The following is a 72,089-nucleotide window of genomic DNA, read 5'->3' on the forward strand; positions in this document are numbered from 1 at the left end:
GTCCTTACTAGCCACAGGCGAGGTCCCAGAGAACTGGTGAGAAGTTAATGTTGCTCCATTATTCAAGAAGCGAATCAGAGATAACCCTGGAAACTGTAGACCAGTGAGTCTCACATCAGTAGTAGGGAAGTTACTGGAGAAAATTCTTCAGGATAGGATTTATGAGCATTTGGAAAACCATAGCTAATTATGGAGAGGCAACATAACTTTATACAGGACAAGTCATGTCTTAGTAACTTGATTCAGAATTTTCACAAAGTGACTCAGGTAATTGATTAATGTAAAGCTGTGGATATTGTCCACATGAAGGCGCTTGACAAGGGTCCTCATGGAAGGCTTATCAAAAAGTTTAAGATGCATGGAATTAATGGTAAGTCAGCCATTTGGATTCAGACCTATCTTGTCAGTAGGAGAGAGAAGGTAGTGTTCAAAGGGACTTATCCTAGCTGGATACTTACGATTAGTGGTGTTCCACAGGGACCAATACTGTGCTGTATAAAAAATGACTGCATGAAAATGTAGTTAGGTGGGTTAGTAAATTTACAGAGACATGAAGATTGGTGGTGTTGTGGATAATGTGAAGTACTGGCAAATAATACAATGAAAAATAGATCAGTTGCAGATGTGGATGGAGAAAAAGTAGATGGAGTTTAATCCCGCCAAATGTGAAGCATTGCATCTTGGTGTGTCAAATGCAATAAGACAGTACCCCACTAAGGGCAATGTCCTTAACAGTGTTGATAAGCTGAGGGATCTTGAGGTCCAACTTCATAGTTCTCTGGAAGTGGTTACATAGATTGATAGGGTGGTCAAGAAGGCTTGTCTTTATTAGTCCAGGCATTGAATTCAAAAGTCAAGAAGTAATGTTGCAGTTTTATAAAACTCTAGTTGGGCCTCGCCTGGAGTACTGAATTGAATTGAATTGAATTTATTTCTTACATCCTTCACATACATGAGGGGTAAAAATCTTTATGATACATCTCCATCTAAATGTGTCATGTGCAATCATAGTAATTTATAATAATTTATAACAAATAGAACAGGCAATGTAATACAGAGTATGCTCAAATCAGCGTGAGTTCATCAGTCTGATGACCTGGTGGAAGAAGCTGTCCTGGAGCCTGTTGGTCCTGGCTTTAATGCTGCAGTACTGTTTCCCAGATGATAGCAGCTGGAATAGATTGTGGTTGGGATGACTTGGGTCCCCAATGATCCTACGGGCCCTTTTTACACACCTGTCCTTGTAAATGTCCTGAATCATTGGAAGTTCCCAACTACAGATGTGCTGGGCTGTCCGCACCACTCTCTGCAGGGTCCTGAGATTCCCATACCAGGCAGTGACGCAGCTAGTCAGGATGCTCTCAATTGTGCCCCTGTAGAAAGTTCTTAGGATCTGGGGGCCCATACCAAACTTCCTCAACTGTCTGAGGTGACAGAGGTGCTGTTGTGCCTTTTTCACCACACAACTGGTGTGTACAGACCACATGAGATCCTCGGTGATGTGGATGCCGAGGAACTTGAAGCTGTTTACCCTCTCAACTCCAGATGCATTGATGCCAATAGGGGTTAGCCCACCTCCATTCCTCCTGTAATCAACAACCAGCTGCTTTGTTTTTGCAACATTGAGTGAGAGGTTGTTTTCTTGACACCACTGTGTCAGAGAGATGACTTCTTCCCTGTAGGCCACTTCGTTATTGTTTGAGATAACGCCAATTGATGTAATGTCATCAGCAAATTTAATTAGTAGATTAGAGCTGTGGGTGGCAACACAATCATGGCTATACAGGGAGTAAAGGAGAGGACTCAGTACGCAGCCCTGAGGAGCTCCTGTATTGAGAGTCAGAGGGATGGAGGTGAGAGAGCACACTCTTACCACCAGCTGGCGATCTGACAGGAAGTCCAGGATCCAGCTGCACAAGGCAGGGTCAAGGCCGAGGTCTCTGACCTTCTTGTTGAGCCTGGATGGAACTATGTTGTTGAATGCTGAACTGTAGTCCAAGAACAGCATTCTTACATAAGCATCCTTGCTCTCCAGATGTGTAAGGACAGTTTGTAGAGCAGTGGCTATTACATCATCTGTCAATCAGTTTTGTCAGTAGGTGAATTGTAGGGGGTCCAGTTTGGGTGGTAGCAAGTTGCAGATATAATCCTTGACCAGCCTCTCAAAACATTAGTTTATTATTGAGGTGAGTGTGACAGGATGCCATTTATTCAGCTCTGGTCACCCTATTACAAGATGGTATCATTTTTTAACCATACTTGCAATGCCTAATATCAGAGAGCATATATTTAATTTGAGAGGGGGTAACTTTAAAATAAATATAAACGGAGCTGCTGGGTGCCTGAAATGCACAGCCTGATAAGGTGGTAAATGCAGAAACATTAGAGACTTTTAAGAGATGTTTAGATAGGCACATGAACATGAGGAAAATAGAAGGATATGGATATTGTGTAGGCAGAGGGAAGTAATTTAGATGATCAATTGATTACTATTTCAATTGGCTCATCACAACAAAGGGCCTGTTTCGGTTTTGTATTGTTCTCTGCCCTATTTTCTATGTGAAAGTAATATTGTCAAGTTTGAAGGGACATCTTGAAATGGGAATGTGAGTGGTGAGAGTTCAGGAGGATATAGTATGGGAAATTGTACAGTTATTTATGTTGGTAGAAAAACAGAAAATGTTTTAAAAAGTAAAAGAATGGGAAATGGGGATGCTAAAAGGGCACTGGATTCCTTGTACCCATGTCACTACAAATAAATTAGATTAATGAAGTGAGTACCTTTGTTGCCGAAGGATTTGAGTACAAAAGTAAAGATGTATTATTATTATCATTATTATTTTAATGACACAAGGCATTAGTGAAACCATATTGGAGCGTTATGTACAATTTGCTAAATTAGAACATTGGTTTATTACTGTTTCTTGTACCAAGGTACAGAGAAAACTTTGTTTTGCAATCCATTCTTATGGATGTTGCCAAATATAATTACATTGAGGTAGCATAAGGGAAAAGCTATAACATAATGCAAATAAAGTGTTCCAGTTACAGAAATAATGCAGTGCAGACAGGCAATAAGGTGCAAGGCAGATTGTGCTGTCAAGAGTCCATCTTATTGTACTAGAGCACCATTCACCCATCTTATAACAGTGGAATAGAAGCTGAACTTGAGCCTGGTGGTACGTGCTTTTAAGTTTTGTACATATCTCCTACCCAATGGAAAATGTTGAGGAACAGAGAATGCCCAGGATGTGTGATGTCTTTGACTATGTTTTCCTCTTGAGACAGCAAGATGAGTAGACATTTGAGTCTTGCAAAAAGAGGTACAAATTCCAGGGAGAGCTTGGCTCTTTAAATGGTAGGTATGTCAAATCAAGAAAGACTGAGTTGGTTGGGCTACTGTTCTCAAAAAAGATGAAAAGTTAGCTTTATTTGAAATATGTACATTGAAACATTGAAATATACAGCAAAATGCATTGTTTGCACCAACAACCAACACAGACTGATGATGTGCTGGGGGGCAGCCCCAAGTGTCACCATGCTTCTCGCACCATCATTGTATGCTCACAACTTTCTAAATCTACTAAATCAAAACGTGATGCGTGAAGAAACCGGAGCACCTGGAGGAAACCCACTTACTTTCAGGGAAAACATACAATATTCGTACAGATAAGGTAGGTATTTAATGGTAAAGTGTAACATTAAATGCTTCGCTACAGCGCCGCCCACCTAACTGTATCCGCTAACTGCAGAGTCAAGAACCACCCAGGGGTCACATTCACAAAGTATGGGGTGGTCTTTTACGACTGCAATGAGGAGAATTTTCTTTATGGAGATAATTGTTGCTCTTTTGAATTTTTCACCCTGGAAGGCTACAGAACCTTAACCATTGATCACACTCAGAACAAAGGCTGACATACTGTATTTCAGGGAAGTGGGGAAATTAACAGGGAGAAGGCAGAAAAATTGTGTTGAAGGCAAAAATCAGGCTAGAATAGTTGAAAATCCAATTCCTGATTTTATTTATTTTTTCTATTATCCTGTTTCATTTTGCCTTTTTGAGTGAGATTGCTAAATTAAAATCAACATGTTATTTTATCAAAATGTATCAATGGGAAATACTTATTACATATTATGAGCAGCACAGATGGTCAGCTAGAGGAACAACTTCTGCACAGCACCAGAGCTCTGAGTTCAATTCCGACTTTGGATGCTGTCTGGCTGTGACACTCCAGTGTGGTACTCGAGTTTCCTCCCGCATCAGAGGGGTGTTAATGAGAACATGGAGAGACTAAAACAGAATTGTGTGGGAATAGTGTGAATGGGTAGCTGATGGTTAGCATGGACTCGAGCTGAAGGGCCTGGATCTCTCTATTACTCTATGGCTCAAAGTCCTTTTGAGTCATATACTCATAGCCTTTTCCGATTCGCTGCTGGAAAATTACAAATGCCACTTCACTCTCCAAGAAGGAAGAAGAAAGGAAATTATGGGCCAGTTGGCCTGATCTTAATGGTTGGAAAGATGCTGGAGTCAATTTCTAAGGATGCGGTTTCTAGATAACTGGAGACTCATAATAAAAAAGGCCAAAGTCAGATGGTTTCCTTATTGGAAAATCTTGCCTGACAAATCTGTTGGAATTCTTTGAGGAAATAACATGCAGAATATACAAAGGAGAATTGGTGGATGTTTTGTACTTGGACTTACAGAAGGCCTTTGACAAGGTGTCAAACATGAGGCTACTTACTAAAATAAGAATCCATTAGAATACAGGAAAGCTACTCAGATTGATACAGGATCATCTGATTTGGCAGGCAGCAAAGATCATGAATAAAAGGAGCCTTTTGTTTTGGCTGCTGGTGACCAGTGGTGTCCTGCAGTGTCAATGCTGGGACCACTTCTTTTTATGTTGTATGTCAATGACTCGGATGACAGAATTGATGGTTTTGTGAATGATCTAAAGATAGGTGGAAGGGCAGGTAGTGTTGAGGAAGCAGGGAAGCTGCAGAAAGATTTACGAGGGGTGATTGATATGTTCGTGGCCTAAGGTAGAAGGAGTCAATTTTAGAAAACCTAGCACATTTATTTTTCAACATAGTCCCCTCCTACATTTACCCACTTAATCCAGCTGTGTGGAGCAAACAGATCTTGGACTTCCAGAAAGTGTCCACAGATGGGTGATTGATAAGCTTGTGGCCTAAGGTAGAAGGAGATGAGTAATACATCTCTCATTACATGCATATGCAGGACAACTCTTTGAGTGATTATGCAGAAAGTCTGAAGTTAATAACTTATCTCCTTCTACCTTAGGCCACAAACTTATCAATCACTCCTTGTAGACAGATTAGAGAATGGGTAAAGAAGTTGCGGATAGAATACATTGTTGGGAAGTGTATGATCATGAACTTTTGTAGAAGGAATAAAAGTGTAAAATATTTTCTAAATGGGGAGTTATTTCAAAAATCTGAGGTGCAAAGGGACTGGGGAGTCCTCACGTGGAATCCCTAAAGAATAACATTCAGATTGAGTCGGTGGTGGGGAAGACAAATGCAATGTTAGCATTAATTTCTAGAGGACTTGAATATAACAGCAAGAATGTAATAATGAGGCTTTGGCAGGCACTGGTGAGGCCTCACTTGGAGTATTGTGAGCTGTTTGGGGCCCCTTCTCTAAGAAATGATGTGCTAACATTGGAGAGGGTTCAAAGGAGGTTCAAGAAAATGATTCTAGGAATGAAGGGATTCTCATATGAGGAGGGTTTGATTGCTCTGGGCCTGCACTTGCTGGAATTTAGAAGAATGAGGGGAGATCTCATTGAAAGCTATTGAATGTTGAAAGGTCTAGATAGAATGGATATGAAGAAAATGTTGCCTATCCTAGGGCAGTCTTGGACCAGAGGGCACAACTTCAGAACAGAGAGATGTCCATTTAGAATAGAGATGAGAAGGAACTTCTTCAGCCAGAGAGTGATCAATCTATGGAATTCATTGCCACGGCAGCTGTGGAAGCTAGGTCATTGGGTGTATATAAAGCGGATATTAATAGATTCTTGATAAGTCAGGGTGTGAAAGGTTACGGGGAGAAGGAAAGAGAATGGGGTTGAAAGAGAAATGGATCAGCCACTATGAAATGGCGGAACAGACTCAATGGGCTGAATGGCCTAATCTGCTTCTATGTCTTATGGTCTTTTGGACTTTTGATAGAAAGTTAGTTTGTTCTTATATCATTGTAATTTTTATGCCAGTCAGCTAGCCTATTACATTGCAATCATGCCACTGCTGCTAAACTCACTCATATCTCTCTGATAACAGTACACTGAGGGTAGTGCAATTGAGCCACCAGCTCGCTGTTGCAGTAACCATGGTTCAATCCTAGCCTCCAGTGCTGTGTGGAGTATACACATTCTTCCTGTAACTATGTGGATTTCCACCAAGTGCCAGACACATGGGTCCAGTCATTTAGCTGGCCTCTTTAAATTGCCTCAAGTCTGTGGGTGAAGTGCAGAATCTAGGGGAAGATGAACGTGAGGAGTATTTGCCACATAGAACGTAAAAGTGACCAGGATGATTCTGACAGCCATGATTGAGTCAATGGATTACAATGGCCTCTTTCTATGCTATAAGGAAATATGAAAATGCATATGACTCAATGTCTGTTCCAAATTCAAAGTAAATTTTATTATCACCATGCATATATACCACGATATACAACAATGAGATTCATTTTCTTGCAGGGATACTCAATAAATCCACAATAGAATAATAACCATAGTAGAGTCGATGAAAGACAGCGCCACTGGCATTCAACCAAAGATAAGAAACTCTGCAAATATATATTACATATGTTATGAGTGATGAACAGACCTGATGGTCAATGGGGTGCAGAGTTAACCATTCCCAACCCCCTCCTGAGAACTATGAACTATTGCTGTTGCTATGCTGCTCATGAGAGAGAGAGATGAAACACAGGCAAGAACATATGCTACAGATAAGAGGGGGAGAGAGACTGTTGATTTACTGTATTTTGACTCTTCCTGGATTATTTACCTTCCACTACAAGGACTTTACTTTGCTCGTTAACATTCCTCAGGATATAGCAGGAGTGGCCTGATTTGATGGACACGGTCATTCAGAGTTGATGGATAGCTGAGTCCCCGTGAGTGGGGATAAAAGATAGGTCTGGAGAGACACCCTTCAGACACACCAGTGGACACTGACTGAGTGTTGGGAACCCACAGAAAGGTGGGGGCTTCAGAGACCGAATCAGGAGATTGGTCAGTAAAACTCATAGTGTTACAGCAGGGCTGGTGGGGACTTGTGTGTGTGTCCACTCATGCCAGAGTGACGAGTCCACCTCAGAAGAACGGTCTAGCTGAAGACCAGAGGGGTCATAACTGAATGACCACAATGATACGACGGACTAAGAAAGCCACAAAAGGTTTGCCTGCCGCAGCTGTAGCTGTTATATCTTGCTCGCTCTCTCTCTCTCTCCAACAATTTCAACCCAACAACCATAACCACCTCAGCATTTATGAACGGAACTCTATACTTTCCTATGGCAATTCATTTATCCCTAGACATCGATAGAGCTTGTTTATTATTGATTATTATTTTTCCTACACTTTTAGGTTTAGTACTGCTGACTTGTTTTATATGTATATTTGCATTTTTGATATTGTATTGTGTAGTTTACTAATAAACACCTTTAGTTTGGTACCACCAGACTCCAATGGATACTTCTTTCTCTGCTGGTCAGACACCCAGTTACGGGGTACGTAACACATATATATTAGTCTTTATAATGTATACAATTCTTGGAGCTCACTTTTGCATACAAAATCCAGCTTGCATCACTTCATTTGTTCACAGTACTAAAACAGTTCTGTGCTGAAGAACTCATCCCAGGGAAAAAAGAAATCATGCAACCTACAAGAAAAAATGGTGTTCAACTTTCTCTAAGGTTGTGCGCTAACTAGCTAACTAAAAGTTTTCTGTATACTCTCCGTGAGATGATTGACTGCATGAGGATTTTCAACAGTGCTATCTGTTTTTCCAAATGGGTTCCTCTGCTATGCTTGTTGTGTCTTTCCATTTTCCTTCTTTTTCCTTCTTCGATCCCCTGCTCTCTCATTTGAAAATGGCTACCCACATTCCCTCTAGAATGCATCTTATTGGCCAAAATGTTAACAAGACAAATCCTATCAACTAATAGACAACTTAATCAACTGAATTATTATTTTAAACAGAAAAAAAGAACTATCCAATTGTATAATGCAATTAAAGAAACACATTGCATTTTAAGAAAATCTGCAGAAGATAAAAAATCCAACAGTAAAACTGTACTAAAAATATTGCTAGGTCTTAAACATTTTGCTATAAATAAATAAATAAGCAATAAATATCAATAACATGAAATGAAAAGTCCTTGAAAATGATGACACCATCCATAGGTTGTGGGAATAATTCATTGTTGGAGTGAGTGAAGTTGAGTGAAGTTATCCCTTTTGGTTCAAGTGCCTGATAGTTGAAGGTAATTACTCTTCCTGAACCTAGTGGTGGTGTTCATAGTAAAACATTCTTATCAGTTCTATTAACTTTCCCTTATTCATGTGGAGTTCTGCAATTTATTCTCTCTCATACATGCCGTCAATTATTCCTTAATCGTTTTGTCTTAATTTGTTTTTCCTTAGTTTGGTTTATTGGTACCACTGCAAACTCCAATACTAAATTTGGGTTGAAGCTACCCATACATACTTCACACGGGGTTTTTCTGGCCATTACGTATTTCCTTTGAATTTTACCCAAAGATTGCATGCCAGTTCAGCAGATAAGACCAAAAGATGACTGATTTAAAGAAATGTTGAAAATCATCAAGGGTTCTATTCCAGGAGCTGCAAACATCAAGTGAAACGGACACTCAGATGATGTAGAAGTGCCCTGAGAAGAAAACTTTCCATGCAGAGTGGCTAGATCTGGAATTCACTGATGAACGTGCAGCGGAGAAATATTGATCCGCCAACATGGGACTAGATAGTGGATCCGGGAGAGAAAGGTGCCAGGATACAGAGAAATAACGGGGGGGGGGGGGGGGGGAAATGAGAGGCAGGTTAAGGTGAATGGACTGAAAGAACTCCCTCTATGCCACAACTATTCAGTGATTCTGTGATAATCCCAATATCTTAAAGCAACATCTAAAAAAAGCAAAAATGAGGAAACATTAGCACAATGATTTCTAATTAAACAACTGGGTAATTATGCTGTTGAAGAATAAATCTCAACAACTAGACAACATAATGAGATACAGTACTTCAAACAACAGCACTGTTATTATTATGAGCATTTACTACTGGAATAATACTAAGTATTGGCAGACACACTATACAACAAAATTACACATGTGATAATACCAATCAATTTTGAAATTGAGGAGAACTAGTCAAAACGTAACAGGAAGCAAAAACAGAGAGGCTAATCAGAACTGATTGACAGCGGGAGCCTGACACAATGGCAAACAAGAAAATGTAGACCTTTTCTCAAAACTGAGAGTAAATGAAAGGTTTCAAACCAAAATGCCGACCATCCATTTCCTTCCATTGATATTGCCTGACCCACTGAGTGCCTTCAGAGTCTTGTGTTACTCCAAATTCCAGCACAAGCAGTTCTCCTGTCTCTCAGATTAGAGGTGGTAGGCCATTACTGTTGCTTTTGTTGCACCATGTGTTTGGCTCAATCCATTTCAGCTTCTGGACAATGGTGACCCTCATATCTCAGATGTTGGAGTACTTAGCCACGACAACAGTAACAGGAGTTCACATGTTATGCTGAAGTTGTATAAGATGTTGGTGAGGCCAAATCCAGAGTATTTTGTGCAGTTCTGATCACCTACCTACATGGAAGGTATGGTGGTGGCATCCGTCGGTCTCGAGAGACCATGGATCTGTGCCTGGATTTTCCAGGGCGCAGGCCTGGGCAGGGTTGTATGGGAGACCGGCAGTTGCCCAAGCTACAGGCCTTCCCCTCTCCACGCCACCGATGTTGTCCAAGGGAAGGGCACTAGGACCCATGCAGCTTGGCACCGGTGACGTCGCAGAGCAATGTGTTGTTAAGTGCCTTGCGCAAGGACACAAACACGCTGCCTCAGCTGAGGTTCGAACCAGTGACCTTCAGGTTACTAGTCTGATGCCTTGTCCACTAGGCCACGCGCCAACACAAGATATGAATAACTTTGAAAGAGTACAGAGAAAATATATGAGGATATTACCAACACTTGAGGCCATGAGTTACAGGATTCATTTGAATAGGATACGACTTTATTCCCTGGAGCACAGGAGAATAGGAAAAGATCTAATAGACATATACAATAGGATGAATGCCCACAGGCTTTTTCTCCTCAGGTTTAGTGAGACTAGAACTAGAGATTGTGCATTATGTTTAGGGTGATAGGCAAAACATCTAAGAGGAATCTGAGCAGAAACTCAATGTTGTGCACATGTGAAATGAGCTACCAGCAGAAATGGTAGATGTGGGTTCAACTAGAGTACTTAAGAGAAGTTTGGATAGGTGCAGGAAAAGAGCAGTATGGAGTGCTATAGTTCACGTGCAGGTACAGTACTGTACAAAGTCACACATATATGGCTAGGGTGCCTAAGATTTTTTCACAGTATTGTAATAATTTTATGTATTGTATCATATTGGTGTTGCAAAAGACAAACAAATTTCATGACATATGTAAACCTGATTCTGATTTGGGTCTCTATTGCAGACTGAGAGTGGGAAGGGGGCAGGAAAAATGGAATCATGGTTGGGAAAAGGGAAGAAAGAAGGGAAGGGGTAGGAAGCACCAGAGAGACATTCTGTAATAATCAATAAACAAATTGTTTGGAATCAAATGACCTTGACTGGTGTCTTAGGGTTGGGTGTGTCTGCACCCGTGACACCCCCCATCCCAGGCACTCCTTCTTTGCTACCTGTTCCATCCTTCTCCCGTGGAGGTCAACCCTTGCCATTCCCAATATCTTTTGTAAGCGGAATAAAAGACTCTCACAGCTGCCTGGACTATTCTTTTTCCCACCCTGTCTCTTGCAAAAATGCCATCCCCTTCTTGCAATTCCTCCGTCTCTGCCACATCTGCTCTCAGGATGAGGCTTTTCATTCCAGGAAAAATGAGATGTCTTCCTTTTTTAAAGAAAGGGGCTTCCTTTCCTCCACCGTCAACTTTGCTCTCAAATGCATCTCTCCCATTTCACGCACATCTGCTCTCACCCCATCCTCCTGCCACCCCACTAGGGATAGGGCTCCCCTTGTCCTCACCTACCACCCCACCAGCCTCCGCGTCCAACATATAATTCTCCGTAACTTCTGCCACCTCCAACAGGATCCCACCACAAAGCACATCTTTCCCTCCCCCCCTTTTCTGCTTTCTGCAGGGATCACTCCCTACGCGACTTCCTTGTCCACTCGTCCCCCCCATCCCTTCCCACCGATCTCCCTCCTGACACTTATCCTTGTAAATGGAACAAGTGCTACACCTGCCCTTACACTTCCTCCCTCACCACCATTCAGGGCCCCAGTCAGTCCTTCCAGGTGTGGCAACACTTCACCTGTGAGTCGGCTGATGTGATATACTGCATCCAGTGCTCCCAATGTGGCCTTTTATATATTGGTGAGACCCAATGCAGACTGCGAGACCATTTTGCTGAACACCTACACTCTGTCTGCAAGAGAAAGCAGGATCTCCCAGTGGCCACACATTTTAATACCACGTCCCATTCCCATTCTGATATGTCTATCCATGGCTTCTTCTACTGTTAAGATAAAGCCACACTCAGGTTGGAGGAACAGCACCTTATATTCTGTCTAGGTAGCCTCCAACCTGATGGCATGAATATTGATTTCTCTAACTTTCATTAATGCCCCCCTCCCCTTCTTACTCCACCCCTTATTTATTTATTTGTTTGATTGTTTGTTTGTTTGTTTTCACCCCTTTTTCTCTTTGTTTTCTCTCTCTGTCCCTCTCATAATAACTCCTTGCCTGCTCTCCATCTTCCTCTGATGCTCCCCTACCCCCTTCTTTCTCCCTAGGCCAGCCATCCCATGATCCTTTCCCTTCTCCAGCTCTGTATCCCTTTTGCCAATCAACTTTCCAGCTCTTAGCTTCATCCCTCCCCCTCCTGTCTTCTCCTGTCATTTCAGATCTCTCCCTCCCCCTCACACTTTCAAATCTCTTACTATCTCTTCTTTCAGTTAGTTCTGACGAAGGGTCTTGGCCCGAAACGTCAACTGTGCTTCTTCCTATAGATGCTGCCTGGCCTGCTAAGTTCCACCAGCATTTTGTGTGTGTTGCTTGATCTTTGTACCTGTTAGATTTAAAACTCACTCTTCGCTCCCATTGACAAATGTAGTACTGTGCAAAGGTTTTAGGCACCCTAGCTATATATGTGTGCCTAAGACTTTTGCATGATACTGTATTTGCCACTAAGCAGAAAACCAAGCAGAATTGGACTGGATGGGCCAAAGAGCCTGTTTGTGTGATTTTGTGCTTTATGATCCCAATGAATTTGGATGCCAAATGCAGGTGTTTAGACTCTCTCTTGTTGAAAATTGTTATTGGCTGCCACTTGAGTGTGCAAATCCCACTTTCCCCTTGTCAGACCATGCATTAACATCCACATAGATATATTCCAACACAATTAGTAACTGAATGGTCTGCCATTCCATTCAATCTTCCAACACAATCAAACCAGGAGTTTAACCCTGGCTCAATGAGAAGGGCAAAGGTATTACAGAAAGCAGCATCGAGCAAACCCATATCTAGAACATGGACTGCATGCATGCTAAACATCACATAATCAACAAGGAAGTGATTCCACAACAAACTGGTCAAATCAAAACTCTGCATCTTGTCATGATTTGTGAGGAAAATTAGACAGCTGGTGGGAACAGATTTCAACAAGATCCTTAATCTCAGAGATAACAGAGGTCAGTTTGTAGGTGTTAAAGAGAAGGCGGAAGATTCTGCAGCTGTGTTCAACCTAAATGTACCGGATGAATAATCCATCTCTTCTTTGTCCTGCTATCCCCATCTTTGTTGAAGCCAGTCCACAACTAATTCAATTCACATGAAGCGATATCAAGAAAGAGCTGAGATAATTGTACATAGGGAAGACCAAGAATTCACACAGCTGCAGTACTGAAAACCTGTACTCTAGAAATGATCACAATTCTCCTTAAACACTTCCAGCGCAGTTAAAACAGTCACATTTACTCAATAATGCAATTCGGAAAATCCATTTTGTCTAATACCAGATAATCTGCTGTTGATCATCAGCAAAAGGTTAAGAAGAATTGTCAACAGTGCTATCAAAGGACAGTTGCCACTTTGGAACCTGTTCACCAATGCTGAGTTGTAATTTTCCCCGAACCCTTCAGCTTCAGATCACATCACATCCTTGGTCCAGGTGACTTTGATAGGTCTTGGCATCAAGACTTCATTTGATCAAGAGTGGCATCAGCAACCTCTGGTAAAATTGAAGTCAATGAATATTAAAAAAGAAACAATCAAATGGTTAGAATGAAGTGTTAAATAAAAGAGGATGGTTATGGTTGTTAGAAACCAATTATCGCAGTCCCAGGACATCACTATAGTAGTTCCATAGGGCAGTGTCCAAGGTTCAACCATGCCAGCTACCTCACATGACATTCCTTCCATCAGAACAGTGAAAGCTTTCTAATGATTGCTGAATGTTCATTTCCATTTGCAATACCACAATGTAAGATGGAATCCACATCCATAAGTGGTGGTTGGTTGTCATATCTGATGATGACAGGACCCCTAAGTAGGACAGTTTTTAAAGTGTAAAAGCTGTTGCACTGTGGAAATTCCACTCTCTCAGCCTCAGAAGTAGTACGAACAAGCATCACAAACTAGGGTCTTACTTGGTTGCAGTGGATGACCATGACACATTCCATGCCTTGTCACACCCTTTGCTCTTCATGGAGCGTTGCAGTGCCATTTTCCTGGCCATTGAATCTCATAGGTATATTCTTCCTAGTCCACTGCAGCAACTGTCACATGCTAGGACAAGCATGATTTCAGTCTATGCCTTTATTCCTTCTACCAAAATGCATGGCCATACACTTCACCACACTATATTCTGTCTGCCACTTCTCTGGCCATTCTTCCAATCTGTCTAAGTAGTTCAGTAGACACCCTCCTTCCTCAACTCTACTTTCCCCTTCATTTCCCTTTATATCATCTGCAAACTTGGCCACAAAGCCATCAAGTCCATCATCCAAATCATTGATATGTAACGTGAAAAGAAGCAGTCTTAAACTCAACCCCCATGGAATATCACTAGTCACCAGCAGCCAACCAGAAAAGGCCCCCTTTAATCCCAACCCTTTGCCTCCTGCCAGATTGCCAATCTCTTATCTTGTGAGATGAACGCATACAGTAGACAGACAGAATCTTTATATCCCAGGGTAGAAGTATTAAATATTAGAAGACTTTTAGACAGGCAGATGAACATGCTGTGAATGGAGGAAAACGAATGGGTTGAATTTGACATCATGGGCTGAGGGGTCTGCTCCTTTGTTGTACTGCTTTATCTGTAACAACACAAATACATTCAAATAGCTTTTCCACAATGTGTACTAAAAATATAAGAAACAAATTTACTTAATAAGGACTTGAACTGCTAGAAATTAGACATTGGGAAAAATAAACTAAACGGTGAAATTGAGAGGCTACTTCTGATTCCAACACATTTTATGCTTCCATGTTGCTAAAAGCTAGTGTTGGGCTAAGCCACAAGAAGGGTTTGGCTGATATTTGGCTCCTTAAGTTCCCTGGAATCAAAGAACAGGACAGGAGCATAATTAACAGATTCTCTCCTACCGCTTGTTAAGTATGAGTTATTGAAGATAAAATATACTTGAGATTTGGGCAAACATAAATTGTGATTTCGGCTCTTAACGAGTACAAAGAGATAGTCAGCCAATCAAGGTTATCATATCAAGTCATATACACTCAGTGGCCACTTTATTAGGTGCATCTATACACCTGCTTGTTAATGCAACTAACTCATCAGTCAATCATGTGGCAGCAATTCAACGTGTAAAAGCCTACAGACATGGTCAAGAGGTTTGTTTCTGTTCATATCAAACTGCAGATGGAAAAAAATATGTGATCTAAGTGACTTTGATCAAGGAATGATTGTCGCTGCCAGACAGGGTGGTTTCAGTATCTCAGAAACTGCTGCTCTCCTGGAATTCTCATGCACGACAGTCTCTAGAGTTACAGAAAATACTGCAGCAAGGAAAAAAGAAAACTTCCAGTGAGCAGCAGTTCTGCGGGCAAAAATGCTGTGTTAGTGAGAGAGATCAAATCGTAAAGGCCGGACTGGTTCATTAACTGGAAGGCAACAGTAGCTAAATAACCATATGTTACAATAGTAGTGTGCAGAAGAGCATCTCTAAATGCAAAACCTATCAAACCTAATGAAGTGGCCAGTGAGTATACTTGTATGTTTGTATATGAGGCTGGAAATGACAGAGGAACATTAATAGACTTGATAGTTGATTTATCAGCTTGATTTAGAAACTTAGTATTTTCTTATGTTTGTGTATCTTCTAATTAAATTGACTTTTAGCATATATGACACCAAACTACAATTTACCTTGTGAAAAAATTGCCAACGTGTAGCATTTAAAAAAAAATGAATATCTCATGTGACGGAGTTCAGAAATGACCCTTGTTTGTGATGGGATCCAGAATTAACCCTATGAACTGTGCTGCTATTAAGAGAGAGAGGGAAGCATCCAATGCAGTGAGAGAGAGAGAGACAGAGACTGCTCGAAAGATTGATGTTATGGTTTCTCTACAAGTTGTTTACCTTTCTCCAAGGACATTTGCCTGCTTGTAAAAGTGCTTGCAGAGAGAGGAGGGTGGAGCAGGTTGATGGACAGCTGGTGTCCAACATGTAGAGATAAAAACCAGGTCCACTGTTACACAAACAGACACACAGTTTTGGACACTGAATGAGCTTTGTTGCACCCACAGGAAGGTGGGGTTTTTTGGAGGATCGATTCAGAGAAATCGATCAGTGGCTCTACCAGTGTGAAAAGGTGCTATCGGTGGGGAATTATTTGTGTGTCCACCCTCGCCTGGGTGATAATTCCATCACTGAAGAATGGTCGTGCCTGGTATTGTCATAGTCGATGACTACAACAGGATTTTGGAAGACAACGGGAAGATCGATGGCATCAGCTCACCTCTCACCTCTCTCTCTGTCCAACATTACTCAAACAACTACCTCAAACTGAACTGAACTTCTGTCGATACACCTCCAGAACCAACTCATAAGCCTTAAGTATAGCACTTTTCGCTTCATCATAATCATTTGCATCTGCCGTAGACAACACCAAATATGCTCTTTGAGCCTTCCCGTAAGTACACTTTGTAACAGCACAGCACACTTATATCTCAGCCAGTGCTGATTTACTGCCACATTTTCAAAATGTAGGAAATACCTATCAACGTCTGTTTCCTCAAATGGAGGTACCAACTTAATTTCTTGACTAGCATTAAACCTCCCGAGAGGGTCTACCACTTGTCCCCCTTCCTTCAATTTCGCTATCTTTTCCAGCTCAAACCACCTCTGTTTTTCTGCTTCCTCGGCCTTGCTCTATTTTACTCGTAACTCAAACTCGTATTGTTGCATTCTTTGCTTCTCCTCAGCCTCAATCCTTAACCTTTCCATCTGAAACTGGGTCTTGAACTCACTAGGTTTACTTTCAGGAAACAACTCCAACTCCTCTACATTAAACACCCCCTCAGATACATAAAACTTGGCTATGATCCTCTGCATCTGTGACCTCCTCGTTGTCGATTTCACCTTCATAAGTTTCAGTTTTTTTGCAATGCTCAACATCTCAAACCTTCTGGCGTCCTCTAATGCCTCACAGATTGGCACATCCAAAAATTTATCAACATCCATTTCTGTTGTTTTTCCACACAACCAAATCAAGTAAGGGAATTTCCCTAATCAATTCAAACAAGCCCCCACACAATATGTTCAAATCTGGACGAGCCCCCAATTTTGTCACGTACCTCGTGATGGGTTAAAGCACCAGCAGAAATGGAAAACACATTTGGAGTCTGGTATTGCTGTTAGCTGACAGTGTTTATTAGTAACTATGCAATACAGTACTATAAATGCAGATATATCAAACAGGTTAGCAATGAGATATATATATACATAAGTGTGGAAATAGGAACAAAACTAGGCTCTTTCAAACCTAGGGGTGGATGTGTATAGTTTTACGATGATGAAGAGAGTTCAGTTCAGTTTGGGGTAGTTGGTTGAGTAACGCTGGAGAGAGAGAGAGGTGAGCTGATGCCGTCGATCTTCCCGTCATCTTCCAAAATCCTGTTGTAGTCATCGACTATGACCATAACAGGTACGACCGTTCTTCAGTGATGGAATTATCACCCAGGCGAGGGTGGACACAAAAATAATTCCCCACCGATCACATCTTTTCACACTGCTAGAGCCACTGATCGATTTCTCTGAATCGATCCTCCAAAAAACCCCCACCTTCCTGTGGGTGCAACAAAGCTCATTCAGTGTTCAAAACTGTGTGTCTGTCTGTGTAACAGCGGACCTGGTTTTTATCTCCACATATTGGACACCAGCTGTCCATCAACTTGCTCCACCCTCCTCTGTCTGCAAGAACTTTTACAAGCAGGCAAATGTCCTTAGGGAAAGGTAAACAACTTGTAGGGAAACCATAACATCAATCTTTTGAGCAGTCTCTTACTCTGTCTGTCTGTCTGTCTGTCTCTCTCTCTCTCTCTCTCTCTCTCTCTCTCACTGTGTTGGATGCCTCCCTCTCTCTCTTAATAGCAGCACAGTTCGTAGGGTCAATTCTGGACCCCATCACAAACCAAGGTCATTTCTGAACCTCGTCACACTAATTACATTACATTTGGAATTGAGTGAACAGTTCTGATCTTTAAATTATAAAATGATATAATTGGCGCTGGAGAAGATGTAAAAAAGAAATATCAGAGCTATCAAGAAGTGCAAGGTTAAACTCTATAAAGACAGATGAAATGAAATTAATATCATAAAAATATGATGGAAATCTGAAATTTCCACCATAATTGCCAAGCGATTACAAATCAGTTGGCAATATAACTCTGAGTAAGATTTTTGTTTTGTTGATTATGGATATTAAAGATATGGGAAACCATGAGTATATGGAATTGGATCAAGTTTCCATGAATACAAGATAATGAATACATGAGTAGGAAATGAATCGAGGGATATTTGGATGGTGTGGGAGTAGGTTGGTGAGCAACAATGGATGTACTGGATTAAATGGTTGGCTTCTGCAATTTAAGTATTTTATATCTTGGCAATATTAAGAAAAATATGCAATATGCTTCAACAAGACTCAGAGTCAAACACTACAACTCAAGGCTGAAAATTTCCCATGTCATAATTCACCATGAAAGGATCTAAGCCCAAGCTGTCCAATCAGGGAGCATGGGAATGCATGTTATAAATGCCATCTTCATCAACATGTAACTGAAATTCAGGTGTATGTTTGCATCTGTATTAGAACACAATAAAATAAGAAATCAGAGAATTGTGTTGGTCTTGTACATAGCTCGTCAAACTCCACCCCCTTCCATCAGTCATTAACAAGAATAATATGGCTGATCAATCACCTCAGCACCATTTTAATGGTTGATTCTGTTAGTTCTAAAATCTTCCTTCAAGGTGAGGCAACACTTCACATGCAAATCTGTTGGGATTGTCTACTGTATTTGCTGCTTCTGATGTGGTCCCTTCTACAGTGGTAAGACTTGACTTAGACTGGGGGATCTCTTTGCTGAGCACCACAGAAATTCCTGGTGGCCAGTCATTTTAATTCCTATCCCTATTCCTGTTCCGACATGTTGGTCCATGCCTTCTCTGCTTTCACGACGAAGTCACTCGCAGGTTGGAGGAGCATCACCTCATATTCTGTCTAGATAGCCTCCAATCTGATTGCATGAACATCAATTTCTCCATCATCTGGTACTTTATCGCTCCAAATTTCCCCTTCTTAATTCCCACTCTGGCCTCTTATACCTTCTCCTCACCTGTCTATCACCTTTCCTCATTCCCTTTCTCCTATGGTCCGCTCTCCTCTACTATCAGATTCCTCCTTCTCCAGCCCTTTGCCTTTTCCACCTATCACTCTCAAGCTTCTTTCAACTCCCACCCTAACCAACTGACTTCTCCTATCGCATTCGAGCTTGTCCTTCTCCCCATCTCCCGACTTCCTTATTCTGGCATCTCCTCCCTTCCTTTGCAGTCTTAATTAAGGTCCTCAGCTTCAATCATCAACTATTTATTCATTTCCATAGTTGCAGTCTGACTTGCTCAGTTGCTCCAGCTTTTTGGGTGTGTTGGTCTGGAGTTCCAGCATCTGCAGAATCTCTTGTGTTTAAGAAGGAAATCAATATCACTTTCTGAGACTGTGTCATGCTCTATTTTTTTCTAAGGCCAGATGTCCATTATGCAAACACAAATCTGTATCAAATATGTGAACTCTATTTTTCTTACATGCATTTGAAATTAAAAACCATAGCAGTTGAATCAAAAATTTAGAGTTATAGAGCTATGCAGAATGAAAAAAAAGCCCGTCAGATAAATGAGCCAAATGAGCTCATCCTATTTCCTTGTATCTGGCTCATAACCCTCTAAACAAATCATAATTATATCACATCATAATATTACAAGACAAAAGACTTATCAGCAATATTAATATATTTTATATTTCAAAAGTTTTCCTTATTTGTTTGAAGACATGACTCTTCACTATTTCTTTTCTGTATGCTCTTTCTTTGTATTCAACTATTTTCTCTCAGCAACTACATTTAGCATTAGTTGTGCATCCAATTTTTCAGTCACTACTGCTATTACCTTTATAGCTGGGGAATTTTTCCCTCCACTTTTCAGATCTTAGTTTCTTCCAACCATCATGAAGCAACAGAGCTTATAGCCAGCCTTGAAGGGCAGTTCTGATTAACACTGTGATATGGAGGTCTCCTATCCCATTGTTAGTTTGTGCTATTATGTGTGTACATATTAAAGAACTGCAATTCCCAATAGGCAATGGGGGCAGATTTCCCAGAACAGGAAGTGACATTGATGAGCAGGTTGCATGTGCTCATGTCAAACTAGAGCCATTACTAGAGTGTCTTGTAAATATATATGTGCTATCATTAAAACCCACACTGTTTATCTTTATTAAGAACAAATAACATGGTGTCAGAAGTCGGCGTGAGGTAAATGAATACCTTGCGCTACTGAGAAAGAGACACCAGTTCCAACGGAAAGAAGTTGGTGCCCAAAGAGCACATTGTATCCGGAAGCCTCCATTGTTCACTGATATCATCAAGAGAGTTGCAGTTGCGAGCCTGAAAATTCTGGCATGGATAATTTAAGTCCTCCCACATCTAAGAAGTTTACTGGAAATCTAACTGATAACTGGAAACACTTCAAACAGTGATTGAAAATATATTCAGCAGCAAGCACAACTGGTAGGGCAGAGGAAAAATTGAAAGCATCTATCTTTCTACATGTAATTGATGAAAGTGCTTTGGATATCTACAACAGCTTTGAAGTTGATGAGACAGCCTTAACATTTATGACAAAATTTGAGGAGCATTTTGTTCCAAGCAAAAACATCACATTTGAAAGATATAAGTTGTTTTCCTGTGAACAGAAACAAGGTGTTGGCTTTAATCAATCCATAGCTGAGCGTCACACACTGACTAAGTCTTTTGAGTTTGGAGATTTGAGAGACTCACTAGACAGAGACAAAATGGTTTGCAGGACTTCAAATAATAGGCTCAGAGAAAGATTGCTCCATGAAAAAAGATTTAACACTAGAAAAGGCTGCGAATATGTTTGGGGCAGCAGAGACCACATGATTACAAGCTAAGGAGCTGCACAGTGCAGAAACGACAGTGCAAACAAAGCTATGAAAACAAAGGGGCACAGCAGAAGGTCTTTCCCAAAGCAACAGTGAAGCAGTGAGTTAGCCTGTAAGAGTAAATGTAACAAACGTGGGGGTAGTCACATCCCAAGGATGTATCCTTATTATGGAAACTGTCATGATATTTGTGGGAGGAAAAATCATTTTTTGAAGTGCTGCATTACTGGGGCTACCAAGAGAAAAGTGCACATGGTTGATGAGGAAATGGAGGAAGTCTTTGTAGATTCTTCACAGACTGTGGGTGCTGGTAAAACAGAATGGCTTGTTACAGTGACGGTGACACTATTCAAGCTTGACACCAGACACCAGGTGAATTTGTTATCCATGGATAATTACAAGACTGTTAAAGTTAAGAGGAAGATTTACCCAGTGAAATTAAATGTGACAGGTTGTACTGGAGAGAACTTTAGAGTAAAAATGGGCTCTAGAGTGACCTTCAAGAACAAGGGACAGAATCTAAACACAGAGCTACTGATTGCTGAAAAGTGAGTACAGACAATATTACATCTGTGTACATGTAAAAAGCTCACCATGGTGGAAAGGGTTTTCACAGTGGCTTCGCAGACCAAAGATGACCAAATGTCATGCATGGAAGAACATGCATATGTCTTTGAGGGGTTCGGGTGGCTACTTGATGAACCTTAAGAAAATCAAACCATTTGTAATATCTAAAATTTAATAAATAAATAATATTTTAAAAAAATCAAACCAGCCTCCATTAGAGCTACAGGGAGGTTATGCAAGAGAAGGACAAGAACTCCACCTTCCATAAACATCAGTACTGGTTACACCAACATGACAGTCAGGATGCCAGTGCTAAACAGAGTGATCATGAAGAAGAAATCACCAGTTTGCTTCCACATCATTCAGCTTTGGTTGAAAATCTGTCCCTTGTCGACTTCTAGTGAAAGACAGGAAATCAAAAATATATCCATCTCCAAATTTGAAGAGGGAAAATAAAAAGGAATATGGGGAGATAACACAGACCCAAAAGTCAGAACAACAGCACAAGTTCAACACAAACCAACAGGAGGAGATGATATCTAATAATATGCAGTCAACAGAAGGAGCTCTGTAACTTGAGACAGAATCAGTTGAAACATGTGCGAACACTCGCTGATCACATGGATGCAGTCCAGGACTCCATTAGAAGACAAATGGAGCAGGTTATGGTCACACAGCAAGAACAAAAACAGAGACAAACCTCAAGTTGTTTTCTCCAGTCCTGCTGAAGATTCTCGGCCTGAAACGTCAAATGTAGTCTTTTCCATACATGCTGCCTGGCATGTTGAGTTTCTCTAGCATTTTGTGTGTGTTGCTTGGATTTCTAGCCTTGCAGATTTTCTCTTGTTTATGTCAGAGACAAACAAAAATGATTTAGTCAGAAGAATGTGAAAGAAATGAACATGTTGATCAGAGTTCTCAGAAATGCAATAATACTAACACAGCAAGTGAAAGCAATACATCTGTAGAGACAAATAGAAGACCAAAAATGATCATCAAACCATCGCAGAGACTGATTGAAAGTTACTGAATGAACAATAGACAGCACTTGCTCATCACAATTGAAATTAATATAAATAATTGTGTTGGAAAGCTCAGTACAATTAAAGTTAATGTAAATGTCTTTGTTGAAAAGCATTATTGTTTCTTGCAGGTTGTGAGGACATAATATTGTGTTTGTTTTTTTGTCTTTAAAAGGGGATCAGGTGTTACCATGTGTGTAAGTGGGCAATGCAGGCAGTTCACCAAGAACCAGAAGTGACATTAGTGAATGAGTTGCATGTGCTCAGATTGAGCTAGTGCTATTATGACAGTGTCCTGTAAATGAATATGTTCTAGTGTTAAAACCCACACTGTTTGCCTTTATTAAGAACAAACATAACAAGTTGTTGTCAAGAGTCAGTTCCAGTGGATTCTTGCCCTTTGGTTGATGGAATATCTTAAAAGAAGCAACCAATTACACACTATATGAAAAAATGACGAATATTTATCTACTTTTGAAACATTTCATTAGGCAAAATAAATTGCAATCTACTGTACGTATGGAATAGAGCTAAGAAAGTGAAAGATTCTAAGTAGACATTAAAATAGAAATGATTTAACAATAAGGATTGAAATTTGCAATAACTATCTGAGGAAGAGCAGGTTTTATAGAATAGGCTAGTAGCACCAGTATCATGGTTTCAACCTTGACCTCCAGTGCTATGTGGAGTTTGTACATTCTTCCCTGTGATCAAATTGATTTTCTCCATGTTCCCTCCCACATCCCAAAAACATGCAAGCCCTTATGTTAATTGGCCAAGCAAATATCCCCGATGTGTGGGAAAATAGTAGAATTCTCAAATGGTAGAATTCAAGGAGATTAGCAGTATATGTGTCAAGAACAAGAAACAGGATTAATGTAACATCAGTGTAAATGGGGGGAGGGGTACTAAGAGTGTCAACTTGGTGGACAGAGGGCCCAATTTCTGCACCAAATCTCTTTAGGAAATTAAACCACATTTATTTGCCTAGATTGATTTTTTGAACTTAATATTCACCTTAAGCCCTCATTCTAATATGCAGTAAGTCTTAAGATATTTTGCTTTTTTTCAGGGTACTAGTTTTTAAGTGCATAAACAATATATTAATCATTGTTTATAATGGCAAAATTTGCAGACTACAGGTAACTTCAAAAAATAATAAAGAAGTATTCTTGCTATTTTGCAGTCTGAGAGTCCTTATTCAAATGAGCATGGTTGCTGTTAATTTCAATGGTCAGTGCTTGTTCTTGATTGGAGTGTAGATTCTGTGGAGCAATACTATGGAATCTCAACATTAACAACTTCACCTGCATTTGGGCCATCTGCACTCATTACCCTCACTAAGTAGTGACCTGCACAAGTCTGGAACTTACTTCTATCTCAATGGTTGAGGACCATTGTTTCTGCTTACTAGGAAATTGTGTTCCTTAATAAAAAGAAATATATTAAAGAAAAACAGTAGAATGTTTCGAATCTCTTCACAAGAAACAAAATTGTAAATCAGCTGGAAGGGTTCAACTCTCAGGACTATTCGACAAATCCACACCATAGTACAAGAAAGATATGTGTTGGTGAATAGAAACAGAAAAAATACAGCACAATATAGGCTGTTTGGCCCACAATGCTATGCTGAACATGTTCCTACCATGTACCTACCCAAAAGTCTATTGAAAGACCCTATCGTTTCCTCCTCCACCACTGCCGCCAGCAGCCCATCCCACTCACCACTGTCTGTGTAAGAAATGTACCCCTGAATCTCCTTTGGACCTACTTCCAAGCACCTTAAAACTATGCCCTCTCATGCTACGCATTTCAGCCCTGGGGAAAAGCCTCTGACTATCCACACGATCAATGCCTCTCATCATCTTGCATGCCTCTATCAGATCACCCCTCATCCTCTGTCGCTCCAAGGAGAAAAGTCCGAGTTCACTCAACCTATTCTCATAAGGCATGCTCTCTAATCCAGGCAACATCCTTGTAAATCTCCTCTGCACCCTTCCTATGGTTTCCACATCCTTCCTGTACTGAGGTAACCAGAACTGAGCACAGTACTCCAAGTGGGGTCTGACCAGGGTCCTATATAGCTGCAACATTACCTCTCAGTCCTCCTTAAGCTCAATCCCATGATGGATGAAGGCCAATGCACCCTAATGCCTTCTTAATCACAGAGTCAACCTGCGTAAGCAGCTTTGAGTGTCCTATGGAATTGGACCCCAAGATCCCTCTGATTCTCCACACTGCCAAGAGTCTTACCATTAATGCTATATTCTACCATCATATTTGACCAAAATGAACCTCCTCACATTTTTCTGGGTTGAACTCCATCTGCCACTTCTCAGCCCAGTCTTGCATCCTATCAATGTCCCGTTGTAACCTCTGACAGCCCTCCACACTATCCACAACACCCCCAACCTTTGTGCTATCAGCAAATTTACTAACCCATCCCTCCACTTCCTCATCCAGCTCATTTATAGAAATCACAAAGAGTAGGTGTCCCAGAACAGATGCCTGAGGCACACCACATGTCACCGGCCTCCATGCAGAATATGTCCCGTCTGCCAACACTCTTTGCCTTCTGTGGGCAAGGCAGTTATGGATCCATAAAGCAATGTCCCCTTGGATCCCATGCCTTCTTATTTTCTCAATAAGCCTTATCAAATGCCTTGCTAAAATCCATATACACTACATCTACGGCTCTACCTTCATCAATGTGTTCAGTCTCATCCTCAAAAAATTTAATCAGTCTCGTAAGGTACGACCTACGTTTGACGAAGACATGCTGACTATTCCTAATCATATTATGCCTCTTCAAATGTTCATAAATCCTGCCTCTCAGGATCTTCTCCCTCAACTTACCAACCACTGAAGTAAGACTCACTGGTCTATAATTTCCTGGGCTATCCTTACTCCCTTTCTTGAATATATACTCTTATCATGCAAATGCCCTCTAGACTCTGATTTTTTATTGGGACAATTGGAATCATGCTTAGTAATTCAATATTGTGCTATGGATCACACAGGACCTCCTCTGCTTTATATAAGAGTTGTCATAAGTTATCATAACCATTCATAAGAAGATGTTCAGAAAACTAAAATTCTTCCTATGAATAATTTTAGACAGTGACTCATGTTATGCACCTGCAATGTTAGTTTCTTGTTTTGTAAAAACTGGTAAATTTTATTTTATTTTCAAATTGTCCTGGCCAAGTTTTAAGATCTGGTGGAGACATAAGCGACTCCAGATGCTGCAATCTGAAACAAAAACCAAGCTGTTCACACAAAGTGATGGAGGGAATCAGAGATCAGGCAGCATATATGGAAATGAATAAACAGTTGATATTTCAGGTTGAGACCTAAGGAAGAGTCTCATCCCAAAATGTCGACTGTTGCTGCCTGACCCGCTGATCTCCTCCAGCATTCTATGTGAACAGCTTCGGATTTCCAGCATCTGCAAAAGCCCAATTTCTCTTGTTTATGCTGGAGAAGCTGAGCAGGTCAGGCAGCATCTGTGTGGGTGGGTGGGGGGGGGGGGGGTGAAAATGAACAGTCAGCATTTCGGTTTCAAGATTCCAGTTTATTTACCTCATGTACATTGAAACATGCAGTGAAATGTATTGTTTCCATTAACAACCAACCACACATTTTGGCACCAACATAACATGCCCACAATGCTCTACAGAACACAGAACATAATGAGCAACAAAACAAGTCCTGTTCATTTCTCCTTCCCATCCACATACATATACAATCCTTTCATAGCATGACAGGCATCCGGCATCCAGCAGTCTCATACTCGGGCCTGCAGACATTAAGCTTCAACCTCTCCAGGTCGAAGGTCCAGATGGTCTTGACCAGAAACACTGACTGTCTATTTCATTTCACAGATACTGTCTGACCTGTTGAGGTTCTTCAGCAGCTGGTTTTTGCTTTATGATCAAATGCCTTGTCAAGTGGCTATATCAAAATAGCAAATAGAAGAAACCGGAATGAGGACTAAGTCAACAATGCAAAGATACAGAGATAAAGCAATTAGCAAAAAATTCAGCAGTGATGCAAGGAAAAACATTGTTACAGAATGGATTATGCGTGGAATGCACTGCCTGAAAATACAGATGATTTCTTTAAATTTGTATCCTTTGAAAGGGAATTACAGGAATGTGAACACATTTGCACCAGATCTGTTTACATGGCGGCAAGTTTTATTCATTTTCAGAGGTCCAGCATTATAAATTATGGAGTTCCTATGCCAGGAGATACCTCAGCAAGCAAATCATTAAGAAAATTAAAAACAGAGTTTAGGTTTTATTGTGACTCAATGCAAAAAAAAAAATTTCCAATACGCTGTAATAGCTTCATTATTTGTTTCTCTACGTTCTTGCCAAGCTTTTAGTTAAGACTGTATTTCAAACCATTTCCTATTGTTAGGGTACTGTCAGTTTTTAAGAGAAAACATCATCATAAAACAAGTTCAGGGTTAAGGGACTGAGCCCTGAAGAATGATCTCACTCAAGATGACTGTTAATTCACTTCCACAAATGCTGCCTGCCCTGCTTAGTTCCTCTAGAATTGTGTGAGTGTTGTTTTGGTTTTCCAGCGTCTGCAGAGTTCATCATGTTTAGGGGATTTAGCTAATAAGAATAACCAAGAAAATTTGAGGCATTTCTCCTTGGAGGAGCAAAGGTTAAGAGGAAGCTTGTTTACCTGAGATAGGTTGAGTAGAAAGACGACTCCTATCAGTGCAAGGGTCCAGGATGAGTAGACAGATTTATATAAATGGACAAAGGTGACAGAAAATATATTTGTGCTTGTAGATCTAATCCAAAATGCAACCCAGAATAGATGGTGGATGCATATTAAATTACAGTTTTTGAAAAAACAATTGGATGAACATTTGAGATGAAAATATCTGCAGAAACATGGAGGAAGATTAGGGAAGTGAATATGAATCTATAAAGTCTCAGCTAAGACTTATTGAGCTGAGCAATGGCTTCTTATATCATAATGATCGTTTGAATCAGAATCTGATTTAATATCAGCGACATATGTCATGAAATTTGTTAACTTTACAGCAGCAGTAAAATGAAACACGTGATAATAAATATAGAGAAAATAACAGAAATGAAAAAGTGGTGAGGTAGTGTTCATGGGTGCAATGTCCATTTAGAAATCAGATGGTAGAGGGGCAGAAGCTGTTCGTGAATCGTTGAGTGTGTACCTTCAGGCTCCTGAACCTCCTTCCCAATGGTAACAGTGAGAAGAGTGCATGTCCTAGATGGTGGAGATTGATAATGCTGGACGCCGTCTTCTTAAGGCACCACACCATGAAGATGTCTTGGATACTGCAGAGGCTGGTACCTGTGATGGAGCTGACCAATTATACAAGTTTCCGAAACTTATTTCAATCTTGAGCAGAAGCCCTCCCCCCCTGTACCAGAGAGTGACACAACCAGTCAGAATGATCTCCATGGTACATTTGTAGAAGTTTATGGGTGATTCAGTTGACAAACCAAATCTCTTCAAACTCCAAATAAAATATAGCCACTGTCTTGCCTTCTTTACAGCTGCATCAATATGTTGCATCCAGGTTAAGTCCTCAGAGATCTTGACACACAGGAACCTGAAATTTCTTACTCTTTCCCCTTCTGATCCCTCTGTGAGGATTGGTTTGCATATCATTGTCTTACCCTTCCTGAAGACCACAATCAGTTCCTTTGTCTTGCTGACGTTGAGTACAAGGTTGTTGCTGCGACACAGCTCCAACAAACTGGTATACCTGGCTCCTGTATGCCCTTGCATCACCATCTGAAATTCTGCCAAGAATGGTTGTGTCAACAACAAATTTATAGATGGCATTTGAGATCTGGTTTGTCTTTACTGATATGTATACAAGGTCCTAGAGAAATTACAGTGGTAAGTATGACAAAAGTCAAATTTCCTGACATATATATCAGTGATAATGAACTGCATTCTAATTCTTCCCCGGGTTATTAATTAATGGCATTCCATATGTACGAGTGAACATTTGAGAGACTAGCAAGATGACGGGGATGGGATGAATTTGCTGACCACGGTGAGGCTGCTGGCATCTTCTATCTGGTAGTAGCAGGGCATTCCTGCCTGCCTTCTCTCCCCACCCACAGAGTTGTAACAATTGGGAGCTGAGTGTAGCTGAGCAGGCTCACTTGCTCACTCAGAGAGTCAGTGAGGCTGGCTGGCGGCCTGCTCACTCTCCCTTAACCACTGTTTCTGTGGCCCTATCCCATGTGTCACTTTCCACTTACAAACAGCTCAGGATGAGAAAGGTTCTCAGGAACAGAACACAGTTATACCCTGGGGGTGCCCTGAACACTGAAAAAGAAATCAAATCATGGAGCAAGAACATGAGGAAAATGGAAATCTATGCCCTACTCCCAACCAGGAAGTATTGGAAATATTGTCTTATAGCTGCCCCTAGCATGATCTTCAGAAGTGAGAAACCCCAGATAATTCCGAAGAAAATACTACTTAAAAATACTACTGAAGATGGTATGCTTCATTGCATGTGAAAATTAATTTTTATATGTGTCAAAAGCTAACAGAGTACTCCAGAGGGGTATCTGAATATATATTACCTGAGGCTTAGTCATTACTCATGGACCTCTGCACTTTACAGGACAGAAAGACTAGCAGCTTAATTTATCCTGAATAATAAAATTTAGTGTGGCTGCAGGAATACCGCTTGGAGTGAGCATAAGAAACAGGCATGGTTGACAATGACCCAATTCATTGCTTTGAGTTCTGTGAAAGCCTTTAATTTGTGAAAATCTGTAAATTGCATCTTTTACTTCCTTGCTTGATGTATGTGTAATATTCTGTGTGATTGCTTTGCTCATTCTGCTTGAAAACAACATTGTTCCCAGGCAATAAAGCTCGCTGGAATGGAGATCACCAGATGTTAGGAGAGGTAGGATCCAGGTTACTGACATCCCTAGTTCTTAGCAGGCAGCTGTCCTTAAGGTCATTTTTAGAATATAGGCACAATCATATGAATATTAACATTCTGTGCTACATTTTTGTTTTGATTGACAAAGAAAAGCTTAACATATTCTTGAAAGGAATATGTCTACAAGTTCACAAGTGTTTTTATTCTCCAAAGTGATTGTTCGCAGAGCAAACAAGCCATTTAACATTTCTGTAGACACTTTATATATCTGAGAATTGCAAATATTAATAAAACTGTGCTGTATTCAAATAGATTTATAAATTGTTAGCCAACAACTGAACTAAAGAAATGATTGCACAACTAAACCATTTCAGTTAGAAACTGATATGATTCGGTTTCTTAGCTTAACTAAGCTTAAATGCAGTTTCTTGACATTTGATCATATTTTGTCTTCAGTGCAAATTGGTTTTCAATTCTATATCAATGTGGCTTTCTGTAAGTTGTCATCAGTTCAAATTTAGAAAAGAACCAAAGTGCTTAATGGATCTTGTAATGATATACACACAGTGACCACATCATAAAGTACAGGGGTGTAACCCGGTGTCATCTTCAGCTGCTGGAGCCCATCCACTTCAGAAATGCTCTTCTGCACACCACTCTTGTAATGCATGATTATTTGAGTAACTATCAGCCTGAACCAGTCTAGCCATATGCCTCTGGCCTCTCTCATTAACAAGGCATTTTCACCCACAGAACTGCCACTCATTGGACATTTCTTTTGTTTCTCACATCATTCTCTGTAAGTGCTGCAGACTACTGTGCGTGAAAATCCCAGGAGATCAGCAGTTTCTGAGATACTCAAACCACCCCATCTGGCACCAACAATCATTCCACAGTCAAAAGCAATTAGATTAGATTTGACCCCCTTCTAACGTTAGGTCTGAACAACAACTGAACCTCTTCAGCATGTCTGCATGCTTTTGAACATTGAATTGCTGATTAAATATTTGCATTAATGAGGTCTATTTAATAAAGTGGCCACAAATTGTAGATTCAGATCTAGACTGAATGCTGCTTATACTGTGCACACATAGCAACTGCATTTAAAAATGAAATCCTAACAATGTGAGTGCAGAACATGCCTGTTTAGTATTTACTTCCAAGGGGTGATTGATAAGTTTGTGGCCTAAGGTAGAAGGAGTCAATTTTAGAAAACCTAGCACATTTATTTTTCAACATAGTCCCCTCCTACATTTACACACTTAGTCCAGCGGTCATGGAGCATACAGATCTTGGACCTCCAGAAAGTGTCCACAGCATGGGTGATTGATAAGTTTGTGGCCTATGGTAGAAGGAGATGAGTTATTAAATTCAAACTTTCTGCATAATCACTCACAGAGTTGACCTGCATGTGCATGTAACAAGAACTGTATAACTCATCTCCTTCTACCTTAGGCCACGAACATATCAATCACCCCTTGTACTATTTCTGTAGACTAGCACTCATGAAATACAGAAGCCATTAATTTATTAGCTCCATGCTACCATTCCTGAAAGGTTTTGAGAATTTTGATTGTTGTGTATTCTAGCTCCCTTTCTCCATACTGCCCTTGTCAAGGCTGCCAACATGCAGAAGATTCACTAAGACAGACAGTTAATAAAAATGAAAACAAACAGACTTGGGGAAATGTTGCTGGGTCAGCAGAGATCTTTTTCAGAAGACAAGTGCCTACTTACATCTCATCATAGTACATAGTTTCACCAAAGAACTCATCAGTAGTTAAACTAGACTCTATTTCCACTGCTGACATGTCTTTTATTATCAATGATGTTTAATTGGCCACTGTAAGGTTTATATTTACTGGAAAATGCAACATAAACTGATGGGTTTTGGAAATTAAAGGATATTTTTCTCTTTGTTAATGATTACAAAACAAATTAAAAATTTAGGATTTAAAATTTTTCTTACAAGGCATTAAGGCCTGAGTTGGTTGGGGTCAACCATGGATGTTGTATCTTAGCTGTCTAGATATGCAAGCCAGGGCAGAACAACATGGAGAACAAGCTATTGCCCATGTAGCAAGCTCCCCCTGACTATGAATCTGATGAACCCAAAAGAACAGCAGAGACTGATACAGTTTGGCACCAGAGGCATCGCAGGAGATCCAAGTCAACATCGAACTCGACGTTCGATGAGCAGATGAGCTACAAAGCAGTGGAGTCTTAGGGTCTCCAGCTCTGGAATTTTCCCCTTGGAGTTTACTCCCAAAGCTTTCTTTATGAGTGGATATAGACTCAAAGAAGTGGAGGTTTGAGATCAGTACTTTCCTTCTTCTAAATGAGCTGTCAATCATGACTGACAGCCCAATCTCCCTGAAGCAACTGGTTTTAGGCACCATTAATCTGCCTTTGCCCCTTCTCCTGTCAGAAGAAACAGTTCTGTTGGGTTTAATAGCTAAACCACACATGAAGGCCAGGAGCTGGACTTGGTTATCAGAGGCTATTTCAGATGCATGGCATTGGGAGCATTTAATAGGTAGTGGGAGCTTATCACAATTACCACCCCCTGGCTATAAAAACCTCAAGTTATCTGTGAGGCATGCATTATATAGATGGCATGGACACATTTAAATAGGTTATGATTGGAATGAACAAACTTTGATGGAATAATGTGGAAGAAAGTTCAACAAAGACCAGCTGAGTTGTATTGCATTTGTGCTGCAAATTTTACGTGAGACTAATTTTCATTAACAAGGTTGATAATGCAACCAGGAAATATTCTGAGTGTGCTGCTCCTGAGTGGGTAAAAATAGTAAAGAATGCTATTTGAGAGGAAAGATTGCATTAGCTCCATAATCATTCTGCAGGTATAATTTTAACATATCAAATACCTTCTGATGGTGCTTTAGATTATGAAGGAGTAGCATAAGTGGAAATCAATTAAACGCTGAAACTTCTAGCAGATACTACATAGTGTACTTCAAGAGTAAGGAGGAAGAGGAAGCAGGAACAAACGTTATACTTAGAGTTTGATAACAATCATCGTTGGAAGCAATTACTTGAGTATAATGTACCATAAATGTTGGTTCTCAACCCTCTTTGGAAAAAATGTTACGTTGTTAAATATCTATAAACATTGCTTAGAGAATTCTGTCAGTCCCTGCAAGGCTCACCACAGAGACATTCTCTATATATAAAGACTCAATGAACACCTGTGTAGCAAAAAAAGCTTGGTACCCTTTTTTTTAAAAATTAACATGATCCACTTAATGGAATAAAATATATTGAGTGCTTGCATGAGTCCAGCTGAAAATGTGACCATTTAGAGTCACAGAGCATGCAAGCAGCCCCTTTAGCTCAACTGATCTATGCCAACCAAAGTGCCCATTAAAACTAATCCCATTTAGTCTATAACCTACTAAATACTTCCTTTTGATGTACCTATCCAAATGTCTTTTAAAAGTTGTCGTTGCACTTCAATGACTTCTTCTAGCAGCTCATTCAAGGTTTAAAGTAAATGTTATTATCAGAGTGCATATATGTCACCATATACAATCCTGAAATTAATTTTCCTGTTGGCATACTCAGCAAAATTTATAGAATAATAGCTATAACAAGATCAATAAAAGATCAACCAGAGTGTAGAAGACAACAAACTGTGAAAAGGCAAATGTAAATAGATAGCAATAAATAACAAGAACATGAGATAATGAGGTAAAGAGTCTTTGAAACTGAGTTCATCGATTGTGGGAACATTTCAATGATGAAGCAAGTGAAGATGAGTGTAGCTATCCCCCTTTGTTCAGAAGCCTTATGGTTGAGGAGTAGTAACTTTCTTGAGCCTGATGGTGTGAGTCCTGATTCATTCACCCTTCCCTATGTAAAAATGTTGCCCCTCTAGTTTCTATTACATTTCTTCCCTGTCATCTAAACCTATGATTTCTAAGTTTTGATTCCCTAACTCTGAGAAAATGACTGAGTGCTTTCACTCTAAGTATGGCCACCATGATTTTATACACTGCTCTATGATTACCTTCCATGTATTCTATGATATCGTGATATTAAAGTAAATTCTCTTGATTGTAAGATTGCATAAGCTCCAAGCTCCTATGGATTTTTAAAAACATGTAACAGCTTCACATTAACTAAGTCTTTTCAATCAACAGTTGATGTGCACTCTCGCTCACATTTCATGTAAACAGTAGAAGGATATTGTAAATGAAGCACAGTGAGCGCAGGTGAGAGGGCAGAGGGCCATGGTTATGTTCAAATTGGGCTTATTGCTTAAGAGTAAAGCATCAAGAGTAAAAGAACCAGTGCCAAGAGAAGGAAGTGCTAATGAAAGGTCTTGCCCTGAAACGTCGACTATCTATTTATTTCCCTAGATGCTGCCTGATATGCAGAGTTCTTCCAGCATGTTGTGTGTGTTACTTTGGATTTCCAGTTTTTGCAAACTTCCTTGTACAGTATTTATGAAAGCCAAGAATAACGTTGATGAAGTTACAGTCCTGATTTTGGAGCACTATTGGATAGTTTTAAAAATAAGCAATTGCAAATGTACTGTTTGCAACCAATTTATTATGAAGTGAAATACAGTAGTTTAACTGTTTAGTGCAGATTGACATGCCATTATGGAGTAGAGGGTTGTTTCCAGTGTCATAGAAGTGTTCCTGGCTCCTCTGCTCATGCCCCTTATCAGGGTAATTGTCCAGAGAGTCATCTCAAAATATAGGGCTGCATTTTAGAGAACACAAGGTCAAATCAACTTAATTAAAGAAAATCATAAAGAAAACAGTAGGTATAAAAAATCTGAAACAAAAGTAAAGTCCTGAAACACTCAGCTGGTCAGGCAGCATTGATCTGGACAGAGAAGTTTGAATTTCAACATGGCACTGATGAACTTAAATCCAAATAATTAGTGTCATAGAGAACTACAGTCCAGAAGCAGACCCTTAGGCCCATCTAGTCAGTGCCAAACTGTTATACAGCCTGGTCCCATTGACCCGCACCTGGACTATATCCCTCCATTCCCATCCCATCCATGTGCTTACAGATGAAATAATAAGTACATTTAGAATAGAAAAGGTGACAATAAATTCACAGGCTTATTTTAAAAACCCTAATGGTTGACAAGTGATCTTCAGGAAAGGAGATATTTTCTTATTTGATTTTCCCCAATCTGACTTCAGTAATTGTTAAATGGACTCTGAAATACTCAATAACAATGCTGTTCAGGGACTAATTAGGGATGGACAATAAGTGCCATCCTGCCAGCAGCAGACAGATCCCATGAATTACCAATCAACAAAGAAAAAGTTTGAAGGTTACAATGATGAGCATTCTGACTGGCTAAGTCACTGCCTGCTATGGAGCCTGCAATGCACTGAATCACAAGAGGTTGCAGAGGGTTGTAGACTCAGCCAGTTTTGTCAAAGGCACAACCTTCTCCACCATGGAGGACATCTTCAGGTGCTGCCACATCAAAAAGACAGCATCTATCATTAAAGAATCTCACCCTCTGGGAGGGTGATGATCTTCAGGAATATGCTTTCTTCTCATTATGACCATCTTTGAGTAGACACAAGAGCCTGAAGACCCAAACTCAAAATTTTAAGGACAACTTCTTCCTACCCACCATCAGATTTCTGAATGGTCCATGAATCTATTACTATTACCATGTTATTAATCTTTTGCACTGCTTATTTTTTTTTGTATGTTATAGCAATTTTTATATCATGCAATGCTCTTCCGCTAGAAAACAACAAAAAAAATCATGACATATATCAGTGATAATAAGCTTGTTTCAGATTCTGATTCTGATAAATTAGAGTCTGGGAACCACAAAGACTCAAATGATAGATCAGTGTAGTAATCAGAAAGTAGAGAATCTTTGGAATCCTCTGTCCAGAGAAACAGTAGAGGCAACCTCATGAAATACATTTAAGAAACAGTTAGATAGATTTTCACATAGCAGAGGAATTATGGTTTGTAGGAAAATGGGATGGAGGTGGAGCTGAGTCCAAAGCCAGATCAGCCATGACATTATTGAATGGCGGAGCAGTCTAGCTAGAACAGATAGCCCACTCCTACTCTTCTTTCTTACATTATTATTTTTTTATAATATTAGACCTTTCTGTTCATATTTCAAAATGATAGTATAAGGTGATTCAGTCTAATAAGTCTATGCTGGCCATCAAAGCAATCACATTCGTCCATTCCTCCTAGTTATAATCTAACAGTGTTAACCAACCTCTTGCACGTTCATTCAATCAATTGCTTGAATACTGTATGATAGCTGCATTGCAATCCATTATTATACAGATCATGTCTTGAACTTATTTGTAACACATGTTTCACTGACTTGTGCATATGATCTGGATTTCTGCATTAGTTTAGTTGCATCTGGAGTATATCTACAGCATTCATCTGTGAGGATTGACACAAAGAATAAATTTAACCCATCTGTACTTTATAATAATTCTATTCAATAACCCTTTTAAAGGATCCATCTGCTCTTTAATGCTCTTCTTAGTATGTAGCTAGATATAGTATTTTTGATATTTTTTTTGCTCTGATCAAGTTTCAACTGGCTTCTAATTCCTTCTAAAACTAATTTCAATTACCATCATCTGTTTCTGCATAATTGAAATGAGCCAATGTATTAGATTATTTTGGCATGCATGGCTTGTAAAAAGCTAGTGTCAGTAATAGCCATAATCATCTTCACTAATATCCCTCAGGGATGGGAGCTAGTTGCCCTGATCCAGTCTGGCTTATAAGTGGCTCCAGAACCACAGGGATGGGCCTGGAGTCTCTAAACTGCCATCTGAAATGGCTAGGGAATAATTAAGGACGAAGAATAAATGCTGGCCTTGCCAATGACACAAACATCCTGTGGACATTTAAATAAAAATAAGCAAACATAGCTAATATTTTAACTAGATCTGATAGTTCTAGATGGATATAATTGCTATCAAAACATCTGTTGCTTTTTGTTCTTCAGCTTTGTAGGAAGCAAGTTAATGAGTTTATCTAAAATGGCTCTTTCTGATGTTTTCAGGAAACTATTAAAGCCTAAAATGGTGACAATGAAGTAACAGCCAAACAAGGGAAGATTTCATCATTGGTTGCTGTTGACTTCAGTGGAACTAAATGCTGGGAGATAAAAACATGGAAGATTAAATATTACAGCACAGTATAGGCCTTTCGGTCCCAATGTTGTGCTGATCTTTTAACCTACTCCTAGATCAATACAACCCTTCCCTCACACATAGTCCTCTATTTTCCTTTCATCAATGTTCCTACCAAAGCTTAAATGTCCCTAATTTATTTCCCTCTATCATGACTGTGGCAGTGTATTCCAATCACTTATCACTCCCTATGTAAAAAACAAACTCCCTCTGACATCACCCTATTCCTTCCTCCATTCACTTAAAGGTTTGTCATCTCATGTGAGCCATTGTCACTCTGGGAGAAAAGGTGGTGGTTGTGCACATTATCTATGCTTGTCTATAAAGTCTCCTCTTATCTTATTTCACTCATATCTTCATGCACTGTAGTTCAGGCAGCATCTTGATAAATCTCCCCTGCACCCTCTCGAAAGCCTCCATATGCTTCCTTTAATGAGATGGCCAGAACTGAAAACAATACCCCATGTGTGGTCTAAGCAGAAATTCATACAGATTTATAGGGTGGTTCACAGCTCTTGAGCCACCCTATCAACTTGTGCAGTTACTTTGAGTGATTTGAGAGCTTGGCCCCCAAGATCTCTCTGTTTACCCACACTTCTAAGAATCCTGCCATCAACTTTGTACTTTGCAATCAATTTTAATCTTCGAAAGTGTATCACTTCATAATTTTCTGGATTAAACATCATCTGCCACTATTCAGCCCAGTTCAGCAAGTAGATAAGTAGATATGCTCTATCTTATCAGGCCCATTGCTGAGATCTTGCTGCTAGATGTTTCCACTTGCCTGCACTTTCACCTTTCAATTCACAGGGGATTGTTGCACTGAACTTATGTACCCCTCCCCTACCTCTTGTGTCAGGCTGCAAGGTGCAAATGCTTGCTCCATCATGGACAAGGTAGAATAAAGGCTTGAGACATGAACAGACAGCCCCGAGAGATGACAGAACTAAGAATCTGCCACCTCACCATGGATGGGGTGTCCCTTGTCTTCACCTAACACCCACCAGCCTCCGTGTCCAGCACATAATTCTCCATAACTTCTGCCATCTCCAATGGGATCCCATCACCAATCGCATCTTTCCCTCCCCCCCACCAAAGGGATTTCTACAGGGATTGCTCCCTATGTTATTCCCTTGTCCATTTATCCCTTCCCACTGACCTCCCTCCTGGCATTTATCCTTGCAAGCAGAGCAAGTGCTACACCTCCCCCTACACCTCCTTCATCACTTCCGTTCAAGGCTACAAACAGTCCATTCAGGTGAGTCAACACATCACCTGTGAGTTCCTCCAACATCTTGTGCGTGTTGCTAAGAATGGAGCTTTGCCAGATGTAAGAGAAGTCAATCATTCTGACTGTTTATTTTCTTTATTTATTTAGAGACACCACACAGTAACAAGCCCTTCCAGACCAATGAGCATACACTGCCCATGGGACCAATTAACCTACTAACCCATACATCTGTGCAACATGGGAGGAAACTGGAGCACCCGGAGGGAAGTCTTATGGTCACGGGAAGAACGTTTCCTTGCAGACAGCAGAGGAATTGAACCCAAGTCTCTAGTGCTCTAATAGTGTTTTGCTTACTGCTACATAACCATGTTGTTACATGTTTTTGATGTTCAGAAACAAATACACGCTTTAAAAGAAGCTATATCTACAAAAAGTATCAAGCAAATTTAAATCAAATAAAATGCATAATCATTAATGAAAAACAAATAAATTGAAACAAACTATGTGTACCTATGTGTGAACTTCCACCAAATTAAAAGTGAAGGAGGGTAGATCCATCGTGATTCGGAGGCGATTTTCCAGTTTAATGCCAAATAATGTCAACAGAACTGTGAGTCCAGCAGGGGAGCAAATTGATACTATTAGCTTTCCAATTCTGTCCATGTATCCTAGGCTCAATAGAGGAATAGAATCCAAGAGTTCAGCTTGACGGAATAAACACTAGTGCTCCCAATCCATCCTACTGGGGTTTGTGCCAGTGCTGGTTTGATCGATAGATTTCAGTGATTTTACTTACATTACTCGTATGCATAATACAAGAGGAATCTTTGCTTCTACCCAGATCACAAAATGTGGGAAGGTAAGTCAACGATAGATTGAGCCTTTACTCACTGAACATTACAAATTACAGTCGAATACTTTTTTAAAAAAATGCAACCAGAAGAAGTTACATTGAACACTTAGCCAACCTGAGATTGAAAACACATTGCATGCATTCTCAGGTGTTGTCATGTTGAGGTGATTTATCTCCAGATGTCTCCAAAGCTGTGAGTGAAATACCAGACTGATTCTTCATGTCAGACCGAAGCCATTCACGGTAGATGTGAATGTCATTTTGAAGAAGCCACAATAGGTGCAACATAAAATTGCTAAGCACGTTGGAGAAAATACTGATTTCACGCTCAGAAAAATAGCTGATATTATTTGTAGATCATCTAACTTTATTGTTGCATGATTGTCCCAAATGCTGAGTCATCCCATGCTTTTCATGAGGTAAGTGAAGAAAAATCTACATATATGCCAATATATTTAAGGGTTAAAAATACAGATTACCCAATAGATCTTGTATTTATTTTCTTCTTATACTTCTATCATGGACTTTTGAAAATTTAGGCATTACAACTCTAGCAAACAATCCCCATATGTATTATTTTGAAGGAGCTAATTTAAGGGAAATGAGGGATGCCCTTAAATTAATTGACTGATTTTCTATTGGCGGCAAAATTCACATAAACTTCAATTTGCAGTTAAATTGGATGTATTTAACAACATGCCAATGATCATTTAAAATAATTGCATTTGAAGGTCTAATGAACACAAACTGAACCAGTAAGGCCTCAATCTGATTAACAGGACAATCTGTAAAGAAACAAACTGTGATAGATAAGCTGAGTAAAACATTGTAAAGAAGTCTCCCAAGAGTAGAGAATAGAAGGTAAGGCGATAAATGCCAATGAATATAGGGATTAAGTGTAACAAACACTATTTAATGTGAGGACATAAGAATAAATAAGGACAGGAGCTAGCTATATATGCAAAGGAAACTTACCTCCTCAAATTCCAAAGTCTTTCTCCAAGTTGCAGATCAAGTCAAGTTTATTGCCAGGTGTGGTGAACTACATATACCTGTCTGGACTGCTCCTGTGGCTCCTCCCACAGACCCCTGCTGACTGCTTCTGTGGCTCCTTCCACAGACCCCTGTATAACGGTGATTGAGGCCTGATGCCCGGCCTCATTCTCCAGGATGTAGTGTTGTTCATTCTTCCAGTCAATAAAAGCCGATACCTCACTTCTTACGTCTCAGAGTGAGTTATTGATGGTGCATCACCAGGTGCACAAGTACAGTGAGGCACAGGTACAACATAAGACTTGCTTTCAGCAGCGTCACCAGCACATTGGTTCACACATCACCCTGAACATACTGTGAATTATAAAAGCCAGAGTAGACAAAGACTATGACTCTGTGGAACAGCATATTAACGCAAGCAATGAAGCACTATTAGAGATCATGCAGAGTAGTGCAAGAGGTGATCTGTAATGATCCATTTGTAAGATAAAGTTAGAATTATTCAGATTTGATTTTGGAAACCCGATGATTGTGTGAAAGCAACTATTCCGGTCCCTGGTGCTGTGGGACTTCAGGCCTCTGTACCTCCTGCCTGATGAGAGCAGTGAGTCAGTTTGTTGGAATACTCATCAATCATTGGGATGAGTCCAACTCTGAAAATAACATGCATGGCCCACTGTTGCAACAGATGGCTGCAAAGATCCAGCAATATGGGTTCAACTCTGCTCGTGGATATAGTGGAGTTTATATGTTCTATATGTTATTATGTGATCTCTAGAAGTGTCAGCTGCTATGGTAAAAAGCTGAGCTTAGCAAAAAAAAAACCCTGGTTCTGGACAGTGAATATCCATCTGCTTCATGGCATCCATCTTAGCATCTGCAGCTTCTTAAGCTGGAGAATTCCAAGGAGATCTCAGTGGAGCCTCGTCTTTAGATCAATTAAGAGCAAATTATACATTAATATTTTAAATAATACTCATTTTAAGTTGACCCCTTGACCTCACGATCTACCTTACATCTTGTTGTCTGCCAGCACTGGATTTTCCCTGCAACTGCAACACACTGTGGCGCTCCAGGGGCATTGTTTTCCGTTTGTGCCAGCATTCCTAGCGGCCAGCACTACTTATTGTTCTTGAGCTAAAATGCGTTTGTGGTGTGCGTGTTCAGTAGAATTATGGTGGGACGTTCAAGTTAACTTGTTTAGCTCAGCTTACACAGTTGTTCACTTGTGTGTTTGTGGGCGACCCTGACTGTAACCTGGATGTGTAATAATCACTTCCCCGTCTGTATGTGACTGAGTTGGTTCTTAACACGCTCTTCTCGTCTGTCATCGTGGACCGAACGCTTGCCACACTGGTGTCGGGAGGGGTAGTAGAAATTGAGAGCAGAATTGAAGAGCTACAATGTCGGATGGAGTCCCTTAAGGCCCAGGGAATGTCAAGGGACTGAACAGCATGCGTCCCCTGCACCTGCACCCTAGGCCGGGCTCCCGAAGATAGGTCACTGACCTAGAGGTAGAACCAGGAAAATAAGCATCATGCCTTCCCAGGGAACCCTGATGGGGCGGGTGTACCCAGGCTTCCCAATCTGGGGTACATGGTGGAGCACATCACCCACCTCCCTCATAGCCAGCACTGGGAAACACAAGATACCACAGCCCTGGGACGATGGGCACCACCAATGCTGGCGGAGAAAGAGGATGACCAATGGTTCCCAGTAATTAACGCCACACGGTGCACTCTGCAGCTCCCCAGATACAACGGTAGCGACTGCCTGGAGCCTTACCTGGCACAAACAAATTTGCCACATTGCACAAGGGGTGGATTCCCACCTATTCAGCAGTATACCATGCTCTGGTACTGGAGGGGATGCCCTGTGGACCCTCGCTGACTGAACACCAGCTGAGCAGCATGACTACAGGGCCATGGTCGTGGCATTGGGGTGGCGTTTCGAGGCCATTTGAGGAAACAATGTGGGAAGAATGGAGCAGCAGGTGGTGCTATGTGGGAGAAAGCCTGGGGGCATTCACAGCAGATCTCCACCTGTGCTGGGGGCTGCATCCCCAGTTACCTCTCAAGGGCCAGGAAGAGCTTGCCCTTGCTGTCTTTGTAAAGGTACCGACACCAGAGCATCTTCGGTAGCATGTCTGCCTGATATTACCATCATCACTGGCTGAAGCAGAGAGGGTAGAAGCAATTTTAGACCCCCAAGGCATTCTAGAGTCACCGAGGCAGAGGAGGAAACTGACAAGGAGGAGTCCATGAGACAGGTCCAACCATCACCACATCTGCCCCACCGCATGCCACAGAGCAATATCTGCCACTGGTGTGGCGAGGCAGGCCATGTGGCCCAGGACTGCCCCGCACCAAAGCCTATTGCAGCCAGCAGCAAATGTTGAGACCTCCAGCAGGATCCCTCCGTTGTCTCCTTCCCAGGTGGGCTATGTGGGGGAAGAGCGAGGCTGATACGTGGACTGTGTGGTGGAAGGCATCACATACCATGTGTTGGTGGACATGTCGGCTATCATCACCATCAGCCAATGGGTATCCACCCCAACATGGTCCAGCCACCCCTGCCTGGGTGGAAAATGACAGCGGTCAGCTGGCTATGGTCACTAGTGACTGTGTGGCAATGAAATGGCAGTGAAGAAAAACACAGTGGAGCAGCAGATATATCTAGCTGACATCTGTGACCCAGGCATCATTGGCCTTGATCTGCTGTCCTGTGTAGATGTGCTGCAAGCAACTGTCTTGGCACTGAAGGTGTGGCTCGCCAGCAGGGCAGCTCCATGACTGTCCAGGTGGGCACAGCAGCCACCACCACCGGTCTCACAGTGGCCGCATCCCGCAGTGGCCCAACGCAATGCAGAGCGTCACGCCGAAACCTGCAATGGGGAGATGCACAGCCCAGCCACCCCAGCAGAACTCACTGTGCCCCTGTCATCAGCAACCGCATCAGTGCGGTGCGACGACATCGGCAGCAATACTGCGGCACCCTCCAGTGAGACCATCCTGGGAGTGTGGGATCTGTGGCAGCAAAGCAGTGGATGAGACGCACCCAGCGCTCCAGGCAGCGTCATCAACCACCACCGATACTTTTGGACTCTGTTGTGGACCCAAGGGTTGCAGAGGATGGCTGACCCCTGAGGTGGGGGCAGTGTGGCATTCTGGGAGCATGGTCGACAGTTCGTCCCAGCATTCCTAGCAGCCAGCACTGCATATTTTTCTTCTTTTAAAATGCATTTGTGTTGTGAGTGTTTAGTAGAATTGTGGTGGGATGTTCAAGTTCATTTATTTAAGCTCGAGTTATTCAGTTGTTCGCTTGTGTGTTTGTGTGCCACCTTGACTGTAACCGGGGTGTGTGATAACCATCTCCCCTCTCTGAATGTGACTAAGCTGGTTCTCACCCAGCCATGGCACTCTGTTGTGTGCTTGTCGCAATAAAAACAGCGGTTGAGATAAATGAGCTCTTCTTGTCTGTCGTCATGGACCGAATACTTGCCACAATGCTACTCTCCATTCCATTACTGTTCTACCTTACTGTACTGTACTGTTATAATGCAGTGATCTGTATGGATGGCATGCATAAACAAAGATTTTCACTGTACCTGTTTAATGACAGCAACAAATCAATTCACCAATTTATCCAATTAACCTTTTTTGGGAAATAGGCCTAGGAAGTTATCAATTCCGAAGTTCTGAACACTAATCAGCAACAGTCTTAAAAAAGTTCATAATAAATATGCGTAGTTAATTTCCACTGTTGCTTAATGTGGGTGCAGATCACACTGGTAAAGTATTTCCATTGTTTATGGAGATATGATGAAGATGGCTGTCATGTGTTGAGAGATTTTTATTTAGAAAATGACTACCGTAGATTCCGGATTTTAAGCCGCTACTTTTTTCCCACATTTTGAACAGCTTTGAACTTTGCGGCCAATAATCCGAAGCGGCTAATGCATGATTTTTTTCATGCCGCCTCGTAAACATTTTGCCTCATAACAGTAGACCAATAAAATTGATGAGTAGTTCACAGAGGTCCAATGAAATTGTACGATAAATCAAGCGCACTTTCACAATTAAATTATTGTAAATCAGTCATTTGTACTCACCCTCATCAACATGGAAAACACTCGAAGCATTGTGCTGCCTACTTAGTTTAAACTATATTTGTTTTCTGTACTACATCGCGGGATGTTATGACGTCACACCCGGTTTCGCGGTGTCTTGTGGGAAAATGCCGGTTTGCGATGAAACGGGACGGAGGGAGGGAGCGCATTACGCGAGCGGCTTTGGATCTGAGCGAAATCTGCTTTTAAGTTAAAGGTGATCAATAACTTTTCCTGGTAGGCTGCAATATATATATTTTTTTACCAGTCGTTAGGAGATATTGGAATGTTGTTCAGTAAAGAAGTATACGCAACGTATATTTAAAAGTAGCCGCGTACGGGCACGGTTCGAAAAAAAGCATTTGCAATATGTATTTGTTTTTGTTACCATATGGATTTAATTAAAAGTTAAAAAAATCCTCACGTGTAATATCTTTCTGTGTAAATATCTCATATTACAACGTGGGACACCTGCGGCCGAAAATCCGGTGCGGCCTAAAATCCGGTGCGGCCTAAAATCCGATGCGGCCTTTACAATTAAAAAATTGATTTTATTTCTAAAATTAGAGCCAGCGGCTTTTAATCAGGTGCGCTCTGTAGTCCGGAATCTACGGTAATCCAGAGGTTAAAGAAATAACTATTACAACAACAACTAATTATCTGCAAATCAAATTGAGAGATGCCCATATGAGAGGCGTAAATTAGCATGTTGGAGCTGAGCTACAAGCAAGTAATGGAGCAAAAAACATGATCATTCTAAATAAATTCAAAGTCAAAGCTGATTTTTATTTTCATATGGACAAGTACCTGTATGAGAAAGTGCAATACTAAACTTACCGTAAACTTACAGCATCGTAGGCACACAGCATTACATTCACGGCATTTATAATAAGAAAAAACCCCATAAATTAAGCATAAATTATACAACTACTTTTACATTAAAGAACACAATTAAAAACAACAAGTCCATTGTAGTGCAAAATGATCAGAGTGGTCATTTTACAGCAATAATGAGGCAGTGATTAGTTGGTTCAAGAACTAAGTGGTTAAAGGGAAGGAGCTGCTCTTGAAACTAGTGGTGTTGGACTTCAGACTTCTGTAACCCCTCCCCAACAGTAGTGATGCAAAGATGGCATAGCATGGATGCTTTAGATCTTTGATGACAGACGTTGGCTTCTTGAAGCAGCACCTACTAATAGTGGGGAGTGGAAGCAAAGTGAACAAGACGTTGTCTGGGTGGAAGCAAAGAAGAAAACAGCATGTCTTTACAACCGATTTGGGATAGATGAAAGGCAGAATGATAGGCCGTCAGTGAATCAGGAAACAACATCTACTCAACAGCTCTTGGCAAAAATGACAAGGTTGAGCAGGCTACACTGCTTCAAGACAAAAACACAGGTTTATTTGTAACTTGTTGAAGAGATCAGTCAACAACATCAGGACATTCAGGAAGTTTGTGATGAAAGCTTCGATGAAAGGCAAAAAATAAAAACAAATCTAGGGAGGTGAGCATCAGATGCAAAAATAGATGTGTACAAAGAGTTAAAGAAGAATCTTGGAGTGAGTTGGAGGCAACACCTACTAATCAAGGGAGCTTTATTATGTAGAGATACATAAATGAAGAGTCCTCTTAAGAGTTTCTACTGTCTCTGTATAGATTTACAAACCTGTGAGAAGAAGGAGAAGTGGTCAAGTATGCCAATGCAGAGAGTCATATAGCAAAGAAAGAATATGACTATAACCAGTTTGGCCCAATTGGGCTAGAGTCTATACCAACCAAGATTTCTCCTTTATGCTTGTTCCATTTGCCAGGATTTGGCCCATATCCTTCTAAACCTTTCTTGTCCCGTCCAAGTACCTTTTAAGTGGCATTAATGTGCCTGCTCCAACTGCTTCCTCTAGCAGTTCATTCCATATACTGCTAGCTCTGAGTGAATAAGTTGCCCCTGGTTTCTACTAAATCCCTTCCCTCTCACCGTATATGCATGTGCTCTCTAGTTCTTGATTCTGCAACCCTCTGGCATCAAAGAAATTATTGAGAATTTATTTAAAAATATTCAAATGTCAGTGTAAAGGAGCTATAATGGAATAACACAGTAGAATGTTCTATAACAATTGTAAGAAATAGTGGATGACTCATTTATGAGTAAATCCTGCTGAATTCAAGTCATGGCCTGAGCCCTTATCATATCTGATCATGATGGAGCAGTGTTCACCATAACGGCATGGTACGGTAACTGCTCTGTCCATGACCACGAGAACCTACAGAGAGATATAGAGAGAGCTGAGCACATTGAGGATACCTTATGTGGACTCTGTCTATACATCATGCTGTCTCAGTAACAAGTTCAAGTTCAAGTTTATAGTCATCTGACTGTGCAAATATATCGCGTTCCTCCAGACCATGGTGCACCCATACAACATATATCACATTCAGCACATAGACCAAAATATTAAACTATAAATAAGTGAATAAAATATAAGTCAAAAATGCATGTAGTAGAGCACAGCACAGGTAAACAGTAAACAGTTAAACAGCTCACAGTCCTAGTGATGAGATGTCGATGGTGGCAGGGTATTCATTAGTCTCACAGCCTGAGGGAAGAAACTGTTTTACACCATCTGGCAGTCCTGGTCCTGGTGCTTTTGTACGTCTTTCCTGACGGTAGAGATTGTGGGATGAGTGGCGGGGATCCTCAACAATGCTTTGGGCCGTTTGTCTGCAATTTTCCCAGTAAATGTCACAAATAGGGAGGGAGGGAAAACCTGATGATCCTCTCGGTGGCTTTACTGTCCTCCGTAGGGTCTTGCCTTGGAACTTTCACACCACACAAGGATGCAACCAGACGGGACACCTTCGATGGTGCTCCTGTAGAAAGTTCTTACGATGGGGGCAGAGAACCTTGAACGCCTCAATGTGTAGATGCTTCTGTGCCTTCCTGACTAGTGAGGATGTGTTTTGGGTCCAAGTTAGATAATCTGTTATGTGCACACCAAGAAAGTTTGTGTTCGTCACTCTCTCCATGACAGAACCATTGATGTGCAATGGACAGTGGTCAACCTGGCCTTCCTGAAGTCCACAATCATCTCTTTTGTTTTGTCCACGTTGAGACTCGGTTGTTCTCACACCACTTGCCAAGCCTCCTTACCTCTCCATTGTTGCTGATGAGGCCAATCATCAGTGCACTTGATGATACGGTTTGAGCACAGTCGTGAGTCAGATGACTGAGCACACAACCCTGGGAGGGGGCATCAGTGCTCAGCATGAGGCAGCTTGAGATGTTGAGACTGGGGACTTCCTGTCAGTCAGCCAGCGTGATCAAAGTGTGCACCCACACTAGTAATTTTTCCTCACCTCATCTTCTATTGGACAGAAGATGCAAAAGTCGGAAAGCACATAATGTCAGTCAAAAACATTTTTACCCTGCTGTGTTAAGACAAATAAATAGTTCCCTAGTATGATAAGTTGGACTTTTGAACTCACAATCTACCTCATTATGCTCTTGCACCGTACTGTTTACCTGCACTGCACTTTCTCTGTCGCTGTTGTTACGTACCTCGTAACGGGTTAAAAAGGACCAGCAGAAATGGACACACCTGGAGTCTGAGTCTCCCGTTATAAACTCTATTTTATTAGTAACTACGTGATAAAGTAATACAAAACAAGATAAGGCAAAACAGGTTAGCAGAGTATATGCATAAATAAGTGAGTAAATAAAGTTCCGAACCTTTTCCCAGCTCAGGTGATTAGATGATACAGTCTTACAGTGGTATGGTAAGAAGTCAGTTCAGTTCTGGAATTTGAATTGAGTAGAGCTGGAGAGAGAGAGAGTTGTTTTGTCTTCCTAGTGCAGATGCCATCGAATCTTCCATGTCATCCTCCTGCTCCCGAAACCTATCAAAGTCACCGACTGTGGCCAGAAAAACAAGAATGCCGGTTTTCCACGGTAAGCTATCAACCCAGGCAAGGGTTAGACACATCAGTAGCTCCGCACCAGTCACCCCTTTGTCCACACTGTGAGCAAAAACCCCACCGTTGTCGTGGGCACACAAAACTCAAGTGTCTTCCTTGGTGTCTCTGGCGTGTCTGATTACAAAGCCAGCTGACCTTGTATATATTCCACAAGTGCTGAACACTAGTTGTCCATCATATAATTCCGCCTTCAGTTTCCAAGGCAACGCACAGAATTTCTCTCTCTCCGTTGCTGAAATAGCACACACACTGTCTGCTCCCCCTCTGTCTTTTTAAAGGAACAGTCCATTTTCGATAATCCTTCGGATCTTGTCACAATGTATTCTGCAGTATTATTGTTTTAACGTTGTTCTACCTCAATGAATTGAGCAATGATTTGATCTGCACTGATAGTGTACAAGGCAAGCTTTTCACTGTATCTCGGTATATATGACAGTATAATTCCATTTCTAGATAAGCTATTTAACTATTCTATTCTAATTAAGGTTGTTTACACTCACCTGTTTATCTTTGACAGTAAAATTTGGCAACTTGAAATATATTAGCGAAAGTTAAATAGCAGGAGTTTTTATAAATATATAAAGTGGAAGAGGGTGGCTAAAGTCAACATAGGAAGATGAGAAGGGGAAATTGATATTGGGTGATCAGGAAATGGCTGAGGCGTTGAATGACTATTTTGTGTTGGTCTTCACGGTGGAGGACATGTCTAATGTGCCAAAGAGTGATGTTATGGAGAAAACGGGAGGTGAGGACCTCGATAAAATCACTGTCACTAAAGAGACAGTGATGAGCAAACTAGAGGGCCTGAAGGTAGATAAGTCCCCTGGTCTTGATGGGATGCATCCCAAGGTGCTGAGGGAATTGGCGCAGGTTATAGTAGATGTGTTGGTAATCATTTATCAAAAATTCTCTAGACTCTGGGCAGGTCCCAGCAGGTTGGAAGACAGCAAATGTCATGCCACTTTTTAAAAAAGGATGTAGAAAAAGACGGGCAACTGTAGGCCAGTTAGGTTAACATCTGTAGTCGGGAAAATGCTTGAAGATGTCATTAAGGAAGAAATAGTGAAACATTTAGAAAAGAATAGTTCCATAAGAGAAATGCTGCAAGGATTCAGAAAGGGCAGCTCTTTTTTGACAAACTTACTGGAGTTCTTTGAGGACATAATAAGTGCAGCAGATACAGGGGAACAGGTGAATGTTGTATACTTGGATTTCCAGAAGGCGTTCGATAAAGTGTTGCACAAGAGACTTATAAATAAGATATGGATGCATGGAGTTGGAGGAAGTGTATTGGCATGGTTAGAGGAGTGATTAACCGATAGAAGGCAGAGAGTTGGTATGAATGGGTGTTTCTCTGGTTGGCAGTCAGTGGTGAGTGGAGTGCCGCAGGGGTCGATATTTGGCCCACAGTTGTTTACCATTTACATTGATGATTTGGAAGAGGGAACTGACTGTAGCTTAGCAAAATTTGCTGATGACACTAAACTGAATGGAAAAACAAATTGCACAGAGGATGTGAAGAGTCAGCAGAGGGATGTAGATAAGTTAAATGAGTGGGCCAAGGTCTGGCAAATGGAATACAACGTTGGTAAATGCGAGATCATCCACTTTGGAAGGAGTAATAGAAGAGAAGATTGTTATGTAAATGGTGAAAGTTTGCAACATGCTGTTGTGCAGATGGACTTGGGAATGCTTGTGCATGAATTGCAAAAAGTTGGCTTGCAGGTACAAAAGGTTATTAAGAAGGTGAACGGAATGTTGGCCTTCATTGCTAGAGGGATTGAACTCAAGAGCAGGGAGGTCATGCTGCAACTATACAGGTACTGGTGAGGCCACACCTGGAGTACTGCGTGCAGTTCTGGTCTCCATACTTGAGGAAGGATATACTGGCTTTGGAGGCAGTGCAGAGGAGGTTCACCAGGTTGATTCCAGAGATGTAGGGGAGATCGAGTCACCTGGAATTCAGAATTCAGAATTGTGGAATTCAGAAGAATGAGAGGGGATTGTATAGAAACATACAAAATTTTGAAAGGGATAGATAAGATAAAAGTAGGAAAGTTGTTTCCATCAGTAGGTGAGACTAGAACTAGGGGACATTGCCTCAAGATTCAGGAGAGAAGGTTTAGGACAGAGATGAGGAGAAACTATTTTTCCCAGAGAGTGGTGAATCTTTGGAATTCTCTTCCCAGGGAAGCAGTTGAGGCTTCTTCACTAAATATATTTAAGGTACAGTTAGATAGATTTTTACATAGTAGGGGAGTTAAGTGTTATAGGGAAAAGGCAGTCAGATGGAGCTGAGTTTACAGACATATCAGCCATGATTTTGTTAAATGGCGGGGCAGGCTTAATAGGCCTGATGGCCTACTCCTGCTCCTATTTCTTATGTTCTTATATTGGGAGGCTTTTTGATCTCCATACTGGGACAGATGAAGAAGTATCATGAAGGGGGAGATTATTATAACTTCCAACAAAACCCACTCTGAGAAGTAGGCACCATGATGGCAAAACAGACTTTGCTCCTGCCTCATATGTTCAGTGGCCCAGGTTCAATCCTGACCTCAGATGAAGGCAGCGTAGAGCTTGCATGTTCTCTTTGTGGCCGCTCAGGTCTCACCTAGAAGCTCTAGTTTCCAGAGATGAACCACAGTTTGTTATTTGACCACTATAAATTTCCCTTCATGTAGTTAAGCAGCAAAAGAATTAATTGGGTGCTGATGTGCATGTGGCAGAGAACAAGTTGCAGGAGTTCAGGGAAATAAGAGGGGGGAATGGACTGCCTTGTGTGGATCCAATAGGCTAAATCATTTTTTTCTACATCACAATAAGTAAGTTAATTCTAATAAAGAGTGGTCTAGCAATATTAGGATGGTTTTCTTAATCCAGCACCCGAAACCAAAATTTGGAAGATTTAGGAAATGTTAAAGAAAGACGATTAAAATGATTGAACAATTGGCAAAAGTAATGGAGGATTGTCAGCCAAGTAATTAACATTACCGTTATTTCTTTCCTGAATCAGCATATGGAAGTTGTGATACTTCCGAGGAAAGGTTATGGCTGTCTTGTCATAAATAGTGTGCTTTTGTGCCTCCGGGAATAGATTATTACAAAGAACACCATTGTAATTCATAATCAGCCAGTATGAATGAAAATAGCAATGCAAACCAAAATTAATGATAAATTGAGGTTCTGTTTAGTTCTTGACCTTCCCATTTTGAAGAGTTAAGTGGTTGTCCTTCATATTGCTAATGAATCATGATCTTGGCATAGGCACTTTACAATTAATACCATTTGTATTGATTGCTTCTAGCATATAGTCAAAGCAAGCCAAGTATGTCATCATGTAAATCTCCAGATACAGATTAAGAAATCCTGATCTATGTTTCTTGCATATTGTGATATTTTGAGCTTTGTTTTCAGCCTCTGTCTTCCAGGATATAAATTTACATGCTTTAGTGGGAATTTGAGTCTGCAGTGCAGATTTGCTTTTCCATAAATGTCAAGTTAAAACCTCATACTACATAATAACAAGTATCTTGTACCTTAAACTCTGGAACTCATGCTCTGAAGCACAGGTTGAGACAGAAGTCTTTGTTATATATAAAATATGCTAGATATGCTGTAACCAATATGGGTGTAAGTTTGTAGTTCATATCCCCAGTCTTTCATCACATCCATTTGGTTCACACTCTTGATTCACTGGGATTACATTGGATGGTTCAGAGTTAGGGCTAAATTTCAAAAAAGAGAATATTTATATCGCTGTTGGGATATTTTGCTATGATATTTTAGTGGAGATTTACTGTAAGTGCGTATAGCACTCTGATGGTAGATTGGCAACTTGGAGTGAATTACATTTAGTGTGAGGGCTCAGTAGTAACCTTTGGGAATTGGTGTCAATGTTGAACTTATTGCGATATGCACAAGATTACGTGTACACAGGAATGGAAGACATAACTACAGCAGCATTACAAGCACAGAGCATTCACAAGAAAAACAGATGTAAATTACATACAATTATTTTTTCACAAGGAAGAACCTAATATGGATTAAAAGCGTATTTGGGTAGTGGGCAAATCAGCCCTCTTGTACTTTGATATCTCGTCACTTGAGATTCAGTGTCACGCAACCTTGCCACTTTGATCTGGCCCACGCCTTCATTAACCAAGTCCAACACTTGCCTTTCTTGGATCTTGCCCCTCCTGACACAGGTCATCGGGTTTGTGGGGGTGTGGCTGTGGTTAATTGGGGTGTGCCTAGGGTTAGTGTGGATGTATGCCCCTTTGGACCTGAGGTTTAGTTTTGAGGGTAGGAATGGCGGATGTATATGTGGGGCTGGGAGAGGTGAGGTTGTGGAGTTTTCTGTGGTGAGATATGAGGTGCTATGGAGGATTGGGTACTGTAGTGAAGCCAGTTTAATCTGGCCCATGCCTTTCATTATCGTGGTTCAACACCACTTGGTTTAATGAACCGGGTGTGCACTGGGACACATCATCAGTAATGCATCCTCGGGTTATTGGGTGCTTTGGGTCTTTAATCATTAGACAGCCAACCCAGCCGGGGTTGATCAGGCCCAGCTTGTGTTTATCCCAGGAACAGCTTCTTTCCCTCTGCCATCCGATTCCAAAATGGACTTTGAGGCTTTAGACACTATCTCACTTTTTTTTAATATACAGTATTTCTGTTTTTGCACATTTTAAAAAATAATCTATTCAATATATGTAATTGATTTACTTGTTTATTTATTTTTATTTTATTTATTATTTTTTTTTTCTCTTTCCCTGCTAGATTATGTATTGCATTGAACTGCGGCTGCTAAGTTAACAAATTTCACATCACATGCCAGTGATAATAAACCTGATTCTGATTCTGAAAAAACTGTACATTTCAGTGCAAAGTGATGAAATTGGTCATAGTATTGCTAAACTGTAATGGTGAGGATAATTCTAGCTGGTTCACAGACTGAATGGTTGAAGAGAAGTACCTGTTCTTGAACCGGGTGGTTTCGGACTTCAGGCTTCTATGTGTACCAACTGCCTGATGGTTGCTGTGAGAAGATGCACGGCCCAGATGGTAGAGATCTTCGATGATGGTTGTTGCCTTCTTCAGGCAGCACCTTTTTTAGATACTACTAACGGTAGGGAGGGATGCCGACTACTCTCTGCAACCTCTTACATTCTTGTGTGTTTGAATTGCTGTACCAGACCATGAAGTGTTGTATGAAGTCATGGGTCATGAGATTTATTATAGGGATGTTATGATCCAGCAATATCAAACTTTTCCAACTGGGAAATTTAAACCAGTTTGGAATTAAAGAAAAAAGAAATTCAATTAGAGAGGTATTGAAACTTCCAGACTATCCTACCAAGTTCACTAATATCCTCAGACTAGTTAGTCTTAAGTGGTCTCATCTGCAGGACTCCAGACTTATCAACATTGTTGATATTTTATTGCCTCCTCAGTTCAAGACAATTAAGAACAAACAGTAAATGTTGGTACTACCAGAGACATCTACATCTCATGAAGAATAAATTACAAAAAACTAAACTGCAAGTTTTTTCAAAACTTTTATATACTGATTGCCATCATAAATTTAATATATTTATAATATATATTGTAGAGCATTGTAATTATATTTTGTATCATATTATTAAATGTACAATATGTCCCATGCAAGATGGATAACAATATTAGGCGGACTGCAATCATCACAATTAATCGCTTGTTTGGTGGAAGTTGCACAATGTTTAAAAACAGCTTGGAGCCTTTTGAAACTTTTCAGCCAGATTTGATTACAGAGCTTGAAGTAAGTTATCCCTTAGGAAGCAATTATCATAATATGATATAGTTTGCCCAGTAGTTTGAGAGGGAGAAGATAAAATCAGATGTATCAGTATTAGAGTAGAGTAGAGGGAATTACGGAGACATGAGAGAGGCCAAAGTTGATTGGAAAGAGACATTAGCAGGGATAATGGCAAAACAGCAATTTCTGGGAAGAATTCAGTGGGCACTGTATAGATACATTCCAAACATGAAGAAGTATTCTAAAGAGAGGATGATGCAACTGTGTCTGACAAGGGAAGTCGAAGACAACATAAAAGGAAATGAGAGGTCCTATAATGGAGCAAAAATAGTGGGAAGTTACAGGGATGGAAGCTTTTAAAAAACAGCTGAAGGAAAAAAAGAGAGAAAAGATGAAATATGAAGGTAAGCTAGCCAGTAATAGATTTTTGAATTATTCCAGAGGACTGCAAAATGTCATTCCAGTTTTTAAGTTGGGAAGGAGGAAGAAGAAGGGAAATTATTGGCCAGTGAGCCTGACCCAGTGGTTGGGAAGATATTGGAGTCTATAAGGTTGTGAGGTACTTAGAGGCATATGATAAGATAGACCAAAGTTAGCATGGTTGCCTTAAGGAGAAATCTTATCTGACAAATCTGTTGGAATTCTTTGAGGAAATTCTTCGGGAGGGTTTAAACTAATTTTCAAGGGGGATGGGACCCGGAGCGATAGAGCAGTGAAAGAAGTGCATGGAGTAAAGCCAGATCTAACAAATAGCGAGGCTTTGAGAAAAGAGAAGCAGAATAAAGGGTGTAAAGGTAGTAAGGTAGAAGGGCTAAAGTGTGTGTACTTCAATGCAAGAAGCATCAGGAACAAAGGTGATGAACTGAGAGCTTGGATACATACATGGAATTATGATGTAGTGGACATTACGGAGACTTGGCTGGCACCAGGGCAGGAATGGATTCTCAATATTCCTGGATTTCAGTGCTTTAAAAGGGATAGAGAGGGGGGAAAAGGGGAGGAGGGGTGGCATTATTGGTCAGGGATACTACTACAGCTACAGAAAGGGTGGGTAATGTAGCAGGATCCTCTTTTGAGTCAGTATGGGTGGAAGTCAGGAACAGGAAGGGAGCAGTTACTCTACTGGGGGTATTCTATAGGCCCCCTGGTAGCAGCAGAGATACCGAGGAGCAGACTGGGAGGCAGATTTTGGAAAGGTGCAAAAATAACAGGGTTGTTATCATGGGTGACTTTAAATTCCCTAATATTGATTGGCACTTGATTAGTTCCAAGGGTTTAGATGGGGCAGAGTTTGTTAAGGGTGTCCAGGATGGATTCCTGTCACAGTATGTTGACAGGCCGACTGGGGGAATGCCATACCAGATCTAGTATTAGGTAATGAACCGGGTCAGGTCACAGATCTGTCAGTGGGTGAGTATCTGGGGGACAGTGATCACTGCTCCCTGACCTTTAGCATTACCATAGAAAAGGATAGAATCAGAGAGGACAATAAAATTTTTAATTGGGGAAGGGCAAATTATGAGGCTATAAGGCTAGAACTTGCGGGTGTGAATTGGGCTGATGTTTTTGCAGGGAAATGTACTATGGACTTGTGGTCGATGTTTAGGGATATCTTGCAGGATGTTACGGATGAATTTGTCCCAGTGAGGAAGGTAAAGAATGGTAGGATGAAGGAACCATGGGTGACAAGTGAAGTGGAAAATCTAGTCAGGTGGAAGAAGGCAGCATACACGAGGTTTAGGAAGCAAGGATCAGATGGGTCTATTGAGGAATATAGGGTAGCAAGAAAGGTAGCTTAAGAAGGGGCTGAGAAGAGCAAGAAGGGGGCATGAGAAGGCCTTGGTGAGTAGGGTAAAGGAAAACCCCAAGGCATTCATCAATTATGTGAAGAACAAAAGGATGACAGGAGTGAAGGTAGGACCGATTAGAGATAAAGGTGGGAAGATGTGCCTGGAGGCTGTGGAAGTGAGCAAGGTCCTCAATGAATACTTCTCTTCGGTATTCACCACTGAGAGGGAACTTGATGACGGTGAGGACAATATGAGTGAGGTTGATGTTCTGGAGCATGTTAATATTAAGGCAGAGGAGGTGTTGGAGTTGTTAAAATACATTAGGACAGATAAGTCCACGGGGCCTGAAGGAATATTCCCCAGGCTGCTCCATGAGGCAAGGGAATAGATTGCTGAGCCTTTGGCTAGGATCTTTAAGTCCTCGTTGTCCTCGGGAATGGTACTGGAGGATTGGAGGGACTCGAATGTTGTCCCCTTGTTCAAAAAAGGTAGTAGGGATAGTCCAAGTAATTATAGACCAGTGAGCCTTACGTCTTTGGTGGGAAAGCTGTTGGAAAAGATTCTTAGAGATAAGATCTATTGGCATTTAGAGAATCATGGTCTGATCAGGGACAGTCAGCATGGCTTTGTGAAGGGCAGATCATGCCTAACAAGCCTGATAGAGTTCTTTGAGGAGGTGACCAGGCATATAGATGAGGGTAGTGTAGTGGATGTGATCTACATGGATTTTAGTAAGGCATTTGACAAGGTTCCACATGGTAGGCTTATTCAGAAAGTCAGAAGGCATGGGATCCAGGGAAGTTTGGCCAGGTGGATTCAGAATTGTCTTGTCTGCAGAAGGCAGAGGGTCGTGGTGGAGGGAGTACATTCAGATTGGAGGGTTGTGACTAGTGGTGTCCCACAAGGATCTGTTCTGGGACCTTTACTTTTTGTGATTTTTATTAACGACCTGGATGTGGGAGTAGAAGGGTGGGTTGGCAAATTTGCAGACGACACAAAGGTTTGTGGTGTTGTAGATAGTGTAGAGGATTGTTGAAGATTGCAGAGAGACATTGATAGGATGCAGAAGTGGGCTGAGAAGTGGCAGATGGAGTTCAACCCGGAGAAGTGTGAGGTGGTACACATTGGAAGGACAAACTCCAAGGCAGAGTACAAAGTAAATGGCAGGATACTTGGTAGTGTGGAGGAGCAGAGAGATCTGGGGTACATGTCCACAGATCCCTGAAAGTTGCCTCACAGGTAGATAGGGTAGTTAAAAAAGCTTATGGGGTGTTAGCTTTCATAAGTCGAGGGATAGAGTTTAAGAGTCGCGATGTAATGATGCAGCTGTATAAAACTCTAGTTAGGCCACACTTAGTCCAGTTCTGGTCACCTCACTATAGGAAGGATGTGGAAGCATTGGAAAGGGTACAGAGGAGATTTACCAGGATGCTGCCTGGTTTAGAGAGTATGGATTATGATCAGAGATTAAGGGAGCTAGGGCTTTACTGTTTGGAGAGAAGGAGGATGAGAGGAGACATGATAGAGGTGTACAAGATATTAAGAGGAATAGACAGAGTGGACAGAGTGGAAGAGTGGTGCTCTTCCCCAGGGCACCACTGCTCAGTACAAGAGGACATGGCTTTAAGGTAAGGGGAGGGAAGTTCAAGGGGGATATTAGAGGAAGGTTTTTCACTCAGAGAGTGTTTGGTGCATGGAATACACTGCCTGAGTCAGTGGTGGAGGCAGATACACTAGTGAAGTTTAAGAGACTACTAGACAGGTATATGGAGGAATTTAAGGTGGGGGGTTATGTGGAAGGCAGGGCTTGAGGATTGGCACAACATTGTGGGCTGAAGGGCCTGTAATGTGCTGTACTATTCTATGTTCTATGTTCTTAAATAAAAAGTGGGATAGACAAAGGGCTGTCAGGGGATGTCATTTACTTTGGTTTTCAGAAGGCTTTTGACAAGGTGCTGTGTATGAGGTTGCTTAATAAGGAAAGAGTCTATGGTATTGCAGGGAAAATATGAACATGAATAAAAAATAGGCTGACTGGCAGAAGATAAAGAGTAAGAACAAATGGGACCTTTTCTGGATGACTGTTGGTGACTAATGATGTTCCACAAGAGAGTATGTTTTGACTGCTTCTTTTCATGTTATATGTCAATGATTTGGATGATGGAATTGATGGCTTTGTGGCCAAGTTTTTGGACAATATGACAATTGGTGGATTGGCAGGTAGAGTTGAGGAAGCAGGGAGTTTGCAGAAGGACATAGACAGATTGGAAGAATAGGCAGTGTAATGGCAAATGAAATATTTTTAGGGAAGTATTTGGTCATGCACTTTGGTAGAAGGAGTAAAGGCAGATAAACAGGGAGACAATTCAATAACCAAAGGTCAAAGAGACTTGGGAGTTCTCATTAAGGACTCACTAAAGGTTAACTTAGAGGTGGGAATGGTGGTAAGGAAAGCAAATGGAATGCTACCATTTATTTTGAGAGAACAAGATCATAAAAGCAAGGATGTAATGCAGAGGGTTTATAATGTGTTGGTCAGACCACATTTGGAGTACCGTGAGCAGTTTTGGGCTTCTTATCTATGAAAAAATGTTCTGGCATTGGAGAGGGTCCAGAGGACGTTCACAAGAATGACTCTGGGAATGAAACGGTTAACACGTGAGCAGCATTTGATGGCATTGGGCCTGTACTTACTGGAGTTTAGAGGAATGAGGGAGAATCTCATTGAAATCTATTGAATATTGAAAGGTCTAGATAGACAGTATGTGGAGAGGGTGTTTCCTATAGTGGGGAGTCTATTTCAGAGGGCTCATTCTCAGAATCCAGGTGCAGCCATTTAGAACAGAGATGAGCAGAGGGTAGTCAATCTGTGGAATTCATTCCAATTCACTGGATAAATTTAAAGCAGCAGGTAATAGATTCTTGATTGGTCAGGGCGTGCAGGGTTATGGGGAGAAGGCAGAAGAATGGGACTGAGAGAGATAATAACTCAGCCATGATGGAATGGCTAAGCAATCACAATAGACCAAATGGCCTAATTTTGCTCATATGTCTTATGATCTTGTGGTCTTATGTTATTGAGAAGGTACTACAAGTAGATGGGAAGACAAATTGAAGTTTGGTCTTTAAAGTAAGAGGGTAAGAGTAAAGTATTAATGAAGCTTTGTTACAATTTTACTGCGCTATGATGAAATCACACCTGGATTTTATGTATAGCTTTGGTCTCCTTATTTTAACCTGAGAGACAAAAAAAAATCAATTTAATGTGGAATGATATAACAGAATGTTCCTCTTGTCTCTGTAGTTCAGATAAATGAAAGGCAGTGTGGCAGAGTGGATGCTGAAAGCATATTTCCATTGTTAGGGAATCTAGAAAAAGGGGCAAAACCTTAGGATAAAGAGTTGACCATTTGAAAATGAGAATAGGAGGACATTCTTCTCTAGTATTCGATCCTTTCAATTTTCCAGAGGCTGAGACATTGAAAATATTCAAAAATGAAATGAGCAGATTTGGACTATTAGGAAATCAAAGTAGAGGGTGATTAGCCAGGAAATTGAATTTGGCAGCAAAAGTATGATTGACCATAATGTTATTGAATAGCAGAGCAGCTTTGAATGGCTGTATGTTCCATTCCTGCTGCTCCTTCTCTTCCAACATACTTGCAATATCATCTTAATCCATTTCAAGACATTAGGGGCCAGTCTAACGAGCAGGCAAATTGAGATTTGCTTCTGTTTTTGCAGCCCTCTGTTTGATATGAAATTTTGAAAATTTTACAAAAACAAATCCTGCAGTGAGTAGGATTAAACATTTAAATGAAAGCGGAAAAAAAATACCCTTAGGATTCATCTGGTGAGCATCTGAGGGATTAAGTGAAATATCATTCCATTGTGTGGTTATCCTGAGCAATTTATTTAAAAGAACAGCTTGGTATGTGTAATATTTTAGTAAAGATCCAGCCAACTTGAACTTCTCTATTCTGAAAAAATGCTAAAGAATGTATAATGAACAACTACACATTAGCAATTGATGATAAGCACCAACAAAATCAGATGATTTGTAACATAACATTTTGATTATATAACTTGGCATCTTTTGCCATGATAACATTAGGTTTTGTGGTGAATTAATCAATGCACTGTAATTTGAGATAATTTCAGACTAGCCAAATAACTCATCTCTGGCTCAAATTGTTCAACATTAGCTGCATGTGTGGAGTTTGCACATTCTCCACGGACCAAGGTACTCCTGTTGTGTATCAAAGCCTGCGGATTGGTAGGTTAATTTCCCATCGTATATTGCCCCCAAGTGTAAGTGAGTGGTGGAATCTGGGGAGAGTTGATGGGAATGAATTGCAAGAGAAATTAGTGGGCAATAGAATTGCTTTGCAAGTTGGCACAGACTCATATGTGGAATGACCTTTTCTCTTTAGTAAAGAAATATGCAAAACTGAAAATCTTTCATATCATTATGCAAAAAGACCTTAGGATCCACAAAACAGACAGTAGGAATAAAATGAGGCCATTCAGCCTATTAAGTCTGCTCTGCCATTCCATCATGGCTAATTTATTATCCATTTCAACTCCATTCTCGTGCCTTCTTCCTGTAACCATTGACACCCCTACTAATCAAGAACCTATCAACATCTGCTTTAAATATTTTCAATGACTTGGCTTCCACAAGCATCTGTGGCAATGAATTCCACAGATTCACTACTCTGTGGCTAAAGAAGTTCCTCCTAATCTCTTATCTAAATGGGCATTCCTCTATTCAGAAGCTGTACCCTCTGGTCCTGGAATCCCCAGCAATAGGAAAAGGCATCTCCATCTTAGCCTTTCAATATTTGATGGGTTTCAATAAGATCCACCCTCATTCTTAAAAACTCAAGCTAGTACAGGACCAGAGCCTCCAATCATTCCTCATGTGTTAACCCTTTCATTCCCAGGATCATTCTCGAAAATCTCCTCTGGACCCTCTCCAATGCCAGTATATCACTTCTTAGATAAGAGGACCAAAACTGTTCTTAATACTTTGTGTAGTCTGACTAATGCCCTATAAAGCCTCTTTGCATTTTTGCATCTTTATATTTATACCCTAGTCCTCTCAAAATGAATCCTAACATTGTATTTGCCTTTCTTAACACCGACTCAACCTACAAGTTAAACTTCAGGGAATCCTGCACTAGTACTTCTAATTCACTTTGCACCTCTGATTCTTGAATTTATTCCTTGTTTAGAAAATATTTTATGCCTTTATTCCTTCTATCAAAATGCAAGGCCATAAATTTCCTTGCATTGTATTCCATTTGCCACTTCTTTGGCATTATCCTAATCTGTCGAGGATGAACCTTTAGAACAGAGAAGAGAAGGAAGGTGATGGAGAGAAAGCAGGAGAATAGGGAAATAGCAACTACACTCAGTTTTGCACCCTGACAATCTTGAATTTATATTATACTTCTTGCGTCTTCCACTGAAGGCATAAATGGCTTATTAAGTTCATCTAAAATTTCTTTGTCACCTATTGCTACTCTGTAGTGTAATTTTGCTGTGGCCCAAAATCCACTCTCACCTCTCTTTTACTCTTTATATATCTGAAAATCTTTTTGTATTTTATTTCATATTATTAGCTAGCTTACCTTCATATTTCATCTTTTCTTTTCTTATTTCTTTTTTTAAGCTTCCTTCTGTCACTTTTTGAAGTTTCCCAATCCTCTAGCTACAACAATAATTTGTGAGCATAAATTCAACATTCCAAATGACTCCATTGTTTTTCAATAGGCACCTTCACTTTTTTCTTGGTTTCTCAAATCTGCATTTCCTGAGTACTGCCCTAACTAGTGGATGAATATTATCAGTGATTTCTTTATTCATATTCTTATTGAATAGATTATCTTTTCTCTTTACAGTTCCAATGAAACCACACCCATCATCCTAATGTTCATTCAGGTGACTATTTATTTTTATAGGTCATGCAATTGCAGAAACAGATTCCCACAGCGCAGAAGTAAGTCATTTGACCCACCAGTTCCATGCTGATCATTGAACACCTACTTATACTCCTGCACTAATTTCACTTTATTCTCACCACTTTCCCATCAACTAATCCAAAATTCCACTACTACCTGCAAACACTAAGGAGAGTTTAAAGCGGTCCTAAATAATTTACCATTCTGTGGGATGTGGGATCTGGGAGGATACCGGAATACCCAGAGGAGTATTCTGGTAAATAAGTGATGGGTAAATCTGGGAAGGGGAGGGGTGGAGTAAAGAGCTGGGAAGTTGATTGGTGAAAGAGATACGGGGCTGGAGAAAGGAGAATCTAATAGGAGAGGCCAGAAGGCCATGGAAAAAAGAAAGGGGAAGGAGCACCAGAGGGAGGTGGTGGGCAGGCAAAGAGATTAGGTGAGAGAGGAAAAAGGGGATGGGAAATGGTGAAGGAAAGGGGGGAGCCATTACCAGAAGTTCGAGAAATTAATGTTCGTACCACCACGTTGGAGGCTACCCAGACGGAATATAAGGTGTTGTTCCTCCAACTTGAGTGTGGCCTCATTGCAACAGTTGAGGAGGCCATGGATGGACATGTCGGAATGGGAATGGGAAGTGGATTTAAAATGGGTAGCCACTGGGAGATCCTGCTCTTTCTGACAAATGGAGCATAGGTGCTCAGTGTAGCAGACCCCCAATCTACATAGGGTCTCATCGATATACATGAAGCCACACTGGGAGCATCAGATACAATATATGACCCCAACAGGCACACAGGTGAAGTGTGCCGCCTCATCTGGAAAGACCTTGAGTGGTAGTGAAAGAGAAGATGAAGGGCCGGTAGGATCCGCTTGCAAGTATAAGTGCTAGAAGGGAGATTGGTGGGAAGGGATGAATGGACAAGGGAGTCGCAGAGGGAGCGATCCCTGTGGAAAGCAGAAAATGGGGTGGGGATGGAAAAATGTGTTTGAAGGTCCCGTTGGTGATGGTGGAAGTTGCGGAGAATTATATGTTGTACGCAGAGTCTGGTGAAGTGGTAGGTGAGGACAAGAGGAACCATATCCATGGTAGGGTGGTGGGAAGATGGGATGAGAGCAGACATGCAAAAAACTGAAGGGGATGCAGTTGAGGACAGCATTGATGATGAAGGAAAGGAAGCCCCTTTCTTTGAAGAAGGAGTATATCTCCTATGTTCTGAAAAGAAAAGCCTTATCCTGAGGGCAGATGCAGTAGAGATGGAGGATTGAGAGAAGGGATGGCATTTTTACAAGCAACAGGGTGAGAGAAGGTATAGTCCAGGTAGCTGTGGGCGTCCATGTATTTACAATAGACATCTGTAGATGAGCTGTCTCCAGAGACAGAGACAGAGAGCTTGGTGAGGATACTGGCAAGGATGATGGCAGAACAGAGGTGGCTGAAGATTCTGGAAATAGTTCACAAGGCACAGGATAGATATGTCCCACAGAGGAAGAAGTTCTCAAATATCAGGGGTAGGCAAATATGGCTGACAAAGGAAGTTAAGGACTGCACAAAAGCCAAGGAAAGGGTATATAAGGTAGCAAAAGTGAGTGGGAAGTTGGATAATTGGAAGGTTTTTAAAATCGACCAAAAGGCAACTAAAAAAGCCATGCGAAGGGAAAAGATGAAATATGAGGGCAGTCTAGCCAACAATATAAAGCAGGATACAAAAGATTTTCTCAGTTATATAAAGAGTAAAAGGGAGGTGACAATTTATATTGGACCACTGGAAAATGATGCTAGTGAGGTAGTAATGGAGGACAAAGAAATGGCTGAAGAACGTAATGGTATTTTGCATCTGTCTTCACTGTTGAAGGTACTAGCAATGTGCCAGAGGCATGTGAGTGCCAGGGAGCAGGAGTGAATGCCATTACTATTACAAAGGAAAAAGTGCTAGGCAAGCTCATAGGTCTTAAGATAGATAAGTCACCCAGGCCAGATGGACTTCACCTCAGAATCCTGAGAGAGGCTGCTGAAGAAATAATAGATTCTGTAAAGGGATTTTGCCTGGCCAATTTGTTAGAGTTTTTTGAGGAAGAAACAAGCAGGGTAGACACAGGAGAGGCAGTATATGTTATTTGCTTGGATTTTCAGAAAGCATTTGATAAGGTGCCACACATGAGGCTGCTTAGCAAGATAAAATCCAGGAAAGATACTGGCATGGATAGGTGAATAGCTGACAGGCAGGAGGCAGTGAGTGGGAATAAAAGCGGTCTTTTCTGTTTGGCTGCCGGTAACTAGTGGCACTCCTCAGGGATCAGTATTGGGATTGCTGCTTTTCACGTTGTTTGTCAATGGTTCAGATAATGGAATTGATGGCTTTGTGGCAAACTTTGCAGATGATACGAAGATAGGTGGAGGAGTAGGTAGTGCTGAGGAAGCAATGCGATTGCAGCTGGATTTAGACAAATTGGAAGAATGGGCAAAAAAGTGGCAGGCGTTGGGAAATGTATTATGATGCATTTTAATAAAAGGAATAATAGTGCGGATTATTATCAAAATGGAGAGAAGGTTCAAACACCAGACGTGCAGATGGACTCAAAGAGTCCTCATGCAAGACTCCCAGAAGGTTAATTTACAAGTTGAGTCTGTGGTCAAGAAGGCAAATGCAATGTCGGTATTTATTTCAAAGTGTGGTGTCCTGGTAAACCTCTTCTACAACATCTCCAAAGGCCTGATATCTTTCCTGTAATGAGGGGACCAGAACTGTATGCAATACTGTAGATGTAGCCTAACTAGAGTGTTCTAAAACTGCAAAATATTGCAATATAAAACTGCAATGTTGGCATTTATTTCAAGGGGAATAGAATATAAAAGCCAGGAGATAATGCTGTGGTTTTATAACACTAGTCAGGCTGCACTTGAAGTATTGTCAACAGTTTTGGGCCCCATATCGCAGAAAGATGTGTTGTCATTGGAGAGAGTCCAGAGGACGTTCACGAGGATGTTTCTGGGAATGAAGGGGTTAACATATGAGAAGCATTTGGCAGTTTTGGGCCTGTACTCACTAGAATTTAGAAGAATGTGGGTGTGATCACATTGAAACCTACCAAATGTTGAAAGGACTAGATAGAGTGGATGTGGAGGATGTTTCCTTTGGTGGGGGTATCAAGAACTAAAGGGCACAGCATCAAAATTGAGGGGAGACCCTTTAGAACAGTGATAAAGAGAAATAAATATTTTTTTTTTAGAGCCAGAGAGTAGTGAAACTGAGGAATGTTCTCCACAGGCCAAGTCCATGGGTATATTTAAGGTAGAAGTTGATAGTTTGCTGATTGGTCAGGGCATCAATGGATATGGCGAGAAGGCAGGTGTATGGGGTTGAGTGGGATCCAGGAGCAGCCATGAAGGAATGGCAGAGCAGTTTTGATGGGCTGATTGGCCTAATTCTGCTCCTATATCTTATGGTCTTATGTTCTTATGGAAATGGACTAGTAAATTTGAGGCAAGGTGGAATTTGGAGGTAAAGTGTTCCGCACAGTTGAAGGAAGCAGCACCAATGCAGTTATCGATGTAGTATAGGAAAAGTGTAGGACGTCCACTAGTGTAGGCCTAGAAAATAGACTGTTCCATGTAGCTGACAAATTGGCAGGCATAGCTGGGACTCTGTGAGAGCTCATGGCTAGGCTACACCTTTAGTTTGAAGGAAGTGGGAGGAGCCGAAGGAGAAATAATTAAGAGTGAGGACAAGATCTGCTAGATGGAGGGGAACTGGTTGGGTTTGGTGTCCAAAAGAAATGGAGAGCTTTGAGGCCTTCCTAGTGGTGAATGGATGTGTATAGGGACTGGATATCCATAGTAAAAATAAGATGATCGGGGCAGGGAACTTGAAATCATTGAAAAGGTCCAGAGTACGTGAAGTATCATGGATGTAGGTAGGAATTAACTGAACTGGGGAGGCAGATAAAACAGAGTCAAGATATGAGTTCATTGCATAGGAACAAGCTGAAACAATGGGTCTACCTGGACAAGTGGATTGGTGGATCTTGGGTAGGAGGTAGAACCAGAAGGTGCAGGGTGTGGGAGCTGTGAGGTTGATGGCAGTGGATGGGAGTTCCCAAGAGTTAATACGTTTGGTGATGGTGTGGGAGACAATGGCCTGGTGCTCCATAGTGGGGTCCTGCTTGAGGGGTAAGTAAGAGGAGACATCTGAGAGTTGTTGCTGGGCCTCAGAAAGGTAGAAGTCAGTCTACTAGAGCATCCCGCTTATCTGTGGGTTTGACGGTGAGGATAGGATTGGTGTAGAGGGAGTGGAAAGCAGAGCTTTTGGAAGGATTGAGGTTGGAATTGGAGAGAGTAGTGTTGAAGTCAAGAGAGTAGATGTCCCACTAGCAGTTGGCAATGAAGAGTTCCAGAGCAGGCAGAAGACCAGAACAGGGTGTCCGGGAAGAGAGGGAGGGTTGAAGATGGAAGAAGGGGTCATCAGTCCAGTGTGGGGAGGTCTTGCCAAAGGAATAGGCTCAAAGTCAGAGGAAGTGAAAGAAGATACAGTATCATGAAGAGCACAGAATTCACTGAGGGATGGGTGCAGGGGGATGGAGGTGAGGCCCTTACAAAAGACAGAACATTCTCCCTCAGAGACAGGAAGGTCGGAGGGGATGGTGAAGACCTGGCATGGATTAGAGCTGGGATATGAGAGGGGAAGGGGGTTAGTAGTGTCAGAGGGGAAGGGAGGTTTGGGTTGTTCAGAGATGGTGTGGTGAGGGAAAGATGGAGTTTCCAAGGGCCCAAGAGCTGGTGGTGGGATCTGAGAGAGATGGGATTGCAGAGTGGTGGTGGGACAATTCTTAAAAAACAAAAACTAATTGAGAAGATGTCCAGAATTCCTTTTGTTTATTTGAGACACTATGCTGCTTAATTGGGACAGGAGACTGTTACTGAACAGATTCTAACTAGTGACAGACATGTGATCTTATGTGGTCATTAGACACTAGAACAAACAATTTTTAAATAGCATCAGTTGCATTCATTAGTGTTCTAAAAGCAAAGCTTTTTGTCACTGATAGTTGGTGAGAAATAAGCAGTAGGACGTTCAGAACTGTTTTGCTCACTGTGGTTTCAAGCATTCAGGCTTAGAGATGCCAGAAATAGCTGGGAGTGAAAATGAAATGATTTCACTACTTTAACCAGTTAGGAACTATGAAGAATTTGAAGGTATTGACAATCATCTTGAATGTTACAATGAAAATGAAGATTTGCAGGATTCAATCGTCGATAGCATTATATGATGGCAGACCATTATCTACACTAGATGTAGATCTTGCTAATTTACAATCAAGATAACAAATATATTCAATGAATTTCTCCATCAATAACTATTAGAAACTAATACACAGTTTTACAGTACTGTAGTAGTATTGATAGTGTTCTAATTTGTTCTGTATTTCATTTAGACGCATACAGTAATTTGTTACCCAGTTAAATGGAAGTTTGTCTTTTTTTAATATATTTTTAACCATATACTGTAATTGTAATTTATAGTTTTTTTAAAGTATTTCACTGTACTTGTATTGCATCATCAGAGATCCTCACCACCCAGGTCATGCTCTCTTCTTTCTGCTACCATCAGGTAGAAGGTACAAGAGCCTCAGGACTTGCACCACCAGGTTCAACAACAGTTATCACCCCTCAATCAGGCTCGTGAATAAAAGGGGAACTACACTCAACTTCTCTTGGCCTATCATTGAAATGTTCCCACAACCCTTTTAATGACTCTTTATCTCATTATCTCATGTTTGTGTTATTTATTTGCATTTGCACAGTATGTTGTCTTCTGCACTCTGGTTGATCTTTCACTGATTCTGTTATTGTTACTATTCTATGTATTTGCCTCGTGTGCCCACAAGTAAATGAATGTCAGGGTTGTATATGGTGACATGCAGTACATGTACTTAAAATAAAATGTACTTTGAGCTTTGTACTGCTGCCGCAAAACAACACATTTCACGGCATATGCCAGTGATACTAAACCTGATTCTGATTCTGAATCTGCAAATTGACGTAGTCAATACCTGAGGTAAGGATTTACCTCGCTCTGGCCATTGGAGTGGTGAAGCAGCAGCTTTACCAGTTGTGGCACTGTGCTGCATTTCCTGTTAATGAAATGTGAAATCCTATTGCACAGTTTTATAAATCACAAGTCTTGCAGAAATGTGTTGTATTATTTTCTGACAGTAGAAAAGAATTAAATGCTAACTCTAATACAGCTTAATTACTCAAATGCTTAAAGCAGAAAATAAACATTCTCATTACTGGGCTTATTGAGCATATTCCAACCTAAATTACTGCTTTACTTAGTGATTTTCTACTTGGGTGGCAATGTTTAATGTTTGTAGATAGTTTCCATTGCAAACAGTGTATCAGAAGTAATAGTGGGCAATGTAAGCTTAAAAGCCAGAAAGCAATTTTCCACTGCTTATTCACCATGATAAGACACTGGTGTGCATAGAACAACTCCCTAAAACAGCCTGCAATTTTAGAAATGCTGGATGAACTCAGTTGTGGAAGGCAAAATCATTCATAGAACAGACAGAACAGTGCAGCACAGGGACAGACCCTTTCACCCACAATGTTGTAACAAAAATAGTAAAGCTAATGCCATTTAATCCTATCTGCCTGCACATGATCCATATCCTTCCATTCTCTGCAAATTCATGTGCCTAACTATGAGCTTTTTAAATCCATCTATTGTATGTTCTTTCACCACCAGCATATTCTGGCATCATATTCAAGATACTTTCTCTTATCAAAAATTCACTCTACTCATGTCTTTTGAAGTTTATTCGTCTCATTTTACATGCATGCCTTCTATTATTAGACATTTCTGGGGAAAAACCAACTAGCTACTCTCAGTCTCAGTCTCTGTTGTTTGAAACAGAATGACTCTAGTATGTCCAAACCCTCCTTCTAGCACATGTCTTCTAATCCAGGCTTCATCCTGGTAAACCCCCTGTGAACCCTTTCCACATTCTCCTTATAGTGGGATGATCATAACTGAATGCATTACTCGTCAGTCTAACCAGAATTTTATGAAGCTGCAACAGACTCTTGAACTCAGAGACTCAGCCCTTAAAGGTAAGCTTCTCATATGCCTTCTTATCTACCATGTGAACTAATGTGGCCTTCTCTTTCCACAGATGCTACCTGACTAGCTGAATTCTTCCAGCACTTCTGTGTTCATTTCAGAGTCTGACTTTATAGTTTTAATTGTTTTGTTTTCCAGTCATATGCCTTCTTATCTACCATATGAACTAGCGTGGCCTTCTCTTTCCACAGATACTACTTGACTGAATTCTTCCAACATTTCTGTGTTTATTTCAGAGTCTGACATTACAGTTTTATTTGTTTTGTTTTCCAGCCAGCAAATTCTTTTGGTTCTGCTAAAAATAAAGTGTCTGAATAAAGTAAAACATCAGGAAATTTTCAGGGAGTGTCTGTTTATTGAAAAAGCAATTCCAGAGTGAAAGTGATACACTAGAAGTAAAATACATAGCCCAGTTAAAAACTTCAGAAAGTCTAAACTTTTAGAAAAATCTGATAATTTGACTTCACTGGTGGCTCATTCTTCCTAATTTGATTTTCTTTTTCATTCTTTTGAAAGATTAGTTAAAAGAGAATCTTATAATGGTAAAAATTGATATCAGGAACTTTTCAACACTTTGCAACCATACTAGGGTGAGAAGTACTATCCCACCTATTCCCACTTCCCAGACCTTGGTGGATATCCCTGAATGGTAAGATACTTTATGTGGTTATCCAGACCCTTTTTTTTACATTTGATGAGTGTTTCTACATTTGTCATCATTTTAGGCCATGAATTCCAGTTCCCTAATGCCTGCTTGGTGAAGTAAATCACCCCTCTTTTATGCTTCCATTTACTGTTCAATTTGGAATCCTAAAAGCAAAGTTCATTTATTATAAAAGAATGTATAAATTATACACCTTGAAATTTGTCTGCTTATAGGCAGTCACAAAGCAAGAAGCTCAAGTAACTCAATTAAAGAAAAAGACCAAAAAAACACTATGCAGAGCATGAGGGAGAGAATAAAAACCCATTGTGCAAATAGTAGAAGCTAGCCAACAGCATCATGAGCCTGCCTGAGTCCCAGATCTGCTCCTGGAGCAGCTGGAGTAGGCCCAAGCTAAGTGTCAGTCCCCAGTTTACACACCAGCAGGGCAGAATGTACAGCCCCGGAGAAAGGAATGAACATTGGTGGGATAGCGAGCGAAATCAGCACAACCCTCGCCTCTGTAACCAGCAATTCTTATCTTTTCAGCTCAAAATCGACATGCTTAATGGGAAGTTGATGGTCATCATGAAGTCAGTGGGCTTGAGTTTGTTTCCAAGCTATATGTCTCTGTAAATCACTGGGAATCTATGCTGCTGAAATGCAATACTCACGGCATGCTATAATAGTAATTGTGTATTGTGAAGTTTTGTACCCACTGTGCTATCAGTAACAATAATCACCAGATACTACTCCAACAAAGAGTAATTGAATCCACCATGGTCTTTAATTTAACTTTCAACCAACATATTTGAAACAATTAATCTCACCATTATTACACACTTGCCCTCTGAAACCTGGCTATTTTGTTTTCATTTGGGATGGCAGCTACAAATTCCAGATTCCTTAGTGACTGGCAAATATCCTGAGACGTTCTGAGTTTATGAAGGCAACACCTTCTCAGAGGTTATAAGTGCCCAGTTAATTCCAATGTTATGCCTGATGCAAGCACTAAGTGCACTGCAGATGCTGTGGTCAAATCAAGACGTACAAAAAAAGCCGGATGAACTCAGCAGGTCGGGCAGTATCCGTTGAAAGAAGCAGTCAACGTTTCGGGTCGAGACCCTTTGTCAGCACATGTTTACAGGTCTGGCAAAACCAATGAGGACATCAGGTGTGGGCAGATACTGGAAATGCAGGCAGATCGTGACATCAGTCTGCAGGGTCTGTTGAGCTGCTGACCACAGCAGACCTCGACACCCCAATATTACCCTCTCTTACCCTCTCTAGTTCCTCCTGTATTACCTTAGTCCTTGGTTGACTTGCTTTGACAGTTGCTATTGTTATACAGAACAGATTCAGCAAGTGTTTTGAATTACAAATTCTTCAGGGATTGATATACCAAGTGTGGAAGGAGTTTGCCTTTGCATCAGAGTTTCTGCACTTGGCCTCTGCTTCACTGTTCCGATGCATGAATGCATTAGTCAGGGTTCAACTTGAAGGGCAGAAACCACAAAGGGCAGAAAAAGGGAAAAGAAGAATGGCTGTAAATCAAATCTATGCAGTATGTTCTGAGAGATGCACTGAAGATCAGTGTAGCCTCTTAAAGTCTTTGTGGGGGTGTTTATGTGAAGGACCATAGTCTGGGGTTGTCAGTATTGGACATTGAGTTGCTGGGTCCTGTGTAACAGTTGCCTTTCAACCATTGGTGTTATCAGGAAAGGGGGAAGCTTGAGTGGTGTTGATGCATTGTGAAAAAATATATTATTGGTTCATTAACTTAGAGGAAGACCTCCATTAATGATATTTCCTGTTTATATTATTATGAATAAAGGATATTCGCAGGTAGAGTGATCAGAGCAGTTTCCCTGTTTGAAACTCAGTGAGAACATTCTATGAGAGGTTTTCAAGTTCAGAAAAGCCAGCTGCATTGAAATCTATCACCTGAGACAATCTTACAGCAGGAGTGGCCCCACCTATTGTCTGCAAACTTATTTTCAATTACTGCGGCTTTCTTCCAGTGCAACTAGAAATATTTGCAACCATCTCACAGACAGCAGAAGCACACAGTTTTGCAAGGATTTTATTTATGGTGTAGGTTGTCACCGAAGGCAATACATTTCAAAGATATACCTTAACAGATAGAAAGCTATTTGGGCATACCCAAACCCAAATGAATCAAGCTGCTTACAGTGCGGTTAATTACATTCCTGGCAGCAATTATGATACCTTTCTTCAGTGGCAATTGGGTATGCAACCTGAATTTAGAACATCAAGATAAGCCAAGTGGCTTCAGGGAAACAAAGCGTATCCATGGGCAATACACCTTGGTCCCACCGTAGTATCAGTAGTTTCAAGGACAGCAGGGGTACAAAAATGCCACATCATCACATAAAGCACGAAGCGGCATACCACTGGCATGCTGAGGTGAAGTTTCTCTGGCTGGATCACACTTCGAGAAGCTGTGCAGGGCAGTGCCATGTGTGAAAGCTCATTGCAACCTGCCAGATGTTGCACACTTCTCCTATCAGGAAGGAACATCTTGATACCACCTCCCCGCCCCCCCCCCCCCAAGGAAAAAAGGAAGGGGAGATTCTGGCGTAAAAGGGAAAGGGAAATATGTGGCCAACTCAACAGTCCTAGTCACAGGACCACAAGAAGACAGGCTGCAGAGGGTCAAAGATTCAGCTAGCTGCATCAGTACCACCACTGAGGCCATCTTCAAAGAGTAATGCCTCAAGAAGGTAGCACTCATCATTAAGGACTCTCACCATCTGGGACACCCATCTTCTCATTACAGCTACCAGAGAGGAGGTACGGGAGCCTGATGGTCCACATTCACTGATTCAGATACACCTCCTTATCCTCCACCAACAGATTACCGAATGGTCCATGAGCTCGTGAACGCTGCCTCAATAC

This window comes from Hemitrygon akajei, chromosome 2 (assembly GCF_048418815.1).
Source record: "Hemitrygon akajei chromosome 2, sHemAka1.3, whole genome shotgun sequence".
NCBI lineage: Eukaryota > Metazoa > Chordata > Chondrichthyes > Myliobatiformes > Dasyatidae > Hemitrygon > Hemitrygon akajei.